At 41.5% G+C, this 72089-nt stretch overlaps 1 protein-coding gene across 5 annotated transcripts; it reads left to right on the top strand.

Moving 5' to 3' along the window:
* The first annotated feature begins 18530 nt into the window (after positions 1 to 18530).
* Positions 18531 to 61639, top strand: MACROH2A1 (macroH2A.1 histone). Of its 5 annotated transcripts, none has more exons than XM_005147256.3 (9): positions 18531 to 18668; positions 26580 to 26780; positions 37929 to 38035; positions 39550 to 39747; positions 42293 to 42400; positions 50101 to 50191; positions 54022 to 54111; positions 56535 to 56709; positions 60897 to 61639. In XM_005147256.3, the coding sequence occupies exons 2-9, from the start codon at positions 26609 to 26611 to the stop codon at positions 61060 to 61062; spliced, it is 1107 nt and encodes a 368-aa protein (XP_005147313.1). In that variant the 5' UTR covers positions 18531 to 18668; positions 26580 to 26608; the 3' UTR covers positions 61063 to 61639. The 5 variants fall into 5 exon arrangements, 4 of the variants coding, with proteins under 4 accessions (XP_005147313.1, XP_005147311.1, XP_005147312.1 ...); XM_005147254.3 differs by lacking the exon at positions 50101 to 50191 and adding an exon at positions 48532 to 48631; XM_005147255.3 differs by having other exon boundaries at positions 42290 to 42400.
* The last annotated feature ends 10450 nt before the right edge of the window (positions 61640 to 72089 follow it).

Below are 72089 nucleotides of genomic sequence, written 5' to 3'. Positions count from 1 at the left end.
CTGCTACTCTTGCTGAGGGATCTCCTGACCAAGGTCTCATAATTTAGAGAGCTCTGGAGCCCAGGGCAGAAGGCAAAGCCTGTGTTTGGGTAACCTTTGTGTACCCCAGGAATGGGCCACACAGAGCACAGACACCCAGAGGTCACAGCAGCCGCATCCATCGTCGTAACAGATCAGATCCATCATATCACCACAGCACTGGAGAAGCTGAGCCTTACAGGGAAGGGAAGTTAGTGTGTATTTTCCATGCTGATCAAGATGCCCTGCCATTGCCTGTCCATTGTATCAAGAATTTGAAGGTCAGAAAGCACTATTTTCATCCAGGTGTATTTGTTTCTCTGTTTACCTACTTAGTTAAATTATGAAGCCTAACACCACCACCTTTGTTCAGCACAGGGTCACCAGTCACTGAATTAATGCTGATTTTGACTGTATTCATTCACAAAAGAGCAGCTCAGGTATTTGGAGGCCTTTCAGCCTGATCCATCTCCCAGCAAGTGAGTGGAACTGAGGTTGGGCCCTTTATGCTTTCATCTGGGAAGCAAAGCAGCACAAATCAGGCTGGAGAACAGGACCAGTAGAGTACACAGCTGTATTATTAAGGCAACTCAAATCATGACCCACCAGAATTCAGTAGTGGTTTTTAAGCTCAGTGCATTAAGTCAGGACAACCCAATAAAACCAGCTCCTCACCCTAACTATGGGAAAAGAACAATGAAATTACCGCTGCTTGCTGGACCTGCTGCTCAGCTCAGTAGGATTTTCCCATCCTTCACTGAGAACAAATAGAGCGGCTGCCAGAATGTCAATGTGTGGTACTCGGCAATGAGAATCATTTAGATTCCAAACTATCCCATCCTAATCCTCTCCTCCCCACCAGCCGAGTTATTCATCGGATAACCAGAAACACCTGGCTACAAGGAATTTCCTGCTGCAATTCAGCCTTAATTTCCTCAGATAGTAAAAACCTAAGGCTTGCAAAGGTGAAAGAAACCAGCAGTCAATCAAATAAATCACCACCACCACCACCACAGCAGTGATAGTGCATTGGAAATGAAATTTTAATTCCCACCTCATGGTTCACTGGGAGTTACTTTTATCTGGACCATTCATCTGACCCACCTTTGTATTTCAGCCCATTTGGTAGGCTCCCATTAGTTATTAACACCCATCTCAGTTTCAGAATGTTTTTTTTCTTCTTTTCTATGATTGTGATCAGAATCAAAATGAGAAGCAAGAAGGCAACATCTGTGGGTATGAGATGGATAAATACATTAAGGGTACACTGTGGAAGGCAATGAACAACAAAAATGCCTAGAAATCCCCCAAGTTCAAACACAGAGTATAAACAGGTCTGGTCTGGGATCTTTTGGTTTTATCTATTTCAGTTATAAAGTGGTTGCAGTGCTTACTGGGATCATGCTTGGAGATGAGCTTTGTCATCTCTCCCTGAGGTCAACAGCCTCAGCAGCAAGAATACCTGAGGGTTTGGCACACCCCGTGTGACGTTATTCCTCAAAGGAGCTCAGGCATGGATTAGAAAAGGAGATCAGGGCTGAGGCACGTGGGCAGAGCTGTGTGGAGGAAGGTGAGAGGGGCATTTCCAACCAGCACTTTCAGCCTCTCATCACCTGGATTAATTAATGAAATAAGTAAAAGGAAACCAAGACTTTAAAGACAGTTTTTAAGAGGGTTGTTCATGGAGTTTCCATTTTCACGTGCTCAGCACGGCATCTGCAGTCATTTATGTGTGCAGTTCTGCCAGATCTGTCAAAGCAACACGCGCAATTAAAGATGTTTTGGCAAAATTCACCACAAAAAGCTGAAAAGGGAGGCAATCAAGTGAATTCAATAGAAGATTCACCCCAAACTGCTGACATTCCTTTTTATTTATCAGTAAATCTAAATATGAATATTCACAAATCCCTATGAAAACTAGGTTCTTTATCCTAAGAAGACACTTTGCTAGGCAGATTCCTCATGCACTTGAAGACTATTGAAACCAAGAACTTTCAATACCAAAGGAGTGAGACCTCCCCAGGGAAGGCAATGTTAGGTTTTACTGGCAGGACTCACGAGACAAGGCACTTCAACATGTCTTGCAGCATCCCAACTACCGAGTCCATTTCTTTAATGGAAGGCCCTTTGCCTTTCAGGGGGAGGAGAGAAATACCACTTTCTCAATCAGCTTTATAATTATTTTGGGCTGAAAAACATTGTGGTTATCAATGTAAATGCAGAAGCATCTTTTAGGAAGCAATTTGCTCCAACATGTTGCAGTGGGGGGCCTTTTAAAGAAAACACTATTTTAAGACAGTCATATTGTTTGTGTTTGAAGAGCTGGAACATCTATTTTGAGTGGTTCGGTGACAAACTTTAAGCCCCAGTTGCCTTTCACATCAAGATCAGTGCAAGGCAACAGAGATCTTTCCAAACCCTGAGACAAAGCAACAAAGCAAGTGTCAGTGACTGCAGTGAGAGGCAGAGTCAGACCAAAAGGAAAAAGGGAAACAAAGGAAGCTTACAACAAAGGTATAGAAAATTCTGCCACTGCAAACTAGGAAAAAGCATAGGATATTACAGCACAACTGAATGATGCTCTGCCATCATGAAATTCATGTTGGAATACTGGAATCCTGCACTCACAAGGAGAAAACAGAGCAGACACTATGTTTGGCTTTCTGATTTCTGTCATGCTACAGAGCTGCAGATATCTCTGCAGGGCCCAGCTCCTTGTGGGTCAACTAACTCCTTGGGACCTTGCTCAAGTGAAGCCATAAGAAGCCCTGTCAAACTAGGAGGTCAGCATTTCAAATCCACTTGGTCCCCATTACTCAAACCAAACCTGCCAATAAGACAGGTCAAGATGCACTCTGGTGTTGAAGGGGAGAAGAACAGCAGTAAAGAACATACTCCACAGACTACTTTCCAGCCTACGACATGCCAATTTCCCAGGCAGAGCATGCTTTTCACCGCTCTAATGATACATGTACACGTGGATGACCACATCCTACAAGCAGACTGTATGAAATGAGTCATAGGTTGAACAAGGACTGCCCCAGGAATAGCAAACACAGTCATATGAAATAATTAGCACTCTTTCTCAGGGGAGAAGATCTCTCTCCCCTTCTTCAAGCTTTTCTATATATTCCTCCCTTTTAATTAGCTTGGGCGTGTTTTTAATTCCAAAGCTAGATTCTGTAGGTGGGATTTTCCAGCCTCCTGCCTGTTTATAGCAGCGGGATTGCCTCTGTAGTGATAGCATGGCTATTTAGAAATGCTTACCATTCACTACTTTAACCAAATTTCAAAGCAGGTCTGTGTTGCCCAGCAACAGGGAAAAGCTGCTGCTGTTTCCTGGACTGAAAATTAGGAGTGTAATCCCCTCATGTCATCCTGTTCACTGATAATTAAGCAAATTATGTTCAAGAAAATGCCTTATATTAAGGTTACAGCAGTGATTTTTTTGTTTCTGCCTGCAGGATCAGACCTTGGCTCCTCCTCTGTGGTTTTGCTGAGGTTTTCATGCTTGATGAAAAGTGTTTGTCCTAAGTCCTAGTCACTCAGGAGAGCCTCAGAGCTGTTACTCCAATTGGATCATGAGAGAGAAGGAGGAATCACGCTCAAATCTCTTGAAATTCATCCCAAAGTCCTGCATACACCCACAGCTCCATGACACATCAGTAATGCTCCTCAAGGTCTGCCCTTTCCAATGGTCCTCTGGCATTAATTCAAGTGGATTGACTTTTACACAGTGCTGGATGCAATGTACTCCAATGACAGTTATACCCTGTCTGGTTGATTCCAATGGAGCCTGGTCCTGTTGTGCAGAGGATGATGAGAACTGAGTTCTCCAGTGCTCTTCTCAGTGCCCGGGAGAGGAAGTCACGGGCATCCTGAACAGTTTAGTCTTCATAAAATGAGAGCAATTAATTTTAATCCCCACTAGATGGTGCAGGAAGTCAATAAATGTCAATCGTCCTCTAACACTGGACTTGTCTTTCAAGCCCTTCCATATTCCACTGCAGATACCTCGTCAGATGGTTTCTTTCATGAAGCCCTAAGCAGGGCTTGAATTGGAATCTGAACAGCACCTGAACTCCCTGCTGTGCACTAGAAAGAGTTTTGAAACAGCTTTTGGGCATATTTATGTATGTTCACAGTACATTATTATTTTGAAGAAGAATAAAACCAATACTAATAATAATCCCCATAGAATTACTTGTAAGACTTAACAAAAATCTAGTTCTGCTGACATTCAGAACTCCTCTATGAGATTTAATAAGCAGCTGCATCCTTCTTCTATAATAGGATGGTTTAATGTACCAAAAGACAAGATCTGTTGTTTTACAATTAGATTGCAAGTGATTTGGAAGTACAGACTGTACAGCTTCTAGTACAAATGGTCTAATTCATGGTTAAAGAAAGATCTCCAAGATGCTGGAATAATATATAAGAATTTACATAAAGATAATGAAATCCTCATGGATTTTATAATTATTGCTCTTACAAGATTATAATAGCTTCATACCCCCACTCCATTTTTCTGAATCTCAGGCCATAAACCAGAGGGGTCTAGCAGGATCAATATGCAAGTTATTTAGACGAGTGTTTGATGCACATATGACTCTCTGTAACACTGACACATGGCAGCATGTAGATCTAAAACCAACAACAAAACATGCACACGCTTGGGTAAGGATGAAAGAGAGAATGAGCATGGCAGATGTTAGCTGGATCGCATAATGCTTAGCTGGAAGGCACTCAGATACTCTCCGGTGATGAAGGTGGAATAACATCCTGTATAAATGAGTGCAATTTACCCAAGGAACTTGCAAGCAAATAATAAAAATAAAGTCCCATAGTCATGAAATGAGCCCTCTGTCTTCAGTCCTAAATTTTGCCATGAGGCAGTGCTCTCAGACATCCAAATCTATATGGGTCAGATGAGTCTCCAGCTCTGAACACAAATCAAATCCAAAGAGATAATGAGCCAAACAGAGACATTAATTATTTTTTATGTTGTCATTTCTTTTGAGACATTTAATTAATGTCATAAAAGTCTATAATATACATTCTTAATAAGGAATTCCAAGTCCCACAATCAAAGATCACATGACCTTCATTTCATTATGGAAAGTACCTGGATTCAATAAAAGGAGGACATGGTTTTATTCTAGACATAAATTTGGTTCAGGCAGCAATATTGAGAAAGGTTAAATGGTAAAGAAAACTAATCTCTTAAGGCAATATGAATCATAGGAAAAGAGGTTGTGGTAAAGTGATAATAAAAGTCACAGCTGTAATTTTCTTCTCACAGAACTGATGCCTACCAGGCAATTCACAGCGCTGCTGGTGCCTCCATACCATGATGGACTCATACATGTGACCAACAGCAACCAAATCTGCAGTGGTTGTAGGTCACTCAGAAATCGGAGGTAGGAGTAGGTGCAATCTGCACCATATAAAGCATAGAATCTCTATAACATGGCTGGCTTACAAGCTTCAAAGTGACACCAGGTTAAAATACTATTGGCATGTTGTCTTAGAATCATAGAATGGTTTGGGTTGGAAGAGACATTTGAAGCTCATCCAGTCCAACCCCCTGCAGTGAGCAGGGTCACCTTCAACTAGATCAGGTTGCTCAAAACTAAATCCAGCCTGGCCTTGCAGGCCTCCAGGGGTGCATCCACTACCTCTATGGGCAACCCATGCCAGGATTTTACTATCCTCATTGTAAAAACTTTCTTCCTCACATCCACCCTGAATCTCCCCTCTTTAGTTTAAATCCATCACCCCTCGTCCTGTTACAACAGGCCCTGCTAAAAAGTCTTTCCCCATCTTTCTCACAGACCCTTTTTAAGTACTGAAAGGCCTCCCTGGAATCTTCTCCATGCTTCTGGTGTCGTCATTTTGGTGGAGCTGCGCCAGTTTATGCCAAATAGACAACTCAGTGCCATAAATTCCAAGTAGTGTAATTGCTTGCTTATATTGTTGAAGCCAGTTTAGATTAATCAAAGACAGTTTAAAACTTGTCCTTTACTCTTCACTGTATATCTTCCCCACCATCAGCTTGAAAATAAGACCACAACAAAGTAAGCAGGTTTTATTGCCATTTGTACAACAGCTTTAGGCTCTGACATGTTCCAAATCTGGAATCGAACTGCACAGATCCACCTCTTTGACAGCACGTCTGGCCAGCCATTGGGATGCAGGACATTTAGAGACATGTAGAGGAAACCTTCGCATTGCTCTGCTTTGCTTTTCAGTTGTTGCCATTATTTATCATAAATCTTGGCATGTTTCGGGTTTAAGTTTTTTAATAGTCTCTGTGGAGGGTCAAATTTGATCTGAAGAAATAGAACATGAAGTAATTCTTCTGCTAATGCTCGGATGCTCTTCAGAGGCAGCTAACTGCTGTGTATGAGTGCTTGGCACAGCAGTCCAGGCTTGCCATAAAAAGGTCTTTAATTATTTGAAGTTGAAGGCACACTACTCTCTGCTACAACTCGCTATTGCTACAGAACATGATAAATGCCTCTAGGAAGGAATGAGCCAAAAAGGAAAAAGGAAAAACAATGTCTTTGCTCTCCAGATTTATTTTGCTTTCCTTTGCTTTTGAGTCCCAATTGGAAAAACACAATAATGCGTGGCAAAGCTGTCAACCTGCAGTGAAAAAAGGGCTGTGTTTTGAAGCCATTGCTTCCTAAAGGGTAGAACTGCAACGTGTCTTCACAGATTCACAAAGGAGATGACTCTCTTATTAGGAAATGCAGTTTGGTTTCCCTCCTGGCGTCAAAGAAATACTTGCTTTAGATTATCATTCTGAATGACAGCACTGCTGAGAGGTTTATGACGGGAAGACTCAGATTAAACCTCCTTTAACAAATCAGTTTGTCCCTGTATTTTCCTGATATCTATATGAAAATCTTATTAAATCTCCTTTAAATTTGTTAAATCTCCTGTTAAAAAATCAGTTTGTCCCTGTATTTTCCTGATACCTATGTGAAAACCTTTGCTGCACATGCATTATCCTGCTATCAGCTGCCTAAAACCATGATGAGTGTCTCTGATATGTCAAAGGCACTCACTTCAGCTCGTCTCTGAACCTCATTGATGAAAACGTTCGGTGCACGGGCTGGAACTGAGTTGGCTCATAAGGAAAGGCTGGTACTTCCCAGAAATAAAAATCCCATCTCTGTTAGTCACCAGCTGGATGTGGACAGCATCAGCTCATATTGATATTAATTTTCATACATGATCATCAACCAGACCATGAAATGGGTGGAACTCAAAACCTCCACCAGTGAGACCTCTCTGGATTTGGTGCTCATGCAGAAAAAGAGAATGAGCTGAGTAGTACTTAAACTATTTTAAACTCTTGAGCAAATCAGGGACCCCTGTCATGCTGGCTGTGCATGGGACATGACTTCTGTCACGCCACTCTCCCCCTCCTACACCCTTAAACTTGCAGCAAAATACTGGACTTATTAGTAATTTCCCTAACTCTCTTACTATATTTATTGCCAGAACTGCAGAAACTGTTCCAGCATCCCTTCATTCCCATTTTCCTGGCAGCTCTGCAGCTACATTCAGGATTTATTTCTTCTTGAAAATACAGATCAAGTCCTAGACACACTCATAGTACATCACCTCCTTGGGCAGAGGCCGTCTTCTCATTCTGCTTCTGCAAGTTTCTATATTATTTTTAGGACTGAATTTTTGTTTAATTGCATTAACTCTGCTTTTATTCACTGTTAGCTTGCCTGACAACTACAGTCATTGGGGTTGTATGTTTCACTGTTTTAATATAGTATCATGTTTTCTATATGCCTTCTGAAGGAATAGAGCCCAGCTAATGCTGTGTGGATACTGTAACTCCTGTTCAGGAGACAGGGAGAATGTGGTACTCTAGAATGCTTTACACAACCCGGAGCACTGATAAATAACAATATAAAGCAAAACAATCAATACCTTATGCAATACACTGCAAGTGCTGCCTAAGGAGATAATACACATCTTCAGGATGTATATCTGACAAGGGTCTTTATTTGATAAAATCATCAAACTCTCTTCTGATGAATCCTTTTGCAGCCTCAACAGCTTAAACCTGCTCATGCCAGCTGCAATGTTGTATCTGTTTGCTTCTCATGCTACCATCCTCTCTTCTAAACAGTCAACGGCAATTCTTACACAGCGTGAACTGATCACAATCTCATCATTTTAACTTCAGCAGTTAACACAGTCAGATAGCAAACCTGGGGGGCTCCCCTTACCTTTTCAACAACTGCTTTTTGTGGCTGTTGGGTAATTTCCTGGCTTTAAAGAAAGGAGCATTGCAAAGCAGAGCCGCATTTGTATCACAGCAACCTCCAGCGCAGCCATCTGCAAAGGAGCTGCACTCACGCACGCTATAGTGACAGTGATAAACACTGCTCTCTGCAGCAGGAGGTGCACATTTCACAAACACACGTCAAGCACAACAACCTAAACCAAGCAACAGCCCGTGGTACCGAGCTACCATAGGTCTCCTCCACACTTAAACCTATGTGGTACAGGAGCTCCTGCACAGAAAAAGGGGCCCTTTAACGAAGAAACATGACTTTCCTGGAAACCAAAGGTGGTGATCTTCTATAGCCTTCTCCCACAGCCAATTCCCCATCTTACATTCCTCCCTCCTCATTCCCTCTGACTGGCAGAAGCCGGCAAAGACATGATAATAATAAAACACCCACTGTCTGCTTTGTCTTTGGGTTTAGGATCTCTGCAGAAAACAAAACCTGCTGCTGCTGAAGTCATTTTAAAAGCATCTGTTGTAATTTAGTGACTAATGAAGGGAAGGCCTGGTCTCCCCAGCCATTTGCCATCTTTTCAGCACATACAGAAAATGCCACTAGCCTGTTCTCTGGTGTTACCTCACCATCCTTTCTTTCATCTTCTGCAGCAAATCACTGTCCTTGACTTTGAATTCCTTCTCTCTTCTCTTTCTTTTAATGCCTGTTCATTTCTTTTGATGTCTGAAATAAAAATCAGTGTGCTGGAAATATTGCAGTTAATACGTGGGAATCCAAGCAGCACATTACGGGTGGATCCCATCTGATTTCAGGTGCATCCCATTGACCTCATACCCCACACATTGGTAGAAAGATTTTGTTCAGAAGCAGAAGAAAAAGAGTAGGAGAAAAGTTTAATTAAAAAGAAAAAAGAAAAAGACAAAGAAATAGCCTGATCCTGGCAGAATTTTCCACTTATATTTTAGATGAGTTTTACAGTTTGCCAGTAGTTGCAGCCTTCATCCTTTGCACATTTTTCTTCCTTTATGTCTGCAACTCCTTTCCATACTGGCAGGTTTAATAATGTTGGGACTGTAAGCACCAAAGTACGCAAGTACACTGACATCAGGCATGAAGCATTGCACCAGGAGACTGGAAAGGCAGTTTATAGCATATCGTTTCAAGAGTGGAACACCATATATTTTCTTTGCTTTTTGTAGCTTTCCATAAGAATTCTTCGTCGAGTAAGCTGCTGATTCAGCATTGCTCCCCCCCCAGCAAACTATGAGAAAGTGATGATGTGAAAGTGAAACACTAGACCCAGGACTGGAACAGATCCTTAGATCTGTTGTGCTAGGGCAGAAAGCACATCATCCAGGCCTTTAGATCACTGAGGTTTGCTGAGGTGGCAAGTAAAACATTGTTAATGTTAGCAGCCAGTGAGAGGCAGGAACAACCCGGGGCTGGCTAGCTGAGACCACCCAGGCAGGGATGCCCTGCCTGCTGAAATGCTTCCCAGTGTTATTCATGCCAGCCTCTGCGGCCACAGCGACTCTCCTTCTCCAGCATCAGTTGCCAACTTTCCTCTTTTTGGCACTTAATATGGAGGAAATTCTCCTTTTTGCCAGATGAAATTCACAGATCCGAGGGTATTTGCTAGTAAAATCTTGTTAGAGCTTTGTTCAGTGTTACTCGGGTCTGGTGCAGTTTGTCCATCTGGTCCCTAAGCTGCTGCATCCCTTATGGGTGCTGAGATGCTCATGTTATAGCTCCTGTTATTTCCTTCTCTCTTCAAAGACATTCTGCTGAGCAGGTGCCGTCTGATCTGAGTTTACAAGTGTGTTTTCATCTGCAAGGACCTGAAAAACATTTCAATGCCTCCAGACACCAGGGCATTTTTCAGCAGTCCTTCTGCAGCCTGTATCATTTGCTTTGAACATGCTTTTTGTGGTGCTTTGCATCAGTCCTTTGAGTGCTTTGTCACAGGTTTAGCATCACCAGTTCAGGAACAGACCTGGTTTCGACTAAAGCAGCAGTTTTTCTATAGTCTCTACAACTGAAATTTCAGCCTGTATATTTTTCTTCAGTGTTTTGCCTGTAATTCATATTGTCTCTGCAGCAGCTGGGTTGTGTCATCATGTGCTTTTAATGGCTGCCAATTCCCTTTCTTCTCCTGCATAGCTTAGAGGAAGTCAGGGTAACCTGGCAGGCTCTGATCTGCCCGTCTGGTTCCCTTGCCTCTTTGCACACTCCTGCCTTTTTTTGTGCCCAGTATGACTTCAGATTTTATAGGCTGTATCCCTGTGAGGTTCTGCAAGACATTCCTATCAGAAAGGTGCAAGATTTCACCCTTCAAACCACCACAGAAGAGGGTAATGTCTTTTTTTCCCCCCTGGAAACAATGACCTACGGACTTCCCTGGATGTCAGTTACTTACATCTCTATTAGCCAAAGTAAATCCCATCACTGTTTTATTTTGCAGCCTTATACATTTCTTACACTGATTTCTGGATAACAGCAGGAACTACCTCCAGAGCAGAAAAACTTATCATAGCAGCGTCTATAAATTAGGTCTTGTCTTTAAGTTTAAGCCAGAACTCATAGGGTAAGATAAAGTGGTGCCAGACCACACAGTTCTCTCTAAGAAGGAGGTATAAGCCTCGGAGCCTGGCTTCATTCCCGGACAGATGCCAGCCATAGCCATCTCCTGCTCAGAACGGCCAGCCAGCTCTAGTTGCTCTTGCTTTGGCTGTTGTTCAGCACTAGATTCACAATAAAGCTTAGTGACAGATGCAATAAACCCTTCTCTCATCTACCTCCCACCAGCATTATGATTTTTGTCAGATATTTCTTGACCCTCTCATCTCTTTCAGTGCTTAATGCATCTTCTAGTGATGCACTGTCATCAAATCTTACCCTAATCCAATCCTAATCCTATTTTTTGACATCAAGGCACAAAATACAAAAGCCTAAATTGGGAATTGAGTTCATCTGAGTGCTCCTTCTCTTGTCATGTGTGTTCAGGTACATATAAAATTGAAAGCTGATTTTTTAAAACTTATTTTACACTCAGTGACAATTATTTAGCACTCCACATCACTCCAAAGGCAAAACGAGTGAGTTCGTAAACTGTACCTGCCACTTTTGCTGTAGTGATGTGGCCTATATGTAAGTGGTCTGCCAGCTGATGGAAGCTTTAACGACCCAGTGCTCTTCTAGAGTTGTCAGTAAAGAGGCATTTCCAGTAGCACAGTTCCAGTTAAACCTTAATCAAAAGCTCTGCTGTCTGAATGTAATTTAAACTCCACCTGCTGGCTGAGCTCCTTAATGGCATCACGGCTTCACACACATGGAAAAGGTGCTTCAGATGCTCCCCTTTCAGTGGTAAGGGGCTTAAGAAAGAGCTCGTTATTAGGCAAGACTTTCTAAAGCGATTAATGATCTATAGCTCTGTTTAATAGAAACACGTCTAAAAGATCTGATTTGCAAAGTCACGTTTGAAAATGTTGGCCACAGCAGCCCAGAAATATTCTGAAACACAAATGGGTTTAAGGAGAAGCAATAAATGTCCTCTCGGTTAAAAATATAAGGACTTTAATTCAGGAATAAGGCTTGAAATAGAGGTTTGAGTGACCAGATGTTGCTTTGTTTGCCAAATTCATTTTCCAGAGATATATATCAAGTAACTGTATAATAATGGACTTCACTCATTGTACATACACATGCAGAACACAATACACACACAATAATGAGGGTAATGGGGTTGGTGCAGAAAGTGGACATTTACGTTTGTAGGAATTCTTATTCCTACGTTTTTACAAAACCAGACATTGTCAGAGAATTAGGATTTTGTTTTCTCTTCTTTATTTTAGTACCTAAAAAGCACCTTCAGTGGAAAAACAATCTCTAGAGCAGTTTAAAAGTAGGAGGATTGCATTCAGGAGCAATGCTGTGCACTAGTAAATGTTTCCATGTGTGATAAGGGTAATTTAACATAAAACTACACATTCTCAAAGCTGGACAGACCTTAGAGAAATTATATGATATTAATGAGAGAGAAACCTCTGAGAATTCAGTGCACAGCATACAGGAAAATAAATCAATTTAAGAGGCATATTCCCAAGCTATGGGGGTTTATTCACTATAATCAGTGCATTCAGGAAGTCACCAAACAATGTTTTCCTCTCAAAATAGTACATAGGAAGATTCAGATTTTCATTTTGTTTCATATTCATATTTACTATTCATTTGTTATCCAATAAGTAGTTTATGTGACCATATTTCTATCATATGAACTGGTTGGAAAGTATTTACTACAACTACCATCCAGAGAATGCTTTACGTTCCCTAATGCAACCTGTAAGACAGGTCAACTGACTCTTGGGACTAATTCTGCTTGCCTAGTTGACCGACAAGCTTCAGAATGACCCTCTAAGCACTTCCAAACAAATATCCTGGCATATTTCTCACTGATATTCAGCCCAGTGCTTTCCATAAGCCATTTTAAATGAGCAAAAATGTCATCAGATGAATTAGCAAGAAGCACATAGAAGGAAGTAAGATATCCCAAAACTAATTGTAAGGCTTTATGTAAATAAAGCAACAAGGAATATTTGCCCACAGAAAAAATATATATACATATACATATGCCTATTGTTATCTCCAGACTTTTCCTTGGGTTCAGCATAGTGCATTTTCCTCCCTCTGTAATGGGTAAAATGATATGGTTCCTTCTTCCAGGGGCTGTGCAGAAGGGCTGGGTTGTCCAAGCACAGCAGGATGGATGTTTGTCCATACAGTTAGCAGCACACCCCAAAGCAGCACATATAAGCACAGTCATATTGCAAAGCCCGTCAGGAAGAGAAAAGCAAAACCCAGCAACAACCATTGGGTTTCTCCTTAACGTGTGTAAGCTCTTTAAAGGTACAAGTTCTGAGTAGTCGTCAAGAAACCAAGGCTTTAGTTAGAAATAGCTGTGGTTCATACCCTCAGCATCGGCTCACTGTCAGCTCAAAGAGCCGACCTGCAGTTCTAGAATTCGCTGGAGCCGCTGCCGGGGCTTGTCGCACAGGACAGGTAGTCAGCAGGGCAGGAGAGTGCCAGGAGACTGGAGTGCAATTCAGGTGACTCCCGTAGAGGGAGATGTTGCTTTGCTTCTGCCTTGCTTTCAAGTTTTCCTCTGCCCGTGCCATGGGAAACACTTCGTGTGTTCCCGTCGTCTCGTCGCACTGACACTGCCCAACATGAAGGGGTTTAAGATGAGCAAAGCTTGCACTAAAACTTGTGATTCGCGTCTATTACTTTGTCCTGACACAGAGCTTATCTTCAGACTTCTACTCCACAAAGAGCTAAAGATGCACAGTGGTGACTTGTCAACTGGGAAGACAGCATTACTAACTTTGCAGTTCATGACTGTTTCCTTAACCTATCCTTCTTACATTTCCCAAAGAGGGACAGAGATAGAAATTGTTCTTACGAAGCAATTCCCAGCACTCTGCGGGTCCTTCAGCAAAGTCCAGGGTGACCATGTCACCTGGCAGTCCTGACATGAACACACGGGTGCAATTCGTACTTCTGTGTCCAACACAAACATTCAGCAGCATCATTTCTTCCTTCTGTACTCTCCCTCCACAGAGAGAACATGCCTCAAAATAAAGACAAAAAGTAATGGTCTCTCTGATTTGACTGAATTTATGAAGTTCAGTTTAAACTGAGGACATCAGCCTCAGGTAAGCTGTTGTTTGCTATGACAGTTCATGATTTTTGTATCTGCTAAAGAAGTTTTGTTTAACTTAGAGTTGGGCTTGTTTCATGAGATGGATATGAAAGCTCCAAATTTCATTGCTGCCTGGTATTATGGTGGACTCTAATTCTCTTGACTCCTTCAAGAACTATATTCTATATAATGTCTGTTGTCCAGCATAGGAGGTTTTTTAATTAATATTCCTCAGAGAGGTGATCTGATTTTGCTTTTGCAGGCAAAGAAATGGGTCTGCTTTAAAAATAACCTCCTATTTGAAATGATGTATCATAGCACTCTCATGCTGAACAGCAGTGAGTAAAGTATGCCATAGCAACAGCCACATCTTAATAGCAGATCACCTCCTGGACATCTCCCTCTGTATTTCTGCAATTACCAACTATGTCTGCTACCATCTGCAATTACATAAAATCCCTCTGGCACCTATAGCTATTGCTTACATGGAAAATTAATGTTGGGGAAGCAGTGGGATTTAATAACTAAATATAAGAAATGTGAGTTATTACTACATGACTATCCACCAAGCTTTTCACCAGCTACAAGGAACCATTGAGCAGATCATCGTGGGATGTAATTTTGAATCCTCTGACTTAGTAATATAAATCATAGCTCTTAGATTTAATACTTGCTTTGCACAATAACGCAGAACTTTCCCCAGCCACTCAACATTAAAAATGCAGACACGCAAGAGGCTGCTATGAATACCAGAAGAGAATGAGCTGTTTTGCTTAATGTGCAGCCCAGCATTAGGTTGTCCTCAGGGCAGAAGGCTGACTACAGGAGAAGCAAATACGTGCGCCTCTTCCCTGTGGGCTCCAGGGTATGTCAGTCTGATTTTAGAGCACACTTCTTCCCCATTGCTGGAAAAGAAGCATTTACGTTTCCTGATGTCATTGTGTCACACTGCTGTTGGGCTGCTGATTTTGTAACTCCAAACAGCATTTAGTTCTTATTTGGAAGAAGCAGGTGTTGCAACACATTAGATTATAGGCTAATATTATTCCTAATCTATGATTAATTATGATTTTACAGACTTTGGTGTTATTATCTGTTCCAGTGTCCATTAGCTGTATGAATGACTTCAAAGCTGGGTTAAAAAGTACAGTTATCACAGTGGCTTTCCTTTTCCAGATTAAAAATGGGAAAAGTTTGCCTTCTTTTTTAAAAAGTGGCATTTTGTTTATTATATTTTCAAAGCAATTGATCATGGTTTTGATAGGGATGTCAAATTGGTTAAAATGTCCATAGCTGATACTTGTCTAGAAGAAAGCAACTACTAAAATGGCATAAACATATTAAAAAAAGTTGGTTGGCACAAATTTCCTTTTTGGAAAAAATGAGGTAGCTGCCTACAAAAATTTGGAACAAAAGAAATAAATTGCTAACTTATCTCTGTCTACCAGCTCAGGAAACGAATCTCAGACCTCCACTCTTCTGCCCTGGAAGTATTAAATCTCACCACAACATGTTAGTACCAACTGTCATTTCTCCTATAGAATAACAAGCCTGGCAATTAGTATAGAGTCAATAGTGCCTTGAGAACACTGAGGCAGGTACAAATTATTGTTTTCCATGTTCTGAAGAGGGGGAATATCCTCCTAATTGTCATGACTTGGATGTCAAAGGAGAGAGTGACTATTTGAAAATGGAACTAATTCTGTTCAACCTGCAGTAGATAAAGGGTGAGTGTGAAGCAGCAGCTGACTTTGTCAAAGTCAGCTGTCAGCTTTTGAAGTGTGCTGGAAGCCAAACTGCAGATCTCCATTGGTCTAGATGATGAAGGTAAAAAGGGATCATTAAGATCAGTGTCTCTGACCCTGACCAAAACAGGTATCAAAACACACCATGGTTCCACTATCAGCTTGTGGTCAATCTCACCTGCAGAAGCTCCTGATCTTAACGGGCTAATTTGAAATAATGGGGAAGCTGCATACCTTTATGCTGGCTAGAAACCAGAGAGAAGGGAAAGAAAAGACCTGTCCCACGCACATTTAAGTACTATAGTGCATAATGTCTCAATACAGTTAACAGCCATGGTGGATTACAGCAGACTGCTGGAAGGCCAGTGTCAGCCCTCTGGAAATCACAGTTAATACTCCCCTGGGACAGTCTGGGTTGCATTAAGAGCATGATGAGCACTGGCTGGATTTAGGACAAGGTCACTGTGCCCATATGACAGAGAATGTGAGAATGTCAATAGTATTGTGTACGTTACAGGTACATATATGTGAAGAACCTAGTTAACTGAAGCATGGATTAGTAAGTCTGCAAACAGAGAGGACACTAAGCAGCTGCAGGAGGTTCAGACAGCCCCTTCAGAGAAGTAGGTCATGCCTGAGGAATCTGTACTTTCTTTTGACCATGCGAAAGTGGAGGGAAAACAGCAAGGACCTGCTGACTGAGCACACTACATCTTCCAGAGATACTTCAGCAAGCTGAAGTAACCTAGGAGAGGCATTCTCAATCTCCAGTAAACCCACAGTGACAAATAAACACCAGTGAGAAATGAGGAGATGCATCCAGAATTAAGATAGCTATCCTGAAGTGAAAACACTTATCTAAGTTTAAGAGGATTACCATCAGCCGCAACTCTTCCCACACTGCTCTGCCCCCTCCCAAGTAATAATTCCTTCTCCACCACCTATGCTGCATAAACAAGTTAGGTGTTTATATTCTCAGTCACTCAGAACTATCATCTGCAAATGGTCCTTTGAGACTGCTAAAATTGATTAGAGAGCCAGGGTGTCAAAATGAAGTAAGAGGATGTAAGAAGAATGAATGTAGATACAATAAATGAAGATACAAGGATGTAAGAATAGGAACCATTTATATTAATCATAAAGACAAAGAGCTCTGGAAAGGTGCTTTTTATTATTCTATATATAAATAAATACATCAGTAAACTAGCAAAAGGAATAAAATGTAAGCCAACATTTGGTTTAGCGAGGTAGTTTATGGAGTGTAGTTTCAGAGAGTTTTGTAGCAATGCTCCCTTCTAGACATTCTTGACACACTGTGTGCTTTCAAACTAGGTGCTCTTTGCAGACCCAGTAGATGTTCAGTATGATAAATGTGTGCTCTGATAGGAGGTGAGCCACTCGCTGTTGACATCAAAACAACCAACAGGAGTCTGCATGCTGGCATCCTATCCCATGGACAAGTTGTCCAGGCCCTCAGCAAACTCAGGCAGCTCTCACTCCAGAAAGCCTCACCAAGTGTGTTTAGAAAGCTTTCTTCTAAAGCACAAAATCCAGAGAGTCCCCTTAAGAAACTGACATAATGATGATAGTAGTAAAGCACAAAAACTGACCTATCCTGGTTTCCCAGGTGACTCCTACCTGCGCTTGGAGGTCAGCTCCCTTCACCACATAGCCTTGTATCATTACACAACATTGGGAGTTCTTTACATTCCACACGGCCCTTTGCAGCTCATCATGTCAACAGAGGTATCTGGAGTGTGTTGGGGCTTTTTGTTTTAAATAAAACTCGTGTGGGTGACAGCAAAATGGAGTGGGAAGAGCCAAGCACTGAAGAACCAGCTCTGTTTGGTGCTCTGCACAGCATGTGGGAAGGGCCACTTGTGTGGGTAGCAGTACCAGCAAGGAAAAAGGAGCAGAGCTTCGCAGTGCTGTGAACAGGGAGGAGGAGGAGGTGGGAGGGAACTGGTGTGTGTGGATTGGAACACCGGGAAAACAGCGTGTCCTCAGCTGTGTAAGACGAGCCATGGCAGATGGTACTGTATCCATACCCTTGGCTTAAGGGCAAGCAGGGACTATAGGGTACTTTCCTTAGCAGGAAGGCTTTGTTAGGCAAAACTGTGTGTGTGAACAGCATTCAGGTTACAATTAGCATTGAGGAGCACAGTCAGACCAAGGCTGTGCTGCACAGAAAAGTAATCAGAGATGGCTTGGGCAACGGAGTTTGGCTGTGTTATAAAACCAGACCAAGCCTGGCCATTTCCATGGATGAGAACACTGTAATTATAATGCTAGCGCTTGGCTTGTGGAACTGCACACTGCTTTTGTAGGCTCCACACACTTTTGTACAGGGGCGAGCACCCCGAGCGCGTACGCCCCGCACCAGCAGCTAACCATACAGTCATTCTAGCCTCTCCCCGACCAAGAAACTCCGTTTCGGTAAGGATGCACCATTAACCCCGGCTTTGTCCTCCCCGCGGAAGGTTGAGGAGCGAACACACAATGGCCAGGCGCCGCTGTGGAGCCCGTCACGCAGGGACGAGGCTTCTCCACAACCGAGCCGGGCTCCCACACGGCAGCCAGACGCCGCAGGGGCTGAGGAGCCTTATCCGCCGGCCTGTGGGAAGCCGAGGATCCATTGTGGCAAAGCGAGCGACCCCACAGCGCTGCCGGTACCGAGCCGTGGACCCCCCCTCATGAAGCGGGTCCGTGAGGGGAGGAGCCCCGCGCAGAGGAGGGCGCGCGTGCAGCGGCCGTTGGACGCGAGGGGGGAGTGGGATGTGACGCGCGCCCGCGCAGGGCATTGTGGGAGCTTGGCCGCCAGCCGAGCGAGCCGTTCCCGTTGGCCCCGCAGGCGGAGCGGAGGCAGCGGTGGAGGCAGCGGGAGCGGGGCCGCCGCCGGCCCACGGGAGACATCTTGCTGCCGGAGGCCGTGCTGTAAGTCACTGCTGCGGGAGCAGCGCCTGCGTTACCCTTGGCTGCGTGGGGAAGGAGGAGGTGGGGGTGCCGGGGTGGGCTGTGAAGGAGGTGGGGTCCTGCTCCCACCCCCCAGTCCTTCCCTGAGGCAAACCGGGGCCCGCACCGTGTGCTCTGTCGGTTCTGCCGCTTCTCGTTGTGCCTTCGGTGGAGCCGGGAGAGCCGCCCCGCTCCCCGCGAAATGGTGGCAGCGGGGTTTTGCCGGTGTGGAGTCCGCCGCGGGGCCGTGGTGGCGGCTGTGGAAGGAGCGCAGCGGGCTCCGGGCAGGGCTGGGGGTGCTGAGCCGCGGCCCCTCGCCTCTCGCCGCCGTTGCACGGACGTATTTTGAGTCTTTCCCACCGCGGGCCGTCGGGCAGGAGACCGTGATGTAGAGAGACCGCGAGTGAGAAGCAGCAGGATGTGTTTTCAGTGTGTTTCACTTTGGGATGAAGATGCTGTGGCGTGAAAGTTACCTGCCAGATGTGAATGACTCCGTGAAAAAAAACAGCCAAATGCTACTTATTAAAACCATAAGCAAAGGCTTCAGAGATTGGTAGAAATAAAGATGCAGCTAGAAACAGGGTCTCTTATTCTTTTAAGACTGTCACATCTTGTATAGCCCGCAATATGTCTGCCTGCAGGATCTGAGCAACCTATACGGACTGTCTGGGTGTGGGTGTTTCTCATAGGGGACTGCAAGTACTGCAGGGCGCAGGTGGATGCAGGTTCCTAAGGCTCTGCACAAGGCATAATGCAGGAGCGCCTGGATTTAGACTAGAGACTGATGTGTTTCTGCGTGTAAAAGACACTAAGGGGAACAAATTGTTCCTGTAACTTGTACCTTCCTATAATCCTTTTGTTTTCCTCTGTAATCTTTAAAAGTAAGTTGCAGAAAGGGCATGAAGGCTGCTGGAACCAGCTCGTATGTGAGTAGGGTGATGTAAAGCTGAGATTATTTGTTATTTGTTGATGGAAGCTGATTTGTTATTGTTGATGGAAGGAGACTGGTTGTTGAAATATAGTTGGATGAGGTTGGTTATTTATCTCTTGACCATACAAACGAACAACCATTTTTTTTCCCCAGGATTGTGTGTGGCTGTCACTTAGCAACAGGTTTGTAGGGAACTTCGCAGATCCTCTGCCTCCCCCATTCCAAAGAGCAGAAGAAATAAATAAGCTCAGGAGCAAGTGAGCAATTAATAAAAACAAAACCTCGGTTCTTGGGTACAGCCCGGAGTTACAAGATTTAAGTGGGAACAAGACAGATACAGATGCTTTGAGAAGTGTTTCTTACTGCAGTTGATTATGAGAGACTTTGTATCTACTGGTCCCTAGAAAAGTACCCGATGTGTTTGGGGTTTTGGTGGGTTTTTTTTAAGTGTTCTGAATGAATGGAATTACAAGTTGTTTACTTAGTAATGGTGCATTGTTTTGCCATGTTATGTATCATAACCTTTTGCTCTGAAATCATCTAAATTTTCTGACTTCCTAAAGAGTAACTTTGTTTTGCTGTGTGTAAAGCATACCCTTCCGATTGCCAGTAAAGCCAATGTTGACAGTGTAGATTAAGCCATAAGTGGTCTAAAAACTAGCAATAAGACGGGAATTTCACTAATGACAGTAACATAGGGAGAGTTTAAGCTTAAACACTGCTTATTTTATAGATCAACATTAGCAAAAAGAGAAGTCCACCCATGCAAGCTTAGCCTTAAAAGAAACCAGCATGTTAAAATTTGTCCTTAGGAGTTGTTTTGTTCTGCAGCTAAAATCCCAATGCACAGCAATGGTATTCCCTTGATAAGATAGGTGACTTAGTCGCACACTGGAAGAATGGTCCAAATCTTGTGCTTTCAAAGAAGTTCACAAGTATTTTTGTACAAAATCCTTTTTGTACATCCTTGATCCTGTCAACCAGGATCAAAGCCTGTTGTGTCTTCTGCGTAAAAGGTAGTCCTGCCCCAGTAAGATTATAAAGTAGGGATAAAGGAGCAGGAATCTGGAACTCATGCCCCAAGAGATAAAAAGAGCCCTCAGAGAGCGCCTCTCCTTGGAGACCCAGTGGGCAGCACAGTGAGCATTAGGTTTTGTCAGTTCAGTGCTTCCTAGTGGTAAAATCAGAAGAGAAACATGTAGTGTTTGTGGGAAACTTACTTGCTTCTTAGGAAAGATGCTATAAACACATCAAGAAGGTACAGTTTCTTACCCAAGCCCTTTCTGAAGAGAGGATGGTAAGATTCAGATCATGGTCCTTTCTCCAAAAGGAATGATGTTAGAACCACATCATTAATGGTCTCCTTAGCAGATTGAATTTTTGCATTCCCTCCCTCAGCAGTATAGCACCTAAGTTAAGTTTCATTCTACATCTAGAATGTACATCTACATCTAGATTTTTCCTTGGGAAGCATCCACATGAATTCTTTATTGCATTTTGTTTTCTTCCAAAAATGTCAAGGGGCAAAGAAATTTTCAAAATGTTCTTTAAAACACTCTTTCCGAACATCGAATTCATAAATGGTCCAGTGATTTAAAGTCCTGCATCAAATTTTATGCTTCCTACCTAGCACACAAAATGCTATAGTGTACCAATGGGCTGCATTTCATGCAGTGCTCCCAGCAGTGGTCAGTGAAGACAATTGTATTTACATTTTCCTGACTATTGGTGGCAAGATGCCCAGTTAAATGCTTGTCATACTCCCGGTACTGTTGTTAGTGGAGGTTTGCACCTTGAGGGGATATTTGTTTGGGGACTTCAGACCCATTGTGGAAGGTAGGGACTTTTGCCAGTTTAATACAATTGTGCAGCGGTATTTTGTTTTGCACACAGATTTGGGGAAAATGTTGTTCTTTTTCGCATCATTTACATTATCACTATGGGATTTTAGCCTGTAACAGAAAGTACAAGCATGCCTATTTGGACATTCCTATATGAGAGGAATGTTCTCTCATTTTTCCAAGTGAAAATAAATCTATGTAAGGTGCTACCTTTTCAGATGAGAAATTAACGTAGTTCTGGAAGGGCTGTTTCACAAACAGTTTTGTTTCTCTGTCAGTTTCAAATCACAAAGAGTTACTGCTTTGATAAAACACTTAAGCTAGAATTTGAGATCACATCAGATCAAATGATAAGGGAGTGATTAGCTCTTCATTTATTACCATCGTATCTAGAAATCACAGTTGCAGACTTAGATGCTGTTGTGCTAGGCAAATGTTATTAGAGATCATTTAATACCAATTCCATAAGCAGTGCACTTTATAATATGCCAGACTAGCTTCTGATTATCCAGGAACAGAGCAAGTTAGTTGTCAAAGCAAATTCAAATGCACCTTTTCCAAAAGAGTTCAGTGAGCAGCTCTTGTTATAGAACATAAACAAAGTGAAGAGAGAATAACAATGTAAATGCTGCCAATCTTTTGAAACAGTAAAGAAAATAGCATTGCTGTTAAGTTCATTTTTGCATCACAAGAGATTTTCATCTCAATTTTTGTCCTGGAAAGAAGAGAAGAATAATCACTATATCTTAGTATTTTTTGTACTATAGTAATGTTCTCCTGGATTTCACTACACTTACTGATGTGATGATGTAGATATAAATTAAATCATCTGTTTGCTGAGTGCAGATAATACACCAGTGTAAGCCCATGAGGCCAGGAGCGGCATTCATAGTAATTCATTAAGTCATTAAGAACCACTACCTGAAAGCCATTAATAGCAGGGGGTTTATTACTACTCTTTGATGAAGGTGTCAGATTGACTGAGCTAATGAAGTACTGGTATTTGGAACTCAGGTATCACTTTACCAGGATGTACAGACTGTACTATGATAGGGTTTTAAACCTTTCAGAAAAACAGATGCCTGTGTGCATTTTAGGAAGATGGTATTTGAAAGTGTGGTTTAGCAGAGTATCTATCTTCACACAGAAACAGACAGCCAACCAGAGCTGCTACAGAAAGAAAATGTTAATTCTGCTGCTTTCATCACTACACCTTAATATTACTTTGTTTCTTAGAAAATGCATTTCTGGCTTGCAAAGATGTGGCTGCAGAGCAGCTTTGTAGCTTGAAACTTTGCTGTGAGCTGAATTAATATATCTTCAAATTCTCATTTCTGCCAATCTTGCTGCAGTCTTTAAGGGGTTTTCCAAAGGCTGTGACTCAGGTGCTCAATTCTGCAACTGGGGCAAGCTGTGTCCAAGCACTGCAGAGCCATTGAAGAACACGGGGTTAACTTTGATTGAAAGTCCTAAGTTGACTCATCAGTGATAACCTCTCATTATCACAGTGATAATTTAGTGAACTGTTGCATTAAAATGAAATCATCTTATTGTCAAATCTTTGAAGACTTTGCAATATATTTGGTAAAGTTTCTCAGAAATTCCATGGCAAAGGCAGCAGTGGGGACAGGAAGGAAAGGACTGGTGCATTGACTGTCACTGATTGTGATTTATTTACTTTTTTTATCCTAATTACCCTGCTCCAATTTTGTCTGAACCATGGCACATGTGATAAGGTTCCCTTTGGTTGCCTCCCTCATCTGCTGGCTAGCAGTGACTCAGCACACAGCTCTGGTTCATTAATGTTGGCAGCATTCCAGAGTTTCTGGTGTTACAAAGATGAACATTTGGAGAACATGTAAGCCACACAGTTTTCTCTGGTTTTTGAACTCTTGCCATGCTCTTTACATTGAACTTTAATACATTTTTTTTTGTTTTGGTGACTGTTGCAAGTGAAATCTTTTCCATTTCCCTTATCTTCTGCTATGGAGAGCCAGGAGTAGAAAAGAGACTCTGGAAGGTTGTTGGGCCATCCCTCAGCTTGAAGGTAGAACAGAAAAGTTCTCCAAAGTAATGATCCTGAATCCATAATTAAGCCTGAAAAGGGTCTTCCATGGAAGCCCCTCTTTTTCTCCCCCTTCTGAAGTATATGATTGGCAAAATTAAAAGTGGTACTTGAAACTTAATTGGAATTTCCCTTCCTCCATCCCCAACATCTAGCAGTATAATGATTGACTACATGTAGGAGTGGGATCCATGAGACAGGAAGCACTGAAGCTAGAAAGCTCTTTAATGTACAGTGTAAGAGGATCAGGTTAATTGTCAAGATAGGTCCAGGGTTATCTTGAATATTAATGAGAGAAATGTGACCAGGAGTATAAAATAAAGAGGGAAATAAACCTCTAGAGTTTGCAGAAGTGATAAATAAGCTTATTATGACAGAAGAAAATATGCCATTTTATATACGGGTAGGTGTTAGATAGCTGCAGATTACAGAAGACTTGAAGGTACTGAGTAGGAATAGTATGTTAAAGGGAAGAACCTCTGAACATCAGGTGAAAGAGGTTGGAAATCAACAGTGAAGTGTTTTGCTCAAGGGTGATATAAGGGAGGTCAGTTTAGTGTGGCTGATAATGACAGTATGTTAACAACAAACTTAGCATTGCTCTGGATAGGTGATATGTATCCGGAGACAGTGATATACAGTACCCATTTGTCTCAGTGTGTGAAGGAACCACTTCCTTCTCTATGAATAGTCGTTTTCTTGGAACTGAAAACGAAGGGGCAGTGCTCTTTCATCTCTTCCTGTTTCCAGCTACAGCACAGCTGTGTGTGTGTGTGTCCCATTTGGATTTTTAAATTGGGTGAGTTGTACTTCCTCCAGCTCCCTCAAAGCCTCTTTGGCAGTAATTTGGTGTTGCCACATCATCCTTTGATCCAAATATTACAGCAGCTGGTGGCTAGATGACACTCTCCTAAAGGTGAAAAAAAAAACCCCACAACATTAGGAAGTAGTAATTTACATTTACTCTTCCAGTTATTCTGCCTATCCCATAAACTCATAAGCCAAATTGTTCATAGAAGCTTCCTGCTTGCAGGTTTTATCTAGAAAAATCAGGGGTTTCCATCATTCATGTATCAGTTCCAAAGCAAAGGAATTATGAGGGAAGCTAGAAGCACAGGTATTTCTAATGCCTGCTTTCCCTGGTGTTTGATTCAGTGAACAACTCGACATTTGTGAGGTTAGACATGCCTGATATTGATGGAAATGGAATATGAACTGTGAAAATAATTTCTGGCAGAAAGTCCATAGCCAACTCAAAACCACACCCAGCTTTGTGCTAACAAAGACCTAACTAGAGGAGAGCATGCAATTAAATGGAAGGGGTTTTGAAGCCAGTTGTGCTTTCCAGTTATTTTCTCCAGGCAAGAAAATGGGCTTTTGTCCTCTTCATCATAGAATAAGAGTTATTACAAAGCTGAGCTCACAGCAGAGCAAAGGAGAAGGAGCCCTTTTGATGGCTTCCCCCTTCCACAGTTTCCTGTCTGTTTTATGGCATATTTCATAAATGTAGAGTGACTTTCATCTGAGCTACTAAGATGGGGTTGTTTACCTCTAACAAGCAGTAAACCCATTGCATTTATTTTACTGAATGTGCTGTGCAAATACAGACTCTTTCATAAGTGGAGCATGGAAGCAGAAAACAAAAGTGATGTTTGATACATTTCTTTAGTTGTCCTGAGTGGTCTTCGTTGATAGTTATGTAGTCTGAATGTAGTGACTCACTGAGAAGTAAAAGACTGGAGGACATGTCAGCACAGAACAGAAGTTGCAAAACTGAGAAGTAGGGTTGGTGAACCTGTTCTGCTTAATTCTGAGCTTGCCCCATTGTGGATTCAGATGTATGGCAAATACAGTTAGGTTCATTAGAAGAGAATGCAGAATAAAAGAGGAAACCAGAAAGAGAAAGCAGGCTTACAGGGGCTCCATTGTGGAGTGTACAAACACACCTGCAAATTTGCATTTGTATTAGGTAGGATTCGTGCAGCAAGGAATGAACAAGGATGCACAGAGGTGTGTGCATCACTGATGCATGCCTCTGGTTCCCCTAGAGTTCAGCTTCAAGGGAGGGAAAGGTGGGGACTCTCCTCTGAGTTAATTTCACAACCTAACACATTGCCTAAACCTTTAAAGATACTTTGAGAGCTTGTAAACCCTCCACCTCTTTGGATTTGTCAGCTTCTATTTACAGGCTGAGCAGAAATGAAGGGGAGAAAAAGAATATGCTTGACAGCTGTATCAGCAGTAGGACATCTCTGAGATGAACTGAGATACAGTTGTCAGATCTGCTGGGTGCTTAGACCACCATTATGTTAAGGAAAGGTGGCAGATGGAAGTTCATCGGCTTCCTAGAGGGCATGTTGAAGCAGTATGGTCATTGATGTGGAGGTAGTTGGCTCAAATCTAAAGGGACTAATTTCAGATCTTTCTAAAAGTAGAACATTTAGTGTATAGGAAATGTATTTTGCTACGCATAGGCTTTGTTCTATGAATTCATATGTGCTTGAAAAAAGGGTTTTTTTTTTGAGGAAGGTGAATCCATTTTATAAAAGCATTAGTGGGTACAATTTTTCCTAGTTAGGAACATAGTTATTCATGAGCATAAGTCCTACCACAGCTGTTCAAATGCCCAGTCAGGAGTTCTTCCCAGAGAGCAAAGGGTTGTGTCCTTGCAGAAAGCATCTTCCACTCTAATGCGGAAGCTCTGCTTTACATTAGGTAGTTATCACACTGTGCTGCATTAATGGTACTGGCTTCTATCTGTTAGGAATTTCCAAAAAGTAGTTCCAAAACAAATTTATAGGAAATAATTTCTCTGGCCTATCTATTTGCTGTATAAAATCATTCTGGGATTGCAATGGCAAATAACTTTCCACAGGATGTTTATTTTAGATTCTTGTATATACTCTAAAAAGGCACCTTGTCTCTATGTTTTAAGCACCCCAGTGCATTGGCTACCCCAAAATACTGCTCTGCCTAGAAATTCAATAGGTGGTATTATAGCATCAGTCCTCATTGATAACCTTTTATTTCTGTTTTGTTTCCTTCCTAATATGTAGAGTGCTGTTCCAGAGCCAACACAGACAAAATGTCCAGCAGGGGTGGAAAGAAGAAGTCAACCAAGACTTCCCGTTCCGCAAAGGCTGGGGTCATATTCCCTGTTGGAAGAATGCTACGTTACATTAAGAAAGGCCATCCCAAGTACAGAATTGGTGTTGGTGCTCCAGTGTATATGGCTGCTGTACTGGAATATTTGACTGGTAGGTTTTGCTGAACAATGTGAAAGTAATAATGTAAACTGAATTCTGCACAGGGAAAATAAGAAAGAGCCTCCGATTTATAGATGGCTGAGAAGTTGTAGCTGAAGTGCATGGTTGGTGATCACCCATCTAAGCCAAAATCAAGGTATCCCCTATCCTTGCCTCAGCTTGGATGGCTTTTGTGCATTCCAGTGCTGCATCTGCGTTGACATATAAACACTCTCCTTCCACAACGACAGGCAGAGGGATTTGTTAATATCAGTGAATAAGGGCTGGGCTTACAGTGTTGCAGTGCTTCCTGCTTCAACTTTGTGCCAGGTGGCTTTGCTTGGGTTACAATTGTCTGTTAAGCATATACATTCCTTTTACATAGGGAGTTTCTCGGTGTTTACACAGGGCTGAGGTTGCTTACAGTGTTGTTTAAACATTTCTGTTGAATTTACAGATAATTTTTGAGACTACATATGCTGCTTCCAGTTTGGTTGAGTCTGTGTATAAATGCACACTGTTGTTCTGTTCTGCATCAATGCAGCTTATTTGTGTAGTCCTTTTTATGTTCCTCTCATCACATGAGCATGAGAACACCTTAAGTCATTATCTTCTTCTCACAGTACCTTCTTGGAGAAGAATGAACTGCTATTTGTCCTCCATTTAGAAAGGCGTTTCAGAGGAAGAAAATGCTTTGCCAAAGACAAACACAACTAGATATGAAAGTAAAGATCTTTACAGTAAACAGTTCTCCTCTCAAACAAAACTTAAAATGTTGGATTTACCCCACAAACAATGATACAAAGGTAGTCTTTTAATCAAAACCTAACCCCAACTATAATAGCACCAACATATGGGCTTTTTGCCATATTGGCTTGTTTAAAATAAAATAAATTTCAAAAAATGGATAAGAATAAATCACCAGTTCAGTCACATTCACATGGCTAGGTTGACTTCTAAGTGTATACCTGTAGGCTGGAGATCTAGCAAAAAGCACAAGTGGTAGATGGATTACAGTTTGGAGATGCTGTTAGCATGATGAACAAAAAGCTGGAATTGGATCTAATTTCTCATAGCAGTGTTTCTTTTTCCAGTGCATCTGCTTATGCCAGTGTTTTGGTCTCAGCAGGTTCAAGTATTTCAAGGGAGAGTAGTCTATGAGGTGTTACAGAGTCTCTGAGGAAGCAATACAGTTCATTCTTTCTTTGACTTAAGCACATAATAGCAAGATGTGGTTTAACTTTGCTAGGAGAAGCATTTAAAACTGAAGTGACCTGACTGTTAAGACAATTTTAGTTACATCTTATAATAGATATTGACATTGAAGAACAGAAGTAGTCTATTTTATCTTTTTTTTGCTGTAAAGTTTCTTCTTCCCCTAAAGATTAAGATTGGTAATATTAGAGAATAATAGAGAACCTGTTTTCTGTAAGGTATTCATATTACATTATTGAATTTTCTTAGCCATCAGATACCTTTCTGGTTTCCTTCACTTGTCCATGTTCACAGTTTTCTTTATTTGGGCCTTTTCTTTCAAAGAATGCTTTTAAACTTCCTAGATGGCCTTAAAAAAATTAACATTTCCTTCAGCTTGGTTCCTGCTTACAGCAATAACAACTCAAATAAAATGCTTCTTAGGGTGAAGGATGCTTTGAATGCTGCCCTTTTAAAGTAGAACAATACAGGTGAGCTTCAGCCACTGCTAATGAGCAGCACATGGTATTGCTTAACTCTTTGATTTAAAGTGTTTACTAAGGTACTGGTGCCTTGGCCAGCTGAGAATAGGCTGGGAAATGAAGGTGTTTCTTTAACTGCTGGGCATCTTGGGAAACTGTTTGAGGAGGTTTAACAACAACAAAGCTGAAACCACTTGCATACATAGCTTCCTTAAGAAAAAGAGAAAAGGAAATGGGGAAGGAGAGCTAAGGGGAAAAGTGCCCTTTTTCTTCATTTTTTTGTTTTCTTAATTAAAGTATGCTTAAGCTGGTTTTATTGGTTGGGTTTTTCCTCTTAAGGCAAGGTAGGTAGTCTTAGTATCTTGTATCTCAGGGTTTTCTTTAATTCTCGTACATAAATGCATCTCCAAAGCACAGATACTCTTTTATTTCCTGAGTTAGCAATAGCTCTATGGTTTATGACTGTTTCAGTCTGGTGATTTTAGTTTTTTTTTTCCTTTTCTCTTTCTGTAAGTTTTTCACTCTCTATGTAGTGTAATTTTTTCACCTTTAATGCTCAGCATGTTTTCTGAACTTTGGGTCATTTATTTTTTCCAGTATAATTCAGAAACCCTCCCTTGAAATGGGATGCTTGGAGCTTTTTGGTTTGTGTTCCTTCTTACCTTTTGTTAGTTATTACTTCACAAACCCAGAGAAATCCTGACTTCTCTCCAGGAGAGCTTTTAAAGGTGATCATGCCAGCACATGATCTGAGACTAAATCAAAGCATTTCAACCATTTCAAAGTAAAAGCAGGAACATGACATAATAGGAAGGAGACCATGTGAAGTGGCATGCTAATAAATTGGCTACATCAAAAACCCAATCCTGTGTGTTCAGGAAGGAGGGAAGAAACATAAAATATCAAAAACAGTTGTAGGAAAGAAGAACTTCAGAAAAGACCATGAGGGGAAATGGCAGGGATGTGACCTAATAGAAAGGAACCTAAGGTTTGAAAACAGTCTCGTGTGTGCAGAATATGGCACTGATTTTAATCCTTTAGAAGATGAAGTGCTAAATTTTGCTGCCTTTGCTAAAGCAAACTTAACTCTGTAAATCTGAAATTAGCCCATAATGTGCTCAGATCTGAGGTTTTGGTTTGGTTCAGTGTGAGATTTGAACTTCTATAATGCTTCCAGCTGTTCAGACTTGGAGTTTTGTTTGGGATTCATCTGTAGTTGTGACTTTATCCACTTGGTACTTTGAAGGTAACTTACTGTTACCATGTATATACAGCTACTCATTAGAAGTAAAAATATATGGTCTCTAATTCCCTGTAGTGCATGGGCCCATCTGTAATTCAAGCTCTTCCTCAGTCTATGCCCAATGAAATGCTTTTTCAAACTACAGTTATGCCGTTCTTACTTTTGTATTAGCCTATTCATACAGAGTACAGCTCCACTAGCAGGAGCACACACTGTTTTAGCACATAGGAATTAGTCCGGTTGCTGTGAACTAAAAACTGTATGTCTTTGCTGTGCTGAATTTCAGTCACCTAGCTTCTGACAGCTTCATCCACAGGGGCTGGCTGCTTTGCATCTTCCCTGTGTTGTCTGTTATAGTAACTTCAAAAGTAATCATAATAAAACTACTGCGTTATTAGATGTACAATTTGTCTTCTGCCCTTCAGCTAATAAAGTTATTTTCTTTATCTTCCATTTAAGTATACTTGACATAAAGAGGTTGCACAGCGAGTATTCTTCTCCTATTACTTATTCACTAAAGGTTCTTCTTCCTTACAAGTAATATTACAGTGTAATTTTCTCATCAGCATACTCAGTGTATGCAATTTGGTTTCTTAAGCATACCACCCACTTATTCTTCCCTGCTTTTCATCTAAGGAAATGAAGTGTGATGTCCACTGTAAACAGGATGCCTATTCATGAGTGAATTGCAGAAGGTACCTTTGAATTTTACCAATGTTGAAGCAAGTGCATGTACTTCCTTTCTTTAGTCTGGAGGGATAGTGTGGATGCTGACGAGCTATAATGCATGGTTCCTATTTCTTTGCAGTAGCACTTCATGCAGTGCTGCCTGTCTTGCACTACATTAATCAACATATTTGACTAATTTTTGCTTCTGCTGCAGAACTAATTTTAAGCATTATCATCTGCTTTAAGATAGTTTGGTGTTAGTAATTCCTTTTGTCTTCTTTTGTTATTGTGGCACTTGTTTACAGTGGTTCATCACTTATTTATCTTCCATAATGTGTACTGCAGAAAACTGCAATCCACTCCTTATTTGCTCTGCAAAGTAGTGCATCAGTACCAGTTTATGGCAAGAGAAAAATACTAGGTCAGTCCAGAGGATGGCCACAGACTTCACTCGGATGAAGCTGTGTGGCTTGTATTTGTCAGAACTGGTGCAGCCATATGTGTGATCAGGTATGTTTCTTTCAGATGTATAGTTTGCACAAGTTACAATCTAGTCCAAGCTTTCTTGCTAACTGAAAATATACTCCTTTGCCCTTAAAAAAGAGAAATCTCTAGAGCATATTTAAAGGCAGCAAGAACCAGGCCTGCAAGGGATTTCTGCTCTCCCTGGCCCCCATTGTCTTCTCTCCACTGTAAATAATTTTCAGTTGCCAAAATGTCATAGCAGATGAGGAGAGGGAGAAGTTTATAAAACAGCAGGAGAACAGGAATACAGAAGAAATGAGGCTTTGATTTATATAGTCCTGTACACAGTGAAGAAAGGTAGGAGAAAATGTTAAATGTCTGTTTTCTCCATTAGATTTTTCTCTCTCAACTGGATTTTTATTGCCCATTGTGTACTATTGATCCTGTATTTTGTTCAAGTGTAAAACAAGCACCTTTTGAATGCCACGGGTAGAATTGCATCTGAGGCATTCTGGTGCTTACCTGAGTGTTTGTTTCCAGGCTTTGTGATGACACCAGAATCCCTTAATGGAGGTTCATGTGCTGGAGTTCAGATCGTTGCATTTTCATCTTGATTAATTTTCGATGTGGAAAACTTTAAGCCAGCTGCTGATAGGCTGCAAAATGAAAGTCCTTCCTCAGTGCAGGAAGTTTCAGATGCTCACTTTCCGATGTGCAAACTGATCAACCTGAACTGCTTTTCACCTCTCGTGTTCTGCTTGCTGCTGAAAACTTTTCCACAGTCACAGAGGAAAACAATGCTTTGCCCTGTTTGTCAAAGCAAACGTACTGCTGAGCTTCTGCTTGGAAGCAGAGGGGAGCTTGGAGGTCCACAGCAAAAAAGCATTAGGTTAAAAGCAGGTTCAAGTTCCAGGCACTCTGAGACTGCCATAAATAATGGTCTTTAGGGAGTAATGAAATTTAAGAAGATAATTAATTGACAGTATCTTGTTGATACTGTTGAAACATGCATTCACCACCAAGATACATTTCTTCTGTTTAAATGGAAGCACTAGTCCCTGTTATGGTATTGTGCTACAAACTGTGTCCCAAAAGAGATTTAAAATAAACTGGGGACTTGTAGGACTTGTACTTTACTTGAGCAAGCACAAAACTACCTCTTCAGATCCTGTGTGGCTTTAATATGGATCACTACTGGACCTAAAATACAGCAGGGCTGTTGATGGCAATAGCCTCACAAGCAGAGACCTTTTGAGAATGTCAGCATAGCAAAGCTCCTTTGTAACATTCTTCTTCTAGGTAAGAGTTGTGTCATGAGAAGTGAGATTGTTATGATTTGACATTGCTCTGCTTGTAAAAAGTGCCTCTTTAGATACAAAGCTTGCACTGTTAGCAGTTGAATGACCAACATTCTGAACTTACAAATGCATGAATTTACCATATAAATGAAGTTTTCTCTCACTGATATGCCCTGCCTTGGCTCCAGCCCTGTAAACACATATGCACCTGTTTTACCTTGTAGTTCCATAAACTTCAGTTGATATCCAGCTTAAAAAAGCTAAGTCAATACAGAATTACTTACTTGATTAGGGTCCTAGTGTATTCACCAAGCGGCACAGATCAGGGTTGATGAAAACCAATAAAAGCCAAAGCATTTTCTCATAATAAAAGCCCCGTCATTGTATACTGATATGTCAATATAGACACTTAGTTCAGAGGGATAAATATGTATCAGAATTCACATTAATAGTAAACCAGGAAATTAAAAGAATTAGGAAGTTAAATAATATTGGATCTCTTACCAAAAAATATAAAACATGGATGGTATTGAAGTGTAGAAAAGCGCTGAAGTGTGAGACACATCAGAAGGCTCTAAGTGGAAGTGGCTTTTGTGGCCTGAACTTGAGTTTTATGTAAACAGCAGTCTGTCATCTGCCTCACAGAAATGCAAAGCTTACAATAACTTGGCACAGTTACGGGTTCTCCTCTACAGGGCCTACTCTTGATAGAGCTCAGACACTAAAGACTTGGTTTGGGTTTTTATTGTATCCAAAGAGAATGATTGTCCTGTTGAGAGTTAAGGTTTCATCGAGGTTTGTTCAAAGCCATAAAAGTTCTTGAATTGATTTTCACTGCATCAGATTTCCATGACTTTGAACCAAGGCTGAGAACTGTTTTATTGGAATGCGTAAGAGGGAAAATGTTGTTAAATTATTCTACTTTCACTCTCGCAACTGCAAATTCCAGGGGGACTGGGTGGAATACACAGAGAGAAGAATGCAGGAAACTCTGAACAGTCGTGGTTGATTGGGGTTGATTGGGTTAAAACCTTCCGGAATCATGGAAAATGATTCTGAAGTCAATAAAATCCTGATGGAAGGATGATTAATTTAAAGTACAATAAACAGACTTCTTGTCATGTAGTTGGCTTTGTAGCAAATATGTATTTTCTCAGCGGAATTGTATCAACATCCATTTTTCTTTCATTTCTGTACATTGTTTTCAATTTGATGCTGAGGAGAGGGAGGCTTCACATGCTTTTTAGAAACCCCTGACTTGTTCCTGCTGGAACTTGCATGTTCAGGAATTGGCTTTGTGTCAGCACATCACCTGTTAGTTGTTAAGAGTTTAGTTTCAAAGCTATGATTTCATCTCCCCGAAGAGAAGATGGACAGAGGGATTCAATGCAACAGCAGGGTTTTAGCTGGAGATGTAAACCAAAACCAGAAAAAAAGCATTTTGAGGATGAACTCAGACCAGATTCAATTGAGTATTTACATTTATAAAGTGTTACAGCCTGGAATGCATGATAAGCTAAAGGCCTTGTCATTGAGGCTTTAAAGGAGTTTTCTTCAGTAATGACCAGTAATATGTTGTTTGAAAATGAGGATAAATGAACTAGGGTGGGGGAAGAATGCATTTGCCTTTGTTTCCATCCAGATCTGCAGTTGCTACTGTGCCTGCTTAGTTTTGGTCTAATAGTAATTTGTTTCATTTTAACCTCATATGGAGTTCTTGTTCCAAATTGCACCAAGTGTTGTGAAATAACAAAGCAACGGTATTCAAGGCAGAGTCATACCACTGCAAAACAGGGAAGTGCAAATAATGAGATTGGGAGTCTGGGAGGATGTCCAAGACATGGCCAGGGTCTCTGCAAGTAAAGAATGAGGAACTTGCCCTCAAAACTTGCTTCAGAATGAGGTTTCTGTGGAGGCTTTTGGTTGTGTTTGAGTAGGAAAGTAGCTTTTCCTGTGGTCTTATCTCAGATTCACAACCTGGTTTAAAATCTTTAACTGAACTTTAGCAACCTCAGCACAAGAAAAGCAGTCCTGATTCAAGTGCAGAGACCAGGCTTAGAGCATCTTTCACTACCCATAGCCATCTGCTAAAACTAAACCTACAAAGGGTTTTTTCAAGTGATATGAGAAGTGCCTTTAAGTTAAATTTTAAGAGAAAACTTCTTAACTTTTAAGACTTTCTCTTCCCACTTTAATCTTCCACTTAATGATGACTGAATTAATCATAGCTATGTCTTAAATCACATCGATGTGTTCCTCTTAGAGTCAGATTTCGAAGGCTACACAAGAGCTGTCCGTACATGAATATATCCCATGCTGACATGGCATTCCTAATCAATTTTTGCCTTTCCTAATCATGTACTTCTCCCAGCTTTTTCATTGGATGGTTTCATACCTGCAGTTAAAGCTATATGTGTTCTGTTTTTTTGTGTTCAAGTCATTGAAAAGCACAGGAAAAGTCACTTGTGGAAATCTAAAGAGTATCTCTTCATATTAACCTAAGATTTCAGTATGTAGTACTTGAAAATTATACCTTCACAAGCTTAAAATATTGAATAACTTGTGTATTTTCCTCATTTAAAACAAAAATAGGGCTTTTGGTGTTCAGTCCTTCTGTAAAGTGTGTCTCAGAGTTGCCTTTTGCCTGAGTGGTGGTGGTGTAATTATTCTCTAGGGGGGAAATGCCTTGAGTCAATATATGAAAGGAATGGAATAGACATTATGCAACTTCCATCCTTTTTGTGAGGCCTCATTTTTGTAAACTGTTCTTATTTTGGTCCTCTGGCTGGATAAGTGCAAGCTGAGTCTGGCTGAATAAATACAGGCTGAGTCTGGCTGGGTAAATACAAGCTGAGTGAATCCTGATGTCATGGAAGCTCTTAAAACTTGCTTGTGCCTCAACTCTTACAAGCAAAGCTTTTTCTCTTGATCCTGTTCAGTTGCAGGAGTTGGTATTTTCTTTCCTGTTTGTTATTTCACCACGGTTGGAAAGATTGCCATTAATGAAATAGAACTCTATGACTCAGCCTTTGCACCTGGTAGAATGGTACTTCCAAAGATAGGTCTGACCTAAGAATTGAGATCCAATCTCAATTCTAAATACCTTTTCCCACCTACTACTCTTTCCAGCTCCACACCTAAATCGAGAGTGATTATTCTGGCAATTTGAATCAGCTCCCTTACAGAGAGAGAGGGATTTGAATCTAATTTAAAGGTGGTTCAAAACATGGATGAGAAACCATTTAAATCCTCAGAATTCAAGGAGCGTAAGACTAAAGCTGGCTGCAAGCAAAATACAGGCAAGTAGTCCAGCCCCCATCCAGACTTGAAAAGTCTCCATTTCTAGCATCTGTAAGTGCTTGAATCCATTGGGTTTGGATGGGGTTTGTCTCTGTCAGTGCCAAATCAGAAATTGTTACCTGTGTTGGCTTCAGCTCAAACACCTCCCCATCCTTTGCTTTTAAAGAGGGGAGAGCCCCCCTTTGACCAGCCTTGTGTGCACAGCTGAGTTGTGCTGGATCCTTCTGTGTGTGCAAGCAGTACTTTATTATTGGAGAGCTGAGGAGAAGGCCAGAAGAAAAATTCCACCCTCCATGCCCTCCTCCTCCTCTCTCCCTCTCCCTGAGCTCCACTTTTGTGGTCCTCAGCACCAGTGCAAAGGGTTCTGTTCCTGAAAGGGAAGTGGGGTACCTCAACTTCCCTAAAGGACCATTAGAAAACTGTAATTTCAAAATGAGTTTCCTGTCCAAGGAAGAGGGCTTAGCACTTGCAAGAACAGTTCTCCACTGTACAAGGCAGACATTTCAGTTTTATGAGGAACAAATAAAACATTCCTCTGTGCTTTACAGGCATAACACTTTCTTAGGCTCTTTAGTTAAAAAATGACCTGTCTGCATAGTTATGCTGATCAGTCGCAGAGAAGAACACGGCCCAACTGTTTTAGCAGTGCCTGATGCAGTAAAGGAATGGAAGTGGGGGAAGCTTAGGCAAACCAAAAAGTAGTCTGCCGCTTGCAACAAATCCATCCCATGTCTTTTAGCTATTAATAATGTCTGAGGTACAAACAGAACAACAACTGATGCAGAGAGGTGGAGATCAGAATCCTCCTGAGGTCAGTGGGGATGCACAGGATGTCCCCAGCTTGTCCGTTGGAAGGTGAATCAGGTCTTGTGTCACAAGTGGCTGTATGCAGTGCTGAATGCAAACTAAACCACACATGTGCAAGCTGTGGCTTCTCAGAATATGTGAAAAGGATTATGCCAGCTTAATTCAGTTCTTTGGAGGTGTGGAAAGCATGGTCAGGTTGACCTTACCCTGCTAATCCTGCTTTAAAAAGAAATTAGACCAATAGTCAGCCTGAAATGTTGAGTTTGGGAGGGCTTGGACTGTCTCGTCCTGTAATAAAGTTAATTGTGCTCTTTGAAGCACATAAAACTAGTGAAAGGCTACCAAAATCCTTGATCAAGTTTAAGCATAGAACATCCAGAAGCAGCTGTCATAACTAGCTTATTAGGGGATTTAGGATGAAAAGTAATTGGAGAATTATGTTAAACTTGGGCTAATGAGAAGCTGTAGTCTGCTATATAGTATTACTTAAGATTTACTGTGTGTTATGGTAAAGGTATGTGGTCAAGTGGGCTTTGATTTTAGTCTTTTTCATTTCCAGATTAATGTCTTAATTCAGTTCTATTTGCCTCTACAGCAAGCTTATGGAAGAGCTTTCATGGTATAGTCAGTTGCTAAATGTGAAATCAATATCATAGCCTCTTCTAATATGAAATTTTGTATTGGCGTGTAATAGATGTAAAAAAGAAGGTTTGGGCTTTTTTTTTCTCTCCCTTTTTCTTCAAACACCACTGGTTTGCAAGAGGAAATGCACCAAAAGCAATAGTGAAGCACAGTCTGTACAGAAGGAAATGAAAGATTAGGTATACTGGAGACAGCAGTAGCACATAATTGCAGTTAGATAAACATGTTATGTCACTTCTTGAATTGTTCCCTTTTCTTGTAATTAATAGCATTCTTTGCCTAAGGCTTGTTGAGTAGAAGACAGATAAGTTAGGAGGTAATGCTGCAGCTTTTTGCTTCATAGATCCTTGCAGGGGAACAAGTTAACCTTTCCTAATTCTAATAAACCCCATCATATGGCCAGCTTTTAAATGTGTTTTGTCAGGACTGGAGATTTCTTCTAAGGGATGATTTACTAGCAGCAAACAAACATGATTCATCAATTACTTCTTCTGGACAGAAAGTTCTTCTCAGAGGAAAAAACAAAATCATTGTTGTGCAGCAGCAGTTTGTATTTTTAGTGTCCTAACTTGGATGTGTGGTTGTATACTTCCATAATGCTAAAATGAGAAACTGAGAATAGCATCTTCTCCGGTGATAAAGTAGAAGCAGTGCAAGCCAGAACTCATATTTGTGACAGGTTTGAGGCGAAAAACCCTATAGCATTTGTCCACCTAAAACTGTTACCTGACAGGAGAGGGATCCTGGCGATGAACACACAGTAGCCTTGAGAAGAAGATGTACAGTCAAGAATTTAGGGGAGCTGCTTTAAAAGGACAAAAAGTAAATACAGTTTAGACCACAGGACTTGAAGTGTGTATTGTGTTGACCCTTCAGGGAGTAAACACACAAAAAGAAAACTACAGTTTTAGAAGTAGATACCTACTGATGGCATAGTCTACAGCAGGCAGGAATAACATGACGTAAATAAGGTACATGTTTGCATGGATGCTAATAAATAACACATTGATTTCTCTTGATGATCACAGTGTCATTAAAAGGGGCTTGGTTTTTTTCCCAGCGGAAATTCTGGAATTGGCTGGAAATGCAGCAAGGGACAACAAGAAGGGTCGAGTCACTCCTAGACACATCCTGTTGGCTGTAGCAAATGATGAAGAATTAAATCAGGTGAGAAAAAAAGTCCACCGTGTGAGGGCCAGTGCCCTCAGAACACTGTCTCCACAGGCCAGGATTTCCTTTAGGGCTTTTAAAATTGGCTTTCTGTATAGCTGACTTGTAATTCAAGATCTCTGCTTATTGAGTAGCCCACCAAGAATCATCTACTTCCCTCACTGCCTATGTAACTAACAGCAGCACTTGGCTTAATTACACATTTCAGGACTCTTAAAATGTGCAGAATGCAATGGGGATGTAATATGACATTTGCTTGCACTATTACAACCACTTATGTTAGAGTTGGACATTGTCATAAACTCTACAAAGACACAGAGAAAATCTTGAAGATGAGGTTTTCTGGGTTTTGTTTGTTTTCCCCGTTACGCAGCTTAGGACTCAGTGAGACCTATCCTGTTCCCATTGAAGTCCATCACTGTGACCACAGAATTAAGAGCTCTGGAGCTCTTGCAAGTCTGTGTCCTTTGTAGATTTCAAGGTGCTTTTAACTTGGCCACAGAAAACTTGGACTTTGTTTTTATTACAGTGCTGTGGTGTCAGCCAGAGGCCCTGGCAAAGATTAAAGCACCTTTGTGTGAGGTGCTGTAAAAACACATCTGAAAAGATACTTTTTCCAAACCTTTATATCATGATGGGGAGGATAATATCCCCAAACCACCCTCCTTCTGGCTTTGTCTGATAATACTTCCCATTCATCATCCCTTTGTAAGCTTGGAGCCTCACTGAGTTGTGGCTGGAGAGCAGTAAACACAAATCAGAAGGTGGGAGTACTTGAGGGACTTTGTCACTATTTGTATCTTCCTGGATTGTGAATTAGTGCCCGTTAGGTGTATAAGAAATGGGTTAAAGTGGTTTTAAATACAGAACATGATCTAGTTCACCTCTGCTTTTAAAGGCTTGAATGAGCTGTACACTTTTGATGCTCTTTTCTTCAACTACATAAAGATTTTTTTGAAGAAAGATTTCCAGGTATAGAGATTTGTGTGAAAGTTACTCTATAGTTGAGGCTTCTTTTTCTAAGGCAAAAAAAAAAAGCCTGTTTTAAAAATGCACTTTTATGAAAATTCATCACTTGGGACACACATTGGGTTCTACACAGTGTGGTACCCATTGCAGTCCTGTATGATGGACTTTGAGATCCCATTTCTCTCTCACAAGCTGCCCTCACATCAGTGCCTGGGGCTGTCCTGTTTTCTCATAGCTGGGTAACAGTTTTAATTTCATGGCTTCATAGAAACAGACCTTGTGTGAGCCAAGAGGCACTGATAGGTACAAGCATGTGTACAAGAAGAATACGTAATCCCTTTGTAGTTAAAATCTGATATATGATCAGGTTCATTTTGTACATTTCATATTCCTTCTTTAAGGACAATGTGTTGAGAAACATGCAAGAAACAGTTAAATCTCAAGGCAATGTATAATGTTTGCAGTAAATGCCATTTGCTATTTATTGGTGAGTAAATGCTGGAATTCGTCTCCTACAACTTGTTCTTATGTTTTCTCATTAGCTATTGAAAGGGGTCACCATAGCCAGTGGTGGAGTGTTACCCAATATTCACCCAGAACTGCTGGCAAAGAAGCGGGGGTCAAAAGGAAAACTGGAAGCCATCATCACACCACCTCCAGCAAAGAAGGCAAAGTCTCCATCACAGAAAAAAACTGTATCAAAGAAAACAGGCAGCAAGAAAGGGGCAAGGAAATCCAAGGTAGAGTAATCTGTCCATTTTAAACCCAAACAAGCTTACTAGTAGTAGTTGCACGGAGTAGTATGTGTAGGGTAGATAGTCTGTTCCATGTGTTGTTGATAGTAGTGATGACAGTACAGTGTAAGCAAATCCTGAAGGGAGTGTTGCGCTCTCCCTAGTGTGGCTGGAAGCCCGATGACCATCAGAAGTGGCACAAGTCTGCAGGACAGAGTGCAGACAAGCTATAAATACACTGTATGAAACAGCCTTTAGGTGGCCACAGGCTGAAGGCACCAAGAAACAGAAGAAGAGTGTGGGGAGGGTAAGTCATGCCTTACCCATAACCAAAAAGAGCGTAGGAACTGACTACAAGGGCAGGTCTGCTGTGACTGCAGGTGCCTGCACTGGGCTGGGCACAGTGCACTGGCTTAGACTTTGTTCAGGTATTGCTATGGGTCTGCAAGAAACAAAGAATCCGTGGTTGGGGTGGGTTTTTTTGAACAGGGAAAGTCAAACTAAAGGAGCATTTTTCAGTTTTAAATGATGAATGAAAACAACAGCCTGAAGTCACTTGTAACAGTACCCTCAGCCGTTAGCACGTCAGAGTCCTGTTTTCAAGTTTTGTGGTTTTCTGTTGCTTATTGGGGTTTTTTAATGCATTTTAGTTTGGTCTAGTTTATTGTAAGGTTCCTCACAGTTGATTTGATGAAACCCAAGAAGTGAGAAATACCCCTGAAGTAGGAAGCAATACTGCTACCATCAGATAGCTGCACCAAAGAAACAGTGTTGTTGGCTATATGGGGTGTGTTTGGCTGAGCTGAAGACCCCCAAATGTGCTGTTAGTATGTTAGAGTTGAGACTATTCCATGTTTATTTGGTGGGGGGGGGGGTTATTTCCTAGGAATCAGTGCAAGTCATTCAAAATGAAATATGGAAGTGAGGGTAAGAACAAGAGGACCAAAATGTGATTTTTCTTATGACAAAAAAAAACCCTAAGAATAACATCTTATTTTTAAGCTGAGAACATTCCTTCATTCCTTTTTCTTTGTTTGTAGGAGTAGGGAATCTTTCTAATGCCCGTATGTGACAAAGGATCTTTTTTTTGTTTTGCAAAACAACTACTGTCAAGCCATAGGTTATGGAAGTGGGAAGAAAAGTACATGATTTTCACATGAAAGGAACAGTGCATGTAAAAAGCTGCTTCCAGGTCAAACTGAGCTGTGTGTCTCTGTTACTAATTACTTGATCACTCAAATGAATGTTTCACTCTTGTTTTGTGCTGTTGAATTTAGTTTTCTCTCTCAGAACATGGACTAGCTGACATTTCAAGTGCAGTGCTTCTAATAACCATGCACTAATAAGTTCCCTAAATCTTGAATTTTTTTTGCCTTTCCTTGATTACAAAAGCAGGAAGTCTGTTGTGGGGTTCTGTTTTTCTTCCACACAATAAACTGTATTGTCTGCTTACTATATTGGTATTTGGCTAACAGTAAACTCCTGGGGAATTGAAATAGGGCCCATGAATATCTGATTTCCAAAACATTTGTGTAAAGCAAAGCATGGCTACAGCTTCTAAAGCACCAATATACCTTTGCATCAAAGTCATTTTAGTTGCTCAGCCATAGATTTAGTTTATATAGTTTGGAAAGGGCCAATAGGAGAGCAGTGGCTTGCTTAATATTCCATGTGTCCTTTTTAGCTTCAGCATAGGTACTGCTGAGGCACCAAGTATTTATATGAAATCATAAGTAGCAATTTTATTGAAAATATGAAATTATTTTTGGCATAAATTGAGTTTAAAACCCCAGCAGTCAATTCACTATCTCCATGAAACATCCCTTTCAAAAATGTTCCTGATTCTTGTTTCTATTCAGTAAATCATTTCATTCCTGAAACCTACTATCTTACTTCAGGAATACAGTTGAAAAGAGGAATGGTGGCGGAGGGGAATGCGCTCTCCACCTACAGCTTTACTGGAGATAAAGGTGAGGGTGTTAAACAAGACAGAGAAAATGATTCAGTTCATTTCCTACTACTAGGCAGGTAGAAAGTAGATGTATTCTTCTGACCCCACCTCTAAGGATGGCCAGATTACAAAGCAGTATCTCTAAAATAGAACTTTGTGACATCTGGGATCTCCTCTCTTCACAGAGAGAGAGAGAGAGAGAGAGAGAATTTGCACTCTGGCAAGTCAGGGTTTACCTTAGAATGAATGTCTATTCATATATATGAGCAAATACGTTATCTTTTTCCACATAAGCCATTAGGAATCTGTTAAAAGCTTCAGGCTGTTTGTTTTCTTATTTAAGACAACTGTCTTCTGAAGTGTGAACTATGATAGGCAAGAAAAGACTTATGTAGGTATACAGATACTGAGGTCGCTTTTCCTATTGATTCCTTCAGCTGTAATCAGTCACTTCAGTTAGACTAAAGGATAAAATCCAAATGGCGGTGTTTGTGCTGGCACTTTATTGCCTGTGAGCGTTTATGGCATGTCATATATCAGTGCTATCAAACTGTTTTTCTCAGCCTTGAGTTAACTAATTAACTATATTTTTGGAAGAAGAAGCAGGGAGAAGTGAGCAAATCAGCCAGTGCTGACAGCACAACAGAGGGAACTCCTGCAGATGGTTTCACAGTCCTGTCCACCAAAAGTCTGTTCCTTGGCCAGAAGGTATGCCCCTGCATTTCTCTAAATGAATACCTATTTCTCAGTGCTGCTTAGGGAATACCCCTTTGCACCCCTCCCCTTTCCCCAAACCACCTAGGTACAATGGACATTTCCCCACTGAGCACTTGAGGAGATGTATGTTAATTTTTGAACAAAGCAATTCTCTGAAACGACTTTTAAAACACTTTAAAATATACAAGAGAGTCTTCAGATGGCTTCATAAATACTCAAAGAGAAGGCAAGCCTGTGTGCTTGTATCTCTTACCTTATTCATAACAGCAGAATTGTTCCAGCTAAACTTTTGCCAGAGCTAATCCTAAAAATGAACTGTCTTTTTTCCAATGGGCAGCCCGCTTCATTGCTGATGGAAATGATTTCCAGGTTTTTATCAAAACCTCTTTTAAACATTGGTTCATGATAGTGGTTTTATGTTTTGTTCTGCTTTGTTACTTACAAAAGTTAATGCTGTGTAATAATGAATGCTTTTTATGAAAAGCTAGAAATCAACAATCCTTTTTTCCCTGTGAATATGCTTTGAGACATGGGGTGGTCTAATAGAAATACCTGCTAAAGAGAGGATCCAGTTAAAGAGACATTTCATTAAGTTAATTTGGTCTTTTATCTTGAAACCTGCTTTTAGTTTGTGATAGAGAATTTTGTGAAGTAAAACTGCATCTTTCTTCTATCAATTCAGTAATCAGCTCATTGTGTTGTAAGTCATAAACGATGAGCCATTGTCCATTGTGGAATGCATCTCCTCTGACTCATTTTTATTTCATGCTGAGGTTGTTCTCCATTTACCCTTCCACAGTTTGTTTGCTCAGTTTAACATGCATGAGAGTACTGTTATTTTTTTTGCAAGAGTTTTGATTTTCCACAATGAATTTTACAGCTAGAGCCGGATTGCTGCTTTGGTAGGGGGTTGTTGTTTGACTGCTGCTAAGGGGCTGGTTTTGAACATACTTTGATGACTAAATCAGAACCCCAAACTTGTAAAACACATTAGTGTTTCAAACTCTTGGACCTGATTTTGAACAGCTTTTAGTTACCATAGGAATCCTGTAGTAACGCCTAGTGTTGTGTTCCAGCAAGAGTGACCCATCAAATCAGTGCGGCTTTGCTGTCAGCCTCAGTGGGAGAGTCGTGAGCTCTGGGACTCCTTTAAGCTATGAAGAGCAAAGCCAGTGCCTGTTGTAGAACTTTCCAGTGAGTACCTTGCACTGGGAAATGGACTTTCTGGCTTTCTCCTTCACTTGGAGGGCAGCCCCCCATTAAAAATCAATGGTATGGCATGTCCATCGCTGTACTGGTTTTCTGTCAGTTAGCCCTGTATGTGAGAGGGGGACAGGTTTCGGCATTTATTTGTAACAAAAATTAAACCCCCTCCGTTTAGAGTGAACACTTTAAACACGAGGGATTGTTTTCCGAGTGATAGAGCATGCAGAGGTGCTGTGGAGATGAGTTAGCACATTTGTCTAGCACAGATTATAGTTTGCTTCTGATACCCTGGCAGAAACTGTCTTCAGAGGCAGTGGATGGTTAGCATGCCAATCTAAAGATAGGCTATGTCTAACAAATATAAGAATTTTCTGTATTCTGAGTTAAAAATGAAATTCTTGCCTTGCTTGAGCTGCTAAATAATGTATTCATGTCTCTGTTCTGATTTTTACCCCCAAAATAGCATGTTGAGACCAACCTAAATTCTTTTAAGACTGAAAATGTGGAAAGCTTAAAATACAAAAACCTCTTTACACTGTAGTGATCAAAGAGATTTTATTTATCATTAAAATAACCAAACACCCCCCCCCCCCCCCCACCATGCTGGCCTATTCCCAGGAATATTTTCAGAACATTCCTCAGAAAGTAATTTCAAAACATGCCTTTTCAAAACTACCCCCAACATTTTGATTTCCTTGTGATAAAAAAGACAAAAGTAAAGCTGTCAATCATGGAACTGGGGAGAGTTGAATGCTCCTAAACATGAGGTGTGTTTTGCATGGGCCAGGAGATCCTGGGTGTGACAGGATATCTGCTGCTACATGCAGGTTTAGCAGCTTGCTAAGGTGGTTGTTAGTGAACTGACACTTGGCAGTCCCAAAGAAATCCCAAATAAATGCTATTTATTTGGCAAATCTACAAATTAAATATAACAATTCTCTATAAAAACTCAAGTGGCTTCTAATCAGGTAAATGCTTCTGCTTAGTCATTTCTACATGCAATTGCTGTTTAAAAAGGTAATATTTGGTTCTTAACTAGTTGTCTAAATTGAAGTCTGATGCTTAACAGCAAAAAAATCACATTTGTTAGGGCTGTCTTAAATGAATGCCACAAGGTATTCATCAACATAATGAACTAAGAATTTCATTGGTAGTGATTGCAGACAGTAGAGTTGCAGTTTGATTCCTTAGATGTGTGTGTGTTGCTTGTTTGGAAAGCATGAGGGCAGAAGGGGAGGACCTTCGTTCTGTTCAGCAAAGCCTGCTCTCCTTTAACCAGCATTTTGAGGGAAGGAGAAATACACTGGTTTCTTGGGTAGGGAGAATAGTGTGTTCAGGTTCAGCTGGAGGTCTGGAAAACATGATTCTGGCTTCTGGTTCTGGCCAAGTCAGAGGTACTGTAAATCACCTCCTCTCCCTCTGTTGCCTTCCACATTTGCATAATGGAAACACGCTTGGAGATACTCTTCACACTGATGGTAGGAAAGCTTAATATGATAAAACACTTTGAGCTTTTCCATTTGAAAAGCAAACCCATTCATATTAATCATAATTATTTGATTTTTTCTCGAGTTTGTACATACAGATTTCATGTTCTGTGTGTTCTTTGTAAAGTGCAGTGCAAACAAAGAAACCTGAGACTGAAAAACCCTGCCAGACAAATAATCTGGACCTTTTGGACCTCCTGTGACATCTTTGGATACCTTTACAGCGTGTCTCTTTGGTCTGCAAAACCACTGCCTGCTAGATCAGGAAATAATGGACTTAATGCAGAGAAGGGAGAAAGTAATGCTTAGGATCATGTCATTCAGAAGTGTTTAATGGGAAAAATCTTCTTGGCTCCAAGGTTGCAGAAGGGTTTTATTTGCAAGAGCAGTTCTTCATGCTTCTAATATCCCCAGATTTAATTACTGAAAACACAAATGAGAACGCTGCAAACCTGGGTATTGCCCAGGTTTTAGAATGTAGTCACTGCATTAAATCTTGACATGAAATCATTAAATCTTGCTGACATTCAGCTAGAAACTCTTAGAGGTCGGGAAAGGGCAACAAGCCCTTCAGCTATACCTTTAGAAGTATATTAGTGCCCCATTAAGCATTAAAATCTAGCTAACAGGTAAACGATTGCACATCTACGAGTGATTTCCCAATGGAAACGCGATGTTCTGCACATTGACTAGTTTGTCCTTCCTGAGACAGAGTAGAGGCAAAGTTGTAAGGCCTCAAGCCTAAGCATTAAGGTTTGGAATTTCCAAGCGGCTCAGCTTGTTGCCTGCAACAGGCATCTTCAGTTTTCTGTATGAAGCTCATACCAGAAACACTCCCAAGACTTTGAAGGTAATTTTGTCTGAAATAAGAAATGCAAGGCTTGGCCCAGGGAATACACATGGATGTGCTAAGTACCACCTGCATTTTATCTAACATTCAATTTAAATGCTACCTGAAGTTACGTCCATTCTTTGCTGCACATGTATGTGCAAGTCATGCCTATTTATATGGTTTTAAGTGGCTCTTTAGGGGGGATCACTTCTGTCTTAATACATGCTTCATACTACTGGGTAGTAAAACTGAGCAATAACCCACTGGAGGATTTAATTCTATAGGAAAACTTCTGGGGTGTTTTGTTTTGGGCAATCACTAACACTGCATTGGACTGTGAATGCAAAGTTTAGCTGCCAACAGAGGCTGTTGGGGATGGGCAGCTTTTAAAGCATTCTGATGTTACTGTTAACTTGAAACTTTGATTGCCATCTAGTTACTATGTAAATTCCATATATGAGGAGGCACAGAGACAGGTTAGAGATCTGAAACCAAAATGCGTTACAGGCAGTATTCTGGAGTATAAACTCATAGAACATAGAAATCAGAGCATCACCTCGATGAACAAAATCTGTTTAGGAGCATACTAAAATCCCCACAAACCAGTCTTTTGGTGTGTGCATGTGTTTTGTCATTGGTTGTTTTGTTTGTTTGTTTGTTTTTCTTTACAATTTCAAAATTCATCAAGTTTTTTTTAACATTTTGGTTTGATTTAATTTTTTATTTTTTAAACAGCAGTTGCTTGTAGTCAAACTCAAGACTCAAACTTCAGTATGAATGAATAAGTCACCATGTGTGAAATATTAAAGGGTTCTAAGCTATTTGGAAAACAAAACTGCTTAGATTTTATTAAAAATTCCTCAAAAGACCCATACTTAAAGCAGGGCTGAATTACACTCATTTTAAGCCAAAATAACCCTATTTTGAGGGAGCATAGTTTAGTCAAGCACCATCTGCAAATTACGTGAAATTGCAGGCTTTTAAGAAGAGAAAGAAGGTCAATTCATATAATCACATGAATGAAATGGAAACAATTTATTCATAAAACTTAAATACATGGATGTTGGCCTCCTTAAATGACCCATTCACTTGTACTGGTTTCATGAATTAGCTCATATTCCCTATTAATAAACTAAGGGACACAAGGAGATTTGAAGAGTTCATTTTATAGAACATGGAATACAAACCAAGAGACAAAATTATTATTGATGAGATAAATTGCTGTGCTTGAATGTTACGCTTCAGAGGTTGAACCTGGTGGGTTTGGGATTGGAAGGAAAGCCTGGCTTTAGTTACAGTTGGCTTCAAGGCTTGCATAAATGAATGAGAACTTTCTCTGCTATCAGTAGGAAGCAAGCTGTGCTGTCACTTTACACCTCTTAACTACTTCCAAATAAACATTCTTACTAGAAGGACATGGCAGGATCAGTTTGTTACCATTGACTGATCTGTCTTTTTGACTGATTTCTGATTTTGTGCAACGTTTTGTTAAGTCTTGCTCAAAATGTGTTGTTAGAAGTTGAAATCTGCACTTCCTCATATTTCATTAATCCTTTTTATTCTTTTAAGAACAGGTAGTACAGATGTGAGATATCATGGAATGGTTTGGGTTGGAAGGGACCTTAATGCTCATCCAGTTCCAACCCCCTGCCACGGACAGGGACACCTTCCACTAGAGCAGCTTGCTCCAAGCCCCTGTGTCCAACCTGGCCTTGAGCACTGCCAGGGATGGGGCAGCCACAGCTTCTCTGGGCACCCTGTGCCAGCACCTCAGCACCCTCACAGGGAAGAATATTTTCCTAATACATTATCTGTGCAGACTTCCTCAATATACTGTGTGCCCATGAGAAATCCTTCCAATTTTGTAGCAGTTCAGACAGAAATTAAAAGGCATGCTTGAAATACATGGTGTTAGTGGGAGAAGCTCATGAGCATTAATGGATGGGGGCAAAATCTCTATTTTCATAACTGGCAAAAGGAAATAAAGCAAATAAAATAAAACCTAGCAGCAGTAAGCACATAATAGTGTCTGCTAATGGGACATCCCCTGCCCTTCCCAAAGGCTGCAGAGCGGTGCAAATGAAAACTGAAATTCTGCAATACAGAATGTGTTGACCACTCATAAGGGTACATGTCCCCTTGTTAGACTGGAGGGATTGCTGGAGACAGATGTGCTTTCTCAAGTTTGCTGGCTTAAAGGAGGAGGAGCAACATCTTTTATCCAAGTTTAGTGCCCAAGGGTCATGGCACATTCCTGTAATTGGTACTTAAAGAAATGGTCAGTGTATCCTTCATCTATACTTAGAGGAGAAACAAATACCCTCTTATAACAATCCCAGATAGTGGTCAGCATAAAGCCAAGCTAGACTTTGTTAATAGGTACCTTTATGCCTCCCCTCCCCCCAGAATGAACAATGTTTGAGTCTTGTGTTTGAATTTTATTTGGATAATAACCCTCCTTTATGACCTGCCTTTTATTTTGCATATTTGTTTGCAGTGATGCTCTCTCCATCTGTGTTGCAAAGCTCACTTTTCTGCAGCTTCTCTGTGATTTCCCAGCTGTCCTGTTATTTCCCACCTCATGCTTTTCTTTTCAGCTGAACCTTATTCACAGTGAAATCAGTAATTTAGCCGGCTTCGAGGTGGAGGCCATTATCAATCCTACCAATGCTGACATTGACCTTAAAGATGACCTAGGTAAATGGGGCATGGGTTGACACAGCTAATGGTCACATGGAAATTATGGAATCCAGAATTTACTTCTAGGGCTTCCTATATTGAAAAAGAGCAGAAATTCAAATCCTGCAGGTTCTGTTTTGTTGAAGAACTACATTCAAAATCCTTTTCCACCAAATCTGATTACTCACAACAATTGCTAGTCTTGATTTCTGTTAAAGCAAAACTCATAAATTCTTTTCCATAATGATCGTATGTGACTGTTAGCTATTTTGGGGGGTTTCTTATTTGGATACTTTGAGGACTAAAATCCTTCTTTGTCAGGTTGTTTTCAAAATAAGCAGTTTCTCCATTCTCGCTGCAATCTGGGTTTTTTTTTCTGATACTCAGAGTAGGCATAAATATTTCTAAAGAGGATTGATTAAATAATTAACTATTCCCAAATCTTTCCTACCTCAATTTCATGTTTAATTCAGTCAAATCATTTATTTCCAGTACACTTCAATTACTCCTTGGCACTTTCATTCAGCTGAAAACAAATACTGATGTTATACCAACGCTGAATTTGTAGATACTATCGTAGATGATGTATCGCTTCTAAAGCTTCTGTCTTGTCCTATATGGAAAAATAAGTAAATCCTTCTTCAGCAGAAGTCTGTTCTTCAGCAAAAGTTAAAGAAAAGGTAACTGCCATGCATTAAGTACTGCATTCCTTTCTTTATTTGAGTACACCTGCCGCTCTCTTGGTTTTAAACCTCCTTAATGGAATACACCCCATAATTCTTCTACTACTGCGTTTCCTATGGGAACGTACATAGTAATTTAACAAGGAAAAGATTTAAATCAGCCTTTCCCAGAAATATGTACGTTTTTACAAGTGTCTCAGCCATTCAACACGTAACTAGAAAATGTGCCTTAACCTTTAAAATATAAGAACAATAGTTTCTGTTTTTTAAAGCCCATTCAGTACAATCCTGTCTGCAGATACAGTTTCCTCCCCATGAAGGAGACTGTCGTTTATAGAAACAAAACGATGCATCCTATCCATATGAAGCTTAGTGCCTGTCAGCTTATTGATGCTGACAAAATGGAGAAACTAGTTATTTTGTTTGGCTTGATGATCCTGAATTTCTTTTTTTAAACAGATTCCATATTTTAGTGTCATGCTCTGTGGGGAACTGGTTGTTCTAGGTTACTGCCAAGTGAAATGGGGTATTAGCTGATTTTAAAGCTTTGGAAATGATCTCATGTGATTGCTCTGACTTGTCATTTTAACATTTATTTGATCATTTCATACTCAATATTCCTTCTCCTGTTCCCTACACCCCTTTCTCTACACACACCTGCACACACAACTCAGCATACTCCTTTGGCGCAAGGTTTGGAGATGTAAAGGTAGGAAAATATGGACGTTGGTACATGTGTAAATGTAGAGCCTGTGCTGGGTCTCTGTCCAACGTGGTTGATATACATCTGTTTACCTGTTGTAGTTGCAAGTTGTACAGGCTGACATTGCCACGATCGACAGTGATGCTGTCGTTCACCCGACAAACTCTGACTTCTACACCGGTGGTGAAGTAGGTAATGGCAAGTTCAGTGCTGCGGAGTTTGTATGTGTGTGCATGGTCAATCAGCAGCCACAAGCTTGTTGTAGCTATGCAGATTTGCATTCATTTCTCACTTCCAGCAGTCCTGACTGATATTAAAAGAAATGAAGAATTGCAAACTCAGTAGGCATTTTTGGGTTTTATCACCAAATCAGACTTTTCAGAAGTAACAATAGATTGCACCGCCAAAATTTGAAGTGCCTGAACAGAACGTTCAGTGCAGGAATGTGACCAAGGAGCATGAATTACCACATTGTTTGTTTGACATGTTAAGTGCCTGTTTTGAATGTGGTTTGAGTCTTGATCTGTAGACTTCTAACCAGTTCCAGTACACCCTCTCCATGCCAAGTTTCAGATGTTCACATCTGACATGCTGGATCTAACCCATCCATATTTCCCGAACTCTTAGGTTTTTTGTGTTTTATGGACTGATTATATCCATAGCCCAGTCAACAGTCCTCACACAAGCACACAGGTAGTGATGCTACATGTTTTTCAGGCAGTCAGACACCTAAGCTACACTGATGAGAGAAGGCATGATAGAAAACATGACATCTCAATTCAGTATCTCCAGTGTCCCCTGAGTAACTCCTCCCTTAGTAACACCCTGTTCTACATACGGTATTTAGAAGGACTTTCTAAAAGGGTAGCAGTAATTTAACTGAACTGCCTTGGTAATTTGAGAAGGCAAATCAGCATTTGGGCTGAATGTGGGATTACTGGTAGAGGTGATGACACCATGCTTAAGCTGCCAGGCTCTGCTCTACATCTCACCTTAACCTTATCATCGCTGTGCGAATGGTCTGCTTCCACGCCTGCAGCCCTGTTTCCAGTACCTGGTTAGAGGAACACGTCCTGCTGCAGAGCTGGCATGGCCCACAACTCCTGCTTTTTCCAAAGGGGCTACTTTCCAAGTAACATGTAGACCAGTGTAGCTCTGTATGGCCTGTTGGGCAGGAACAGCTGTGACTTGGCTGGCTAAACATCATGCAAAGACATTGAAATAAGTGTCATAATACCCAGTATCTGAAGCATTCACTGCTAAAGTCTAGAACTGTCTAAAGTTCTAACTTTCTGAAGTCAGACCCATTTAGCTCATGTGCCTCCTACTCTTTGACAAAGAAATGCTTTGCTACCCTACAGAGAAAATTGTCTCTTGAAGCTGTACTGCTCATTCCTTAGCATAGGTTCCTGTTGCCTCTGACTGCTGTAAGAAAGAATAGAAGTGCACAAATGCTTAGCTTCCAATGATTTAACTTTTCCCCATCTAAATTTTTTTTTAATTATTTTTAATTTCTGTTGGTTTTTTTTTCCCTAACAATTTAAATGTACTGGGGGTTTATCCTGAGAATTTTAGAGCCTAAATTTCTGCTAACGCTGTTTTCAACACTGATACCAATGCCTGCTTGGAAAGCATGAGATAATGATCTTATTCTCATGGGAGTGACACATATTTATGCCTGTGAGCAAATAAGCTACTAACCTTGAAGCTGTGAAGCAAGACTTCCATCAAGAAACTTGCTAATGTAGTGGAAAATGCTTAACTACAGTCTGTCCTTTCTCAGATGAAGCTAATTTACAACATAGTTCTGAAATATAATTTCAATATAAACCCTTGCTATTAATCAGAAAGAGAACATAATTGAGGAGTAAATGCAGAAAACCTTACTGAGTCATACCAAATGCTGCTTTTGCTCTTCTATAGACCAGATCTGCAAGCAGAGAGCTCAGTGAAATAGACTGACAGTGTTGTTCATTGCTTTTAATTATGAATTAATTCCCAGTAGAAGGGAAAAAGCTGATCCTTCTGGGTTGAATTAAACCAAACTCGGCTAAATTCCATTAAATGTACAACAGCTTTGCAATGGCAAAGAAATGACCTACTTAATAGATCTTTTCTGTTCCTGGGTTCTGTGCAAGGCTTAATTATGTTTCCCCTTGAAACAAGAGAAATTAAGGATTATGCATGTCATGGGGTTTTGGACTGATCTGAGTTCATGGACTCAAGGGGAATATAACTGGAATATAAGCAAATATAAATAGGAATGGTATGGAAATACATACAACTGGGATATAACTAGAATGGAAGACTGCTGCTTTCCCTCCCCATCCCCTCTCTGTCAGAGTGATTGTGTAAGACTGCTGCATCAAGCTGGTTCAGCAAAGTGCTTCGTGCTGCCTGGCACGTCCCTGCCTTGGAAGGGCAGCACATACCCAGGCACCTCCGTGCTGGTGTGGATCTCTTTCCTTAGCACTCTCCTAAGACACTTTGCTGCTACAGAAAGAGCAGTTACTGCCTTTCCCAAGAGATTTGTGGGATCTGAGCTGCACAGGGATGGGTAACTTGGAGTTTCAGAAAAGTCTTAGGGTTATGAATAAGGTTAGACTGAAGTATTTCTATAAAAAAGCTTAAATGAGCACAGAAAGCAAATCACACTCTGACCTCCACAGTCTGACCTCACAATCCAGCTTTTGGCAAGCACCCAATATGAAATGGTTATGAAAAAAGGCAAAAGGAAAGACAGAAACTTTATAATTGTCCTCAGCTTTTGCACCTCAAAAAGCAAGAACTTCCCAATAGCAAAATAGAGACAGAGCCGCAGAGTCAGTTTTTTGAAAGCATTGTTTCCAACATTTAGTCTCCAGTTTGGAAGAAATTTAGCAATGGTGTCAAAACAAAAGCATCTTTCAGTCCTCTTTATACTTAGAGCTATAACTCTATTTAGTAAATGGACTCTTGGAGGAAGGGCTCTGCTTCCTTGAGCATATAGTATGTGCACTTCCATCAGAAAATGCATTTGTTTTCTTTCTTTATCAGCAAAAGTAAGGGGTTTCACCAAATGAATGTCTAGATCTTTATAGATCCTAGTTCTGAATTGTTGGAAATCAGTTTTCAAAGTAATAAATCAGAGCCTTTATGAAATATCACTGCTTTTTGCGTTATCTACCTCTATAATTAATATGCACAGTGCAAAGTTATGTGGGATGTTTATGTAGTTAGGAAAATGCTTTCTTGGGCTGCTTTTTTATACATTAATGTTTACAACTAGAGCTGCAAAATAAGATCTAAACCATTTAGTGATGGACTGCCTTTGTAAACAGCATACATTTTGGTTGCCCCAAAACACTGCACAGCTCTTCTCCTCTCAGAATGACGTTGTCCAGCTCCTTAGCTGTAGTTAGAGAAGTTCATTGGAGGAATGTGTTCCTTAGAGATTCTCCTTATTTCTGAGGCTCTTCCTCTTGGTTAAAGGTGGCTCAACAAGCTGGGCAGTTACCAAGTAAAGCAGCCCGCTGCACTCACGAGACTGTTTCATTCCTGGTGCCACCTGTTGGGGTCAGGGACCAAGAACAGGTGAGTTTCAAATTCTTATTGTGGCAAATGGCTCTTTAAAGCAGTTTGTAAGAGAGAGGGGAAAATGAATCTTAGGGGAAGGAATTATGAACCTTCGACCACTGAACATTGCACCCTAACAGATGCTCGTGATAAGGAAGGAGGTAGGGATGTCATGGCAGATGTTTTGACCTTGAAATTGGAGAATGTTAGCGAGGGATAAACCACTGTGAGGTTTTTGGGTTGTTAGGGTTGTCTCTTTTGGTTTTTGCTTTCTGTTGTTGTCGTTATTGTTTTTAATGAGTAGCTAATTCTCAAGTCCCAAAAGGTTTAGATCTTACTTTGCAGTCCCCAAAAAAAAAATAATGTTTGGGTAGAAAACTCTAGAGGAATGTCATAAAATAATGATGAGTCACATGTTTGCTGTGGAAACTGGGATCAGATGAGTAAAAGAACTATTCTCTGTTCAGGGAGCACTTTGGAAAAGAAAGGCGGCAAGGAGTTTGTGGAAGCTGTCATTGAGCTCCGCAAAAAGAACGGGCCATTGGACATAGCTGGAGGTGAGGATCTGCGCTCGGGAGCATGCAGCCAAAACACACAGACACTGGCTTCCCTGTCTGCAGCACTCAGCAGAGCTCCTACCAGTGCACTAATAGAGCACTTGAGATCCTGCTGTCTGCACACAGCTTTTATGGCTTGCATGATACTTCTGTTCTCCAGAGTTAATATACACACATTGAAGCTTAAGTCACCATTACCAGGAAAGTGGTGTGATACTCCAAGTAAGAGCAGTCTCTTACCAGGTATACACACACACAGTGAACACTGATTGTTAAGAAAAGCAATTCATGAGAATCACATTTTTCAGAACGATTGATTCCAACTCCGTTAAACATCTGCTTTGCTGAAATGCTGCCCACTTTCACTGAATTTAAGCACTTGCTTAAAGTTCAACATCTGCTTGGGCACTTGGTTTAGTCAGTGCCAAAATCATCACTATAAAAGCTTACGACTTTTTGATGCCTAGTTATCAAAATTTATGTAATATCTGAGAAAAATCTACTATATGAGTAATAAAAGTGTGGTAATGGTGACATATAATTTTACACCATCTGTGAAATTGCTGATACATGTTGTTCATATAGAAGGCTGATTCTGCCATCTGTGTTTATGCTATAAAAATAAATACAGTGTGCTCAATTTTGTAAACGAATTCTAACTAAAGCTGAAGGGGAGATATAGGGCTTCAGCTCTGACAGGAAAAATTACAACTGTTTACTTCTGGTGCTTAATACATTGAGTTTGGGCTATTTTTTCCCTGGCTTTTAAAAAAATTTAATACATTTTTCTGGAAATTCTTGTCCTGCAGAAATTTGTAGAATCAGTTACTTATTTTTTTCTTCTGTACAATATTCCTTATCAGCCCAGATCCAGCTGTTTACAAATAGGTTGCAAGTTGGAGAGAAAAGCTCCCCCAGATGTGAGAGCTGCTTGGCAATCTTACCCTGTGGGGAGCTCTACACTGCACCATGAGAAACTGGATGGTAGGGACTTGTATGAGGACTGGAGGAGAGTTGATATACATCAGTTTCTCAGTCATATGGGTACCCAGTTTTCAGACTTCTCAATGATATGGATATCCCTTTAATCTACCAATAATCGGGATCCTTAGCTGGAATGTAACTGTAGCCAGCACGGAATGCTTGCATGCTTCTCTTTCTACAGCAGAAGCATAACTTAGTTCCCCTCTCAGAACATTCCTATTTATATTAAGGGACAACTGCTCTTGGTAATGAGCAGTTATCCTCAACAGCATCCTAATGAGTTAATTAATGACAATCCCAGAAAGCAGTCCCTGAGAAATAGTGAAGTTGGTGATCTGTGTGAATACAGTGTTTCATTATTCCAGGATGAAGTTATTATCCACATTTCACATCTGACTAGAGATATGTCAGCTGCTTTTAATAGATTTTTTTTTTCTCTGGGATTTATGATGTATTTTGAATCTGCCAACATTTTAGTTTCACATTATGACAAATGAACATTGCCTAACAGTGATGTTGTTCAACATGTTGGGGATCTGCAAACCCATCAAACAGAAATGCTCATGCTTCCATTGTCCTTCAGAATGCACTCTTCTGATTCACCTCCAGTCAGAATGCCATATGACAAAGTCTGTTTTCTTGTTACTGCAGCAGCTCTAGGATAGTATCCATATGTGATGATTGTGCTCCAAGAGGCTTTTTCTACTATGCTTAAATAACAAAATGCCTCATAAACATTCCAGACTGGAGTGGAGGGTTTCTGCCCTCTAAGCACCTTTACAAACCTCTTTTATTTTTTATTATTTTTTTAAATTATTGGTATTTTTACTATTGTTTTTGAAGGCAAAACCTGCCATTTTACCCCTACACTTTTGTGGCTGTGTATAATTATATCCCAAAGCATGTAGGGGCCTGACTCTTTGTTGAAGGTTCAGTTTATGTTCTTGTGAGTAGTGTGGTTTCTTTTTACATACAACCTAAACAAATTCTTTTTAGCTGCAGGTTTCACAACTCTTTATGTGACTGTCCAGCACCCTAATACTTACTGTAGCTCTGCAATAAACTGAACCAAAGCAAGATCATCCCTTGAACAGGTTTAGCTTCTAAAAGATTACTGCCTTTTTCCTTCCACGTTGCACAGGTTTGCACAAACCCCAATTTAAATGTTTCCTTTGATGTCAGCCATGAATTCTTGCTCTCTCGAAAATAAGCTCTATTATAGCTATGATTTATAAATTACCACAGCAAAGTGCAGCTGGAAATGGAAAATACAAAGTCTCTGTAATCATGTTATATTTTAAGGCGGTGTGATTTGTAATCTAAAACATTCACCGGGGCTAAAGGAATGTCTGTTAGTTGTTTGTGATTTTAATCACATTTGCACTCTTTTAATCCTGAGGAGAGGAAAGCAATTATGTTTCACTTTCGGTTTTTACTAGCTGTTGTCAGTGCTGGCCACGGATTGCCTGCAAAATTTGTGATCCACTGTAATAGCCCAGGCTGGGGCTCAGACAAATGTGAGGAGCTGCTGGAAAAGACGGTGAAGAACTGCTTGGCTCTGGCTGATGAAAAGAAGCTGAAATCAATTGCGTTTCCTTCAATTGGCAGTGGCAGGTAAGGCTGTTACACAAACCCCATGCCAAATAGGTCACGTTTTCTAACTGCCATCTCATACGTTGCAGTCCCTTCTCGTGTACAAACCCATTGGTACAGTGCTGACTTTATTCTTCATTTAAATCTGTTTCCCTAAATGAAATGCTTCTTCTAGGTTGGTTCAAGCTGTGTGGAGCCTGCAGTATGAACACTAGTTCAGGCAGGTCTCATAGTAATCCCTGCAGAATCTTAGCATGCAAATAGGTTAAATAGCATAAAATAAACTTCTAAAGAGGATACTAAAAGAGGGATTTATTTTTTTTTCCAGACAATTTGTGCATATAAATTGGGGTGTAGAGGAGGACATGAAGGGGTCCATTTTACCTAGCTTCATTTTACCTAGTGTTCATTTATGCAGCAAACCTGAAATGCCTTGATTCTCAAGATGTGGTCTTTGAAAGCCAAAGTCTAAAGCTGAGGTCCTCTGGCTTTGTACAAGATGCTCAGTGCCTGCAGAGTCTGAGTATGGGCTATGCTGTTAATCTGAGGCTCTTGGGTTTGGGGTGGGGGGGAACACTTGGACCTTAATGATGGCTCAGTATGAGACCAACTCTAGGCTGAACAACTGAACAACTGCCCCCTTTGAATTTGCTATGAAAGAAGTTGGCTGAGGTACAGGAAGAATATTCTTCCCATTGTTCTGTGTTGCAGCACTGGATTAATTCCTGCCTGGGTGAATGGCAATAAAGAAGTAGAAGTTTCATCTAATAAATAAGGATAATAAATTTAAGCAACTTGTGTGAGTCAAAGCTCCAAATAAGGTTAATTTGCATGAGAGTCTTTTTAAGAGGATAACAGGAGCAAACCTTGTGCAACAGCAGAGGAGTGTAGCAAAGGGTTTGTACTAACCTGTTGAATTAGCTGTGAGGTTCATGGGCTAGTCAGTACAAAGAGAAGCTTTGAATTGCTTTTGGGAGAAACTGTATTCTTCCACAGCCAGTAGAGCAGCTACAGAATTGGTTATCTAAGAGCAAGACTATGTAAAGTGTCTTCCCTGTCTTTCCTGGAGAGCTCCCAGGGAAGAATCATTCCCAACCCTCATTGTGAAGCAGTTGATTGGTATTGGAAGATGATGAAACCCCGAACAATCATTAGATTCACATTCTGTTATGAAACCTGATTACTGACAGGCAAGATCTGAAGCAAAGTCCTCCACTTGGCATGCGCACATCGTTCTCACTCAAGCCAGTTGAAGTGGTGCTTTTAAACGATGGAGAGGAATCAAAAGGCCTTGAGAAAGAGATGAGGTTGTGTATTTTCTTTTTCCTCTTAATTAGAGATACTTAAGCATAAATTAAATTTGGAGAGAACATAATATATTCTGACAATGCTCTTGACTTGTCTTTATGAAGTCAGACGCATTAAAAGAAAAATAAAAGTCAAGCTTTTAAAGACAGCAAATGCCAGAGACACCACATGTATGCAGCTGCTCTAGTACAGACATCTGTCAAGCAGACATCACCCAATAAACCCACATAAACAGTTTCATTCTCTTTTATAGTTGGGGAATGGGATTACATGAGGGCAGTTCAAATAAATCACGGGGGGAAATAAAATCACATACTTGTAGCGTTCAGTGGGCCAGATGCTCAGCTACAGCCAACTTGTGGAAAGCACAAGTTGGGTGAGGTGCAGAGGTAGCCTGGAGTTCAGTCTGGTAGGGCCAGCAGGAGGAAAGGGAGAGTTAGGGATTGAATGTAAAGCCATCTTTGGAGTAGGGATTTCATCCTGAGGCTCTGACTTTGATCTGAATTGACACTAGCTTAGTAAAGCCTCACACTGTCTTTTCACAGGAATTTAACTCGGAACACTAGATCAGTGCAAGAGGCTTCTGTTCCTTGCAGCCCACACATAGCCACATGGTCAGCATCTTCCTTATTATTTTTCTACTCTCTCCTTTCTTTTGGGAATGTGGTCCTAAACAATTTACATTGGATTCCCCGTGTGCATGCCTCCTTCTGACCAGGCTGCTGCTCTTTCACTTGCCCTGTGCTGACCACCCTGCTGAAGTGACAGTTGTATGACTTGTGTCCTTCGTGAGCGATTCAATAGCAGTGCATTCCCTGGTGTTGACACTGGCCTGCATGACAATTCCTGCTCAGGAGCGAAATTCCTTGAAGATCTGTTCAGTATTTGCCAGGATGCAGCATTCCTAAGTAACTAGCTGTGGAGGCATGCTGAGTCTGTGCCTTGTTCTCTAGGTAAGCTGACAGTGGGAAGCAGCTCCTATGTCAAAACTATGCTCTCAGTTGATTAACTTGTCAGCCAGCTGATTCTCCCTGACCAGCTCATCTGGCTTTGGAAGAGCACAAGGGTTTTTCACAATGCCTTTTGCCTTTTATTTTTCCCTTCTTCAGTAAAAGATAAATTGTCATTTTCAGAAAAGAAAGAAATAGCATGAGCTATTTCATTACATCATTTTTGAAATATAACGAGCATTATCTTCAGGCAGCAGGTATAATATCACATTACAGGCAGCACTACCACAGCATTGCTCTCGGAGTATATTTTATGGTAAGGTAATCTGCAGTAAGTGGGCCATGACACAGCCGGTTGCCTTTCTCATTCTGTGTCTTGCAGCATGTAATGAGGAGGAGAGTTCAACAGCATTTATGATCAGTGTGGTGCTTCAGTGAGCAAATGCTAAGCGATGTTGTGCCTGTTAGTGCCAGAGGTGGATTTAGCCTAGCTTCTTGAAATTGCTGAGGAAACTCTGAGAAACTCAGCCACTTGTGTAATCTGTGAATCAGTATTAATACTATATGCTTTATAATGGGGAGTATTGACCACTGTGGATCTGTAAGTGCATGAGGAGCCAGGTGATATTCAATGGGCTCATTCCAATTCCGTTTGGGTCCCACTCGTAACAGTGATTGTGTCCCATCTCCTTCAAGCTGGTTACTGTGGTTTGGGGAGCACTTAGGACTTGGGGTGCAGTGAAACCCCAGTCAGTGGGCAGCAGTACTTGATGGGTAATGCAGCAGCAGAGCTTTTGACCTCATTCAGTGTAGTTACCAGGAGTTTGCCATGACCTATAAAACTTAGAGTTCAAGTCATGACTTTGTTCAGACCATTCTACTTGTGCTTGACCTGTTCTAGGATTAGACAAAACTTTTGGACAAGGGCTGCTAGATAAAAGTGTGAAAAAGCTTGTGAGAAGTGGTCCCAAATTGGGCAGTGAGCTTTGAAATTCAGTCATGCAGAGTTTTGTCCTCTAGGAAAGCAGCGAGGGTTATTCTGTGTGGCTGTGGCTTCTCCAGGAGGAGGCAGGAGCTGCAGGAGTAGAAAGGCCTTTGGTTTTCAGATCTCTGCAGCTAATACGAAGCAGATGGCTTTGAAGATCTTTTCCTTAGGACTTCACTTACATTGAATCAGCCTGTAATTAAAAAGGATGTAAGGAGTGTTGGAAGTGATGCTGAGGCTGGCTTATAGAAAAGCCACCAGGTCCCTTAGGTCAGACCTGACACAGGTACTTTTGCTTCCCAATCTCAGTCAAGTTAGACTGATCCATTTAGACAAGGCTTGATGCGACCCACTAGGCTGTCCACATCACTCAGACTGCTTTACTTGTGTTACCACGTTTGAAGTGATCGGGATGCTGCTAGAGTTGTTTCTTTCTACCAAACTACTTGAACTCGCTCTCTTTTCCTTTCCAGCCTGCAGCAAGGCTGTACAAGTAACTTTTAAAATGTCGTGCTCTATTATTAACCATTAGTAGTGGTAAAACCATTTTGTACTCTTTATTTTCATGCTCCATTTTCTTTATCAAGTTATCTGTTCCTTTATATTCTTCTTTAATGGTTGGTTTGCTTTCAAGGCAGGCTTGACTCTGATATATATGCTGCTTCCTGACCCCTTCAGGCTGTTGGTTTACCTGTCTATTAAATGAGAGTAATTGACCTATCAGATATTGTAAGCTTCAACCCATTAAATCGTGTAGATTCTATATCCATATTTGGGGAATTTTGAATATTAGAAGCGTAAGCAAACAAGTTCGCAGCTTCTTATCGAGGCTGTAACCACTGAGCCTTGCAGTGGTATTTACCATGCAGCGGTAGAGAGAAGTTGGCACATCCCCTGCAAGGTTGCATCATCTGAAGCTGGATCAGCGAGTCCTGATTTTCCTTTCTTCTTTTTGTCTCTCCTAGAAATGGTTTCCCAAAGCAAACAGCTGCTCAGCTGATCCTGAAAGCCATCTCCAGCTACTTCGTGTCAACAATGTCCTCTTCAATCAAGACTGTGTACTTCGTGCTCTTTGACAGCGAGAGTATAGGGATCTACGTGCAGGAAATGGCCAAACTAGATGCCAACTAAGCCTGGAAAGCTGCAGTACCAGCCCCCCCTTCTCCTACCCCTCATCCTCCCCAAATCCTTAACTCATTGTGGAGCAGAGCACCCCTTATTTTGAATTTCACTCATCTAGGGGAATAAAGGTGGATTTTTGTTGGTTTTTATTTTGTTTGGGGGTTTTTTTGTTTGTTTTTACTTTCTAAACTGTTTTCTGTTGGCACTGATAGTTGGCATTACTGCTGTTAATGCACTGTATACTAGGCATCTTCTGACCTTAGTGTAATCTAGGAGATTTTATAGTTTTATTTTAATGAAGTCTGGATTGAGGCAGGAAGCTGGTAGGAGTACGTAGTCTTTTACTTGTGACAGAAACAGGCCAACCCTATTTTGTAACTGTGTTGTGGTGCTTTATTGATACATCGAGTGGCGTTCCTTTCATTTTTTTAAAAGAACAGATGCTATAAACCTAATTTGTGTTTGTTTATTGTCTTAATGAGAAACCTGGAAGAGAAAAACCCCAGATACAGAAACCCTGTTGTCCTTAATTATATTTACAATTTTGAGATTGTGTGAATTGATTTAGTAAAATGTTTGAACTGGTGCTGGCGGTGTATTTGGATTAATTTTGACCTTAAGCCTGTGGCTCCTAAGTGGATAGTTAGTCGTGAGAGGGACAGATCAGAACTGGTGGCCTGGAAATGTGGTTGGTGATGCTGAGCCTTTTACGTGGGCTGGCTGGACCCATGGATGCTCAGAGATGCTCTGGTCAGGGCTTTCTCCACTTGGTGCTTTGGATCCTTCTGTTCAGCATCTGACTTCAGTGGTGGTTTAGTTTAGGAGTTGAAGCCCTTTAGCCCAAACAAGGCCTAGGAATTTTTAACTAGTTCCAGCCATTTAATATTGGCCTGTTTGAAGCCATTCTGCATTTTTTCCAAGCATTTATGAGCCCAGTTTGTATTGGTTGCCATATCATTCACACAGCTGAAATCCACACCAGTATAAACCCTTACAGAAGCCACTTGGTTTTGTGAGAAAGAAGAGGTTACACTTCCAAAAGGGCATTGCCTGGGAGTGCTCACTCAGAGGAGAAAGCTCTTCCTTTGAAGTCTTTAGGCTGTTTTCAAGGTAGGAGGCCCACATTTTCCATCTCTGTGGAAAACTTCATCATTGATGAAAGAGATTTCACAGGCACTCAGGAATGAGTGGGCCAAAGACAACTGACTCTTCAGTCAGCTCAGGAATACCAAAGATGTGTAACTTAAGGACTTCAGTTTAATTTTGAAGTGTGTTACTGCAGTGGCATGGGTTCTTGTGAGGGAAACTGAAACTGCACTTCCCACAGGTCGCACTAGGTGTCACTGAAAGGATTGGAAAATAAAGCACAACTGAGCAGGTACCTCGGGGAGCGCTTGGTGGGAGAAAGACCCTAGTGTTTTCAGCACAGAAGGGGATTTTTAACACAGAACATGCACATCAAAATGTGTGTGCAGGTTACAGCTCTCAGTCTCTTTGCACTGTAGAGTTTACTCTATAGCTAGTATAATAACCCTGTGCAACCAAAAATCACTTAGCAAGGGCTCTTTTCAACACCTTCAGCAAGGAAGATGCTTCATTGCCATCCCATGGTGGGCCAGACCACAGCCCAACCACTTCCAGGAAGCCTCTCTTCCCATCCTAACTGGTAACTGTGGCCCATGTTTTGCTCCCATGTACAGTCACTGTACACACAGGGTAAGCTGGTCTGGCCCTGCCTCTGCATCAGTATTCACCCGCCTTCCCCACAGCCTGAAGAAGCCTCTTGTGTTCCAGGATCCAGCAGGCTCTGTGAAGAAAGGCAGCAATCCTAGAACACACTCAAACTCGGCCACACAGGACAGCCCAAGTAGGTTATGGCATATATTCAAGACCCTGAAAAGTGTTATACCATGATACATGCATAACAAGGAAAACAGGAGAAGACATCCCTCCTAACATGCACTGCAGCCAGTACAACACTGCTTTGGGAATCTCTCTTGCGTTCTGTGTGTCACAGATAAACCTGCAAGCTCCAGCTGTAACTGAAATATACTTTGGATACTTTGGGATCACCACATCCAGCAAAATCCCAGTTAAAATGCCTTTACAGCTCATTTTCTTACTGGTAAGTCCTTTATGGATCTTACCTGAAAATAGTAGTTAAAATATACATTAAGTGTTTCAATACTTTAAAAGATGAAAAGCATTTTACAGCAAACAGCATTTTCAGCTTGTAGGTTCAAACCCTGCTCTCACTACTTCCCTGCTTCCAGTCCACTGTTTCCACAGTACAAAAACTCATTGTAATGCTGTCCTTAGGGTGCACCAAACTGGGTAACTTTAGATGTTCCCGCTGATTTTACAGCCCATCATCCTGCTGAAGCTCCCTTCACCCCAAGCTGTCAGCCTGGGTGAGATGTGTAATTACCCTGCCCTGTTCATGGCCTGGTTGCCAGGCTGGGTGTAGCTGCAATTAGCTCCCAGCAGAAGCCTGGCTGTGCCCTAGAGAAGAAGCAAGCAAAAACCCAAGTTTGGGGGTCACTACCCCCCTAAAGAAGAGACCTAATAACCATGCTGGAGCTCTCTGAATCCTTGCTCCCCTGAAGTCCTTTCTTTAATCTGGAAAATGGGAGCAATGAACAACATTTGCATAACCTTTACTTGCCTGAAACGATTTGGGAAGGGTGGATTATTTGCCAGCAGTAATGCAGATGAGGCTGCTGGCTGGTTAGTGTGCTGATGGACAGGTGAGACTTCCAGCCCCATGTTACATCCCAGTGAAACCAGCCTTCCAGACTTCGCAATTCATTTAAGATCCAGTAACAAACCCCACTGCTTTTCCTTCAGTTCCTTGGTGGGTGTCAACCCTTTGGATGTTCAGTTTTGTTCTTAATCATCCCAGAAGTTCAAAGCTGATGACAATATGCACCACTGAAGACCTAAGACTCCAGTGTGAGGAGCGCAAGGCTGTGCTCCTGGCTGCTGCCTGCTCATCTGAAAGCATGGGGAAATTGGGACCCTAGGCCACAAACAGGGATGGAACTGGGAAAAGTCTTAACCATACTTCCATAGCTGCTGTTGGGGTTAGTCCTTGTTTGGCCACCTACTTGTGCTGATGTGCCAAGTTTTGCCATGGGTTGATGTAACCCTGAACTTACCAAAATGCTAAGCCTGAGCATCTGGTGGCAGTGATGGGGTTCATGATGCTCCATTTTGCTGATGATTTCCAGGGGATTTGAATTCCCATGTGCTACATGCACACTTTCAACAAAATACATGAAGCTTTAAACAGCATTTATAACCTCAAACATAGCTACAAGGCACACAGGAAATTCCTTTCCAAAGGAATTGTAGTTGCTCCTGCATTGAATTTCCCTGGGGATTGATCACTCTTCCTACAGACCAATTAGTGCTCTGATCATCTACTGCATGATCTCCCTGCTGCAGACTGTGAGCCCATCACACAGGCTGCCTCAACTACCACACTGCAGAAATACATCACACAGGCCAGCAGTGATGGGACAGCATCAGAACATCTGTTCTCCAGAGATTCATCATGAACAAATGCTTCCATGTACAAGATTTCATGATAATTAAAGTGTCATTCAAGGGTTTATTAGGAGCAGCATCAACATAATAAGCATAATATGAATATGGGTATTAAGAGCTAGGTAAGAGAGCCTGTAACCCTTCAGCCTCCAAATGTACTAAGGAAGAGTCAGTAAAACAGCTGTAGTTTTGTACAAGTGTGAGAAAGCAAATCAGACTCATTAGGTGTAAGCAAAACACTCTTAGAAATGCCTTTTCCACTAAAAAGGGGAACTGGGAACCTTTCTATTTGTAAATGCTCCAAAACTGCATTGAATAACCCAACAGATTAAGAAATAAAAGTATCCCAAAAGGGAAAAGCATCAGTACCATACCAACCTGCAACAGCATTAAACCGAAGTCTGCAGAGCAAGGCTCTGATTTCCCAGCACTCATTAACACCATGTTCTTGTGAGTTCCCTTCCCCTTGATCTTAGCTAAAATCAGGTTTTCTAGCCTGAAAAAATTCCCATTGACAGGAGCTGCAGGTGCCCGGGTACTTGAGGATCAGGTCTGTAGCCAGTGGTAACCAGTCACGTACGCTGCTCTGCGATGGTTTTACAGAGGACAGTAATGCCTAGAGTTGTAACAGCAGCTTGGAGGCAGCAGCATAATTGATAGGCCTGAAGAGTACAGGTAAGTAGAGGATTGTTTCCCTATATCCCTGACATGAAACCCAAGGGGAGCCAGGCTATTGCACACTGGCTAAAGCGCTTGAAAATTGCCACCGATTTTTTCTCATGTCAAGTTCTTCAGAGATTTAGTTCATTCCTCCATAGAATCCTCCTTAATTCCTCCACAACTCATGTTTAACCATTATCACCAGCAACCTGCTCATAAATGTTCCTTCCCTGTCAGACTCCACGAACAGGAATCAAGGGGACAGGATGTGCTGGTTCTGAATGCGGAGGAAGGAGCAGCAACGTTTCCCAGCGTAGCCTATGAAATCCCGACTCTTCCACCAGCCTGGTTAACAGCAGAAATGTGATATTCTTGTACCTTGAACTGATGAGAGCCTTCTTGGGCTTAGGAGAATAAATTAACATTGAGCCAAAGTATGCCTCAGCTGCAGTGATGGGCAGATTGATTTGCTTTCCATCTGGGAGATTAAATTCCACTGCCAAAAAAAAAATGGCACCAGCATAATTAACTGTCAGTCAAGTTGCAAAGAGACGGACTATGTGGGATAATTGAAAGCCTTGCAGCTTCTCATTACATACTACAGTAGCCCTATTTGCAAGTTTCCACCTCGAGGAGGTTCTCCAAACATGGTCAGGAGCGTACGAATTCCTCCTGGCACATTCCTCTGACGTGAAACAGGAGTCTTGTGCAGGGATGGATTAATTCTAAGTAACTTTCACTTAACCTGAGTTGCTTATAATATATTTGTCAACAGCCCCTGACAGCTCCACTAGGCTTTAATTGCCAGCAAATCCAAACAGCTGGAAGAAAATGGTAGGTCTTCAACTAGAGTTATACCCGGGAGACACCTTTACAGACATAAAATCACCTCCCTCTTCTTCTTTCTCCAGGCCCTATCCCTCCCTTGTGAACTCTCTTATTCAGCAAACTGCAATTCATAATGAAGCTATCAGTGTGCAGTGTTAAACATGTATGTTTCATGAAATAAGCTGCTCTGTTTCCTTCCTCATTTCACAGGCCTGAGCCAGCTTCAGTGGTTGCCAAGCATACAGGAAAGTTTAGGAGAAACAAGTAGCTCTGATGATTGGCCTAAGCCTGACAATGGGGCAAAAGGCAAAACACATTACAGCTTTCATCCTAAAACCATAGAGGATATGCCAGACTGGTTTGGGTTGAAAGGGACCTTCAAGCTCACCCAGTTCCAACCCCTGCCATGGTCAGGGACACCTTCCACTAGAGCAGGATGCCTTAAGCCCTGTCCAACTTGGCCTTGAACAGGAATGGGGCAGCCACAGCTTCTCAGGCACCCTCAGCACCCTCACGGGTAGGATGCTCTTCCTAATAAACCAGTAAAACCAGATCTTTCTCCCAGGTAACTTTCTCACCAACAAACCAAGCAGAATCAGGTCCATCCACTCACCAGTTCCTTAGTTTTTTAACAGAAATCAACTACTGACAGCCTCAGCCATTCTCTGCTCTGCAGGGGAAGATGCAACTGGACCACTCGCCCTCCAGCTGTGTTATCTGACCACATCCGCACTGATGCACTTTGTACCGGTGACCCGAAACAGGAGGGGATGGGGGAGACTGGACTTGGCCTGCGTTGACAGCTTCAACGTTCTCCAAAGCAGGGAAGTTGCCGCTTCCCACAGAAGAGGGAGCCAGTGTCACACCTCCCACATGGCTCCGAACCCTCCGAGCTAATAAAGCCCAGCCTAATACACTAATAACTCTCCTTAAACCGGAGCTTTCATTATCAAGTGTAATTTACATTCACCTTTAAGAGCACCACAACCCTGCGCCCTCTTCCAGGCACAGGTTTGCCTCTTGCCTCCCTGCAACCCTTCCTCAAAGCTCGGAGTGTTTCCAGACCGGACAGGACTCACTGGTGTGAACTGGGAAGCCAAACTGGGAACAGAACAAGTGGTTCATAAGATGACTAAAGCCAGAGCAACCAGCTTGCTGCTGTGATGTGGTAGGAGGCTGTCTTGGCACAAAAAAGGCAGCTCTTGCTGGTTATTCAGGCTCCATCAGAAACACAAACAAGCCAATCTGCTCCATCTGAAGTTGGGATTTAGTGCACAGCCAGGTCTCACACTGGCTTATCCTCATGTATGTCAGGAATGGGAGAACTGCCCCTCTTGTCCATGCACAATGCCCCTTTCTGATTTATTAGACAGTCCCCCTTTTTTGCCTCCATCACTCACTTCAAAAGGGGGTGGAAATGGGACATTCCTCACCCTAATACTAAATGCATGTAGTCAATAAAAGAGAAAAAAACACCAAAAATGGTTAAAGGGAGGGTGCTTAAGTTATTGCAGCCCTTGGGAGCATTAATGTATGTGCCAACAAGTTACTGTATGTGGCTTGAACATGCTTATTTATTCTGCCCTGCAATAAAATCCTGTCTTAAATAGTGCCAAGACCTGTTTGCCATGGCAACCCCTCATCCCACATGTGTTCCAGTAGGACTTACAAGCACCTTCTTAAAGAGAGATACACAGCAGGATGAATGGCTCATGGCCTGCAGGACATTTCACAAGGTTTTAAGCACCCAAATATTACCTTGGACTGAAACATTTCTTCCAGGTATTTCTTCCTTTCTGGAACAGCTCTTTAAGCAATGAAGCAAAGCTTGTTCCTTGCTTTCTGCTCTCCGAGTGGGGCTGTAATGACCTGGACAAAGCACAGAGCCTGGTATTTACCTGGCAGGTCTCAGGTGGTACCTGTAGGCTGGGAAGCACAGCAGGAATCAGCTGGTCTCCCATGGTTTCAAGTGCACCACAACTGTTCCTGGTGTCATTCATCATCCTTTGTACTGACACAGGAAAAGAGATGCTTTCTCTTCTCCCCTTCCCACCATCCAGCCACTGCCCTTTAAATCCAAGTGGATACATGTCCATAATAAAACCACATAATGCTAATGTTGTACTTAATATTATACTTAAATAACTTCATGTTATACTTAACATGTTCTTCGAGAGCCCAGCCTAGGAAAGGGTTTCATTCTGCCTTCTTTTCCTACTGCTTAATTCACTGCTGTGCCTTAAACCTGGTGAGATACATCCATGGATCCCAGCAGCAAGCTGTATTAAGTGGAATAGGTTTGGGTTAGCCTGCTGACATCCATCAATGTCAGGCCTCTGCAGTGGGAATCCCTGGAGGAAGCCAGGCTCCTTGGACTGGTCCCCTCTTGTCCGTCTGACCACATCTCAGCTGGACACAGCACTAAATGCAGGACCAGCTCCTCAGCCTCTCCAGGTACAAATTCCCAGTGGCTCAACAAGCAAAGCCTGACTGATGTTGGCCATTCCTTTGTACTATCCTTGGTTGTGCCAATGCACCTGGTGTGCACAAGCAGCATCAGTGGAAGGAGCAGCCAGGCAGGTTCTGCTCAGGGAGTGGGGTTGCCTCCAGGAAGCTTTAATCACCAGGAATTACCCATCCACCCTTCCCTTCTGCCTGCCTTCTCCCTTATTTCCCTTCGTAGGGTTCACACTCTTTCCCTTCCCTTTTCCTTGCAAGGAGCACTGTATTTCCCAAACCTATCATGGCTCTACACACAAGGATGCTGCACCTTTACCCACTGGGTTCTGAGGGGGCAGGGCTGGGTCAGCACAGCCTGAAAAGCCCTTTGAGTCCCCAAGGAGCATTCCCAGGAGAACCCCACCACCACTGGAGGCACTGCCTAGGTGTGAGTCCGTGCTTGGAACATCCCTGAGGACATAGGCTCTACTAAGACTGCTGACGGAAAATGAGAGGTATTTTAGTCCTCTGGCATTATATAGAATCATAGAATCATTTAGGCTGGAAAAGACCTTTAAGCTCAAGTCCAGCCGTTAACCTAACACTGCCAAATCCAGCACTAAATAGCACTAATTTCTCCACAAGTGCAGTTTGATGCTTACCAAAAGCAATCTCTGAACATCATCAACCTCTCCTGGCCCATGCATTTTGCCTAGAGCCGACATAACCCCCCCTCACTACATCACCCACCTAAATCCCTGTCCCAGGCCCTGCCATGGGCTGCACTGGGAAGAGGGATGCTCCCAGCTGGGAGCAACAGGAAATATGACCAGAAGTGACAGCAGAGACATTTCTTCTCATAGCCAGGTACAAGGAAAAGACCTCTCCAGTACCTGAGAAAGCAACCCTAGAAAGCACCAAAACTGGTGTTTGAAAGCAAATAGATGTATACGAAGAAAGAAAATCAAACAGTGGATTCTTAATGCTCCATTATTAACGGTGCTCAGAAAGGGATTTTCTGCTTTGCTGGAGCATGGAACAGGCTTAAATAAGAATCCCTATCAGAATATAACTTCATAATTAAGCAGATAACATTTTGTTCTTGTAATGACAGCAGAAGTGCTCACAAACTGCCTTGCTTACTCATGTCTATGAGATATCTCTCAGCCTGCACTTCAATAAAGACCACAAGCATGTCACCTTGACAAGCTACTAACCATTTAAGACTCCAGGCATTTAACAGTGTCATCCTGTCGTTTTTAGGGAGGCTTTCAGCTGCTGGCTCCTGGCAGCATTCCTGCAGCAGTTGTGCCCGGGATAGAGGCTGATTTCCTAATGGCCCTGTGCTATCAGTTAACCACTTCAGCACTAGTGCAGGTGCTTCCTATTGATGCTCAGTGAAGCCTATAGAAAGCACTGTCCTGGGGGCTGTGTTCAAACACTTCAGTTTTGCTCTTTATCTCCCCAGAATATCAATACCACCCCTAGAAAGACATGGATAGGAATTATCCTGCTTGTTCTCCTTCATTTCCCAGTGCTGGTCATGGTTGGGATCTCAGCAACCAGCACAAAACATAAACACAGCACTCGCATGCCTTCAGTAACAGGACAAGATTCCCAAGTGTGCAGAACTAAGGCATAGCAGCTCTGTACTGTAAGCGATTCCTTCTGGGAAGCTGTGACCTCCTTCTGTGCTATTGCAGCAAATGTGTTTTTTACTGCTCTGGCAGTGGGATCGATCCCTTCCTCAGGAAGCTCTGTAAACAGATCCATTCCTCACTGCAGAGCTGACTGCCGATAACTCCGTGTGAGTTCAAGTTTGTGCTGAAATGTCCTATTATGACGGCTTCTGTTGTGTCTTACAGCTGCCTAAACCCCAACTGGAAAACATCTTGATTTTCTACCAGTGTCATCAGTTTAGAAGAACACATAAAGAGAAGTTTATTGGGCTGCAATTGTGCAGTGCGTTTGCAAAATGCAGAAAATAGGTTAATGTGTTGCTCCTCCTAAAAGCAGGCATTGAAAACACACGCTGATCCACTTGTGCATGTGTTTACAGTTAGATCTGCGCATTACTGTGTCCAAAAAGCTGTTAGAAACATTTCCAAGCTCGTGTGTGTATGGTTAGTTTTACTCAAGTTCCCATAAATGCATAAGAAATCTCTGCTGCCTAGAGACTTCTGCAAACAGAGTTTTAACTGGACTCAAGTAGCACAAGTGATAGCTATTATTGCATCCTCCTCACCTATTCCATCATAACTTGGAGCCATCACTGTATTCGGTGTCATTACATAGCACTGGAGGCATGAAAACTCACCGGGCTGATTAGCATCCTAGAGTTTCTCACACTACAGCACCTAATCCATTGGGAAGGGCTGTTAGGCCTCAGCTGATCATTCATTTGTCTCATTGAAACCCTATGACTCCATTTTAAGAGCTTTTTTATAGACTCGTATAAAGGAGAAAGTGAACTTTTTAACATGTTTGCACTCCACTAAGTCAATACACATAAAAAGAGCTACAAGTGGGGTTCCTACATGGATATATGCCCCAGAAGTGCTAAGCCAGTAAAGAGATACAGCTACCAGTTAGGAAAGATATTAACTTCTTGATTTCCTTTTATTCCCTTTGCTAACTTCTTCCTAGAGAAGTGAGAGGCAACCAGGAATGTGGCAATAGGATGAGCCACATCCCAGAAAGGCATTTTACCCACTCAATTCATATGTGAATGTGTTTTCCCCTAAATCATTCTCTTTGATTAGTCCATACTACTCTGGTTATTTTGCTGTTGCTTATCTGTCCAAACCCAACAACATCTGTGAGGATTCCATCACAGACATTACTGTCTCTATATGACCTTATATGCAACTTAAACCAGAAGCCTCCATCCCAACATGTTTATATATTGAAGCACTTTGCCCTGTTACTGGCAGGTTGGTCACAGAACAGGTAAGGATGAAGGGCACATTGCTCCTACACAAAGGCCTAGTGGACTTGGCCATCCTGCTGCCTACATACCCCATGATGGTTTGTGAAGCACAGTGGAGTGTTTGACCATCCCATTTACTGTGTGCATTACAGAGCATCCTCTTCTCCCCAGCACCCTGGTACCTGTCCAGATCCTTCCCACACCAATACAAAGAGTAATGGAAGAGATTAAAATCAAGTTCTCTCTACTGGTGATGCTGGAGGCATTTTCCCCCTTCTCTCTAATGCCTATAAGATGGTAAGAGATACTTAGATGAAGCAAGACAAAGAACTTCAGCAGCTTCAAGTGCAGCAAACAAAAGGGACATGTTTTTACCTAGAAGCCATCAGTCCAGCTACCAACTGTGCTTTGCTCCAAAAGCAAATTCTTACTAAGATCTGAAATAGCTTCAGTATCTGAAACTTTAGAAGCATTTTTCTGCTTAAAATGAAAGTTTAAGATGGCTGAGCTTTATTGAAAGCCAATGTTAAAGCAAGAGTTTTGCCAAGAGAATCACCGAGATGAAAACTGTTATTAATTACCATTTAAACATCTACATCTTTAGCCTTTCTAAAGCTGAGGTTGTAGAGCC

Source organism: Melopsittacus undulatus, chromosome 10 (genome assembly GCF_012275295.1).
Source record: "Melopsittacus undulatus isolate bMelUnd1 chromosome 10, bMelUnd1.mat.Z, whole genome shotgun sequence".
NCBI classification, from domain to species: Eukaryota; Metazoa; Chordata; class Aves; order Psittaciformes; family Psittaculidae; genus Melopsittacus; species Melopsittacus undulatus.
The sequence above is the reverse complement of the archived record's forward strand: the minus strand, read 5'-3'. Positions and strand labels throughout refer to the sequence as shown.

Bases quoted from the DNA above. Each gene is read 5' to 3' on its own strand.
- MACROH2A1 (XM_005147253.3), top strand. From the start codon at position 26,609: ATGTCCAGCAGGGGTGGAAAGAAGAAGTCAACCAAGACTTCCCGTTCC. The intron at 38,036-39,549 runs GTGAGAAAAAAA...TTTTCTCATTAG, and splicing joins ATGATGAAGAATTAAATCAG to CTATTGAAAGGGGTCACCAT. The intron at 48,632-54,021 runs GTAAATGGGGCA...TTCTCTGTTCAG, and splicing joins TGACCTTAAAGATGACCTAG to GGAGCACTTTGGAAAAGAAA.